This window comes from Anopheles marshallii, chromosome 2 (assembly GCF_943734725.1).
Source record: "Anopheles marshallii chromosome 2, idAnoMarsDA_429_01, whole genome shotgun sequence".
NCBI classification, from domain to species: Eukaryota; Metazoa; Arthropoda; class Insecta; order Diptera; family Culicidae; genus Anopheles; species Anopheles marshallii.
Genome location: NC_071326.1, coordinates 42,916,220 through 42,984,989, shown reverse-complemented (window position 1 = coordinate 42,984,989; position 68,770 = coordinate 42,916,220). Strand labels below are relative to the sequence as shown.

The 68,770-nt window shown below is 45.0% G+C and overlaps 8 protein-coding genes across 8 annotated transcripts in view; 4 read left to right on the top strand and 4 right to left on the bottom strand.

Annotated features, from left to right (window-relative positions):
* Positions 1-11,091: 11,091 nt before the first annotated feature.
* On the bottom strand, positions 11,092-23,544 carry LOC128719509 (mucin-19). The gene is made up of 10 exons (XM_053813135.1): positions 19,262-23,544; positions 16,817-16,950; positions 16,169-16,746; positions 13,530-14,008; positions 12,990-13,457; positions 12,727-12,918; positions 12,166-12,655; positions 11,844-12,090; positions 11,570-11,764; positions 11,092-11,477 (listed from the first exon to the last, which is right to left on the bottom strand). Exons 1-10 carry the CDS (start codon positions 23,542-23,544, stop codon positions 11,092-11,094), a joined length of 7,452 nt encoding a protein of 2,483 aa, XP_053669110.1.
* A 2,620-nt stretch (positions 23,545-26,164) lies between these two features.
* LOC128719317 (N-alpha-acetyltransferase 20) lies at positions 26,165-26,918 on the top strand. Its single transcript, XM_053812942.1, has 4 exons — positions 26,165-26,217; positions 26,304-26,419; positions 26,489-26,618; positions 26,696-26,918. Exons 1-4 carry the CDS (start codon positions 26,165-26,167, stop codon positions 26,916-26,918), a joined length of 522 nt encoding a protein of 173 aa, XP_053668917.1.
* A 139-nt stretch (positions 26,919-27,057) lies between these two features.
* LOC128719447 (protein crooked neck) lies at positions 27,058-29,245 on the bottom strand. Its single transcript, XM_053813072.1, has 2 exons — positions 29,210-29,245; positions 27,058-29,151 (listed from the first exon to the last, which is right to left on the bottom strand). The coding sequence occupies exons 1-2, from the start codon at positions 29,243-29,245 to the stop codon at positions 27,058-27,060; spliced, it is 2,130 nt and encodes a 709-aa protein (XP_053669047.1).
* A 6,199-nt stretch (positions 29,246-35,444) lies between these two features.
* LOC128719804 (protein giant) lies at positions 35,445-37,019 on the bottom strand. The gene is made up of 2 exons (XM_053813441.1): positions 36,986-37,019; positions 35,445-36,886 (listed from the first exon to the last, which is right to left on the bottom strand). Exons 1-2 carry the CDS (start codon positions 37,017-37,019, stop codon positions 35,445-35,447), a joined length of 1,476 nt encoding a protein of 491 aa, XP_053669416.1.
* Positions 37,020-53,547: 16,528 nt separating this feature from the next.
* Positions 53,548-53,895, bottom strand: LOC128707309 (40S ribosomal protein S12, mitochondrial). The gene has a single exon (XM_053802261.1). It carries the CDS (start codon positions 53,878-53,880, stop codon positions 53,548-53,550), a length of 333 nt encoding a protein of 110 aa, XP_053658236.1. The 5' UTR covers positions 53,881-53,895.
* Positions 53,896-60,335: 6,440 nt separating this feature from the next.
* LOC128717994 (aminopeptidase N-like) lies at positions 60,336-63,452 on the top strand. Its single transcript, XM_053811670.1, has 4 exons — positions 60,336-61,378; positions 61,465-61,805; positions 61,882-63,145; positions 63,224-63,452. Exons 1-4 carry the CDS (start codon positions 60,336-60,338, stop codon positions 63,450-63,452), a joined length of 2,877 nt encoding a protein of 958 aa, XP_053667645.1.
* A 408-nt stretch (positions 63,453-63,860) lies between these two features.
* On the top strand, positions 63,861-66,756 carry LOC128715066 (aminopeptidase N-like). Its single transcript, XM_053809952.1, has 2 exons — positions 63,861-65,208; positions 65,285-66,756. Exons 1-2 carry the CDS (start codon positions 63,861-63,863, stop codon positions 66,754-66,756), a joined length of 2,820 nt encoding a protein of 939 aa, XP_053665927.1.
* Positions 66,757-68,382: 1,626 nt separating this feature from the next.
* The window catches only part of LOC128719423 (aminopeptidase N-like), a 3,679-nt gene continuing 3,291 nt past the window's right edge, over positions 68,383-68,770 (top strand). Inside the window, exon 1 of the mRNA XM_053813048.1 lies at positions 68,383-68,770. This exon is cut by the window's right edge and continues 646 nt beyond it. Within this exon, the coding sequence (XP_053669023.1) occupies positions 68,383-68,770 (388 nt within the window).

Genomic DNA, 68,770 nt, shown 5'->3' with positions numbered 1-68,770 from the left:
TAAAACATATTGTTCAACCCGCACATAGAAAACTTTAAAATCACAACTGTAATCACAGCAGATGGTATCATAAAATGAATGAAATACACCATGCGATAATGAAACCGATTGTTTCAGATAGTATTTTTGTTTGTCTTTAGCTGGCATTACGACAGAAAATTATTTTACGCCAGCATAAACAAAGCACACAGCTGAGAAGATAAGAACTGACGGGGAAGAACGGATTTTTCCTTTCGTTATTATTAATACACATGAAAGCAAAGTTACGTTACGTCTCTGACTGGACCAGAGAGATCGACTGAAATTCCCACCAGACGGTTAGCAACAGTAGACGAGCGACTAAAAAACAAACAACAAGGACAAATGTACAAACCCACACAAAAACGATGCGTGTAGAGTAACATTTTTAACTCCCCGAGAATCTTATGTACATTCGACGGAAACCATCATGACGTCCCTTTGTACCGCTATGCATGGAGAAACTCCCTTAAGGGAGTAGTACACTCCGGCGGAGGGAGAGACGGTGATTATTAGGATTTTTTGAGGTTAACTACAAACATGGATCACATGTGTTTATTCTGCCCTTTTGAGTCAACAGAATGTGTTTGTTTGGTTTTTATTGGGGAATTCCATCGCCCGCCAAAAAAGCTCTGACGGCCACCGGTTGATCGACGGACATCAAGAGAGGTGAACGGTGCGGAGCTAGAACAAAATCGATATTATTCTCTGAGTTAATTGAAACACAACAAATTTGAGATTTGAGACCCTACGACACTGCTTTGCTGTTGTGTCTGAAGCTTTAGAACGGAATGTCTCATGAATGTTGGATGAATTTTACGAAAGGGTAGATCCTCCAAAGAAATTTTAAGCAAAATATTCCATTGTTTTGGAATTTACAGAGTACACTACCCCCTTGCAAGACATTCTTCGGCGCAATCATCGCATTTTATACGAGAGAAACACTTAGGGACGATGGAAGATAGCAAAAAAAAAGCAGAGTAAACTTCAACACCTGACCCAAAACGTAAAAGACACAATCGCACACACCTAGTGGAAATAACACATTCGCTAAAATGGGTAAAATGAGCACCACAAACACGAAATAGTAGCGTAATGTGGAGAGAAAAAAATACGCTCATGCACACAAAGCGCAACGCAAAACGTGTGCCAACGTACTATCGTTACAAAACAATGTAGATATAAAAAAATATACTGCTAAATAACTCGACAAAGGAGGACAAATTTGAAGAAAAAAAAACATGTAGAGTGGGGTAAGGCAACGAGTAATTGCAACGAACACCCTTGAAGATTTTCTGCTTCTTACGTTGTGTTGTTTTTGGAGGACGAAAAATTGTTTCCGAAAAACATATAATTCCGATTTAATTATTGTTAAAACTGGCTTGTGTGACAGCTGCTTTCCATTTTTTTATTCGATCCGACAAACGATTGTTCAATTAAATAGCTGCTGATCGTGATCATGATCGATGTTCGCGCGCTTCCCACAGTGTAAAACACTGGCGCCACGAAGAAACACCATTTCGGGCTACCGAAATAACAACGCAATCGAGAAAGTGTGAAGCCAAGCAACACGGGGGAAAAGCCAAAGATGGAGGAACCATCCGCAACCATTCGGGATTCGTCCAATCGGTTATTTAAGCACCTTACCTGTACCAGCCTGAAACGTAACATGCAAATGAGTCACGGCCGCGAACGGCACTGAGCATCAAATCATCGCGCGGCCGAGCACACAGACACACGCATTGATAGCTCCACAATACGATGGCCATGGCGGGGCATCATGCACACACCTTCGCAGGGTGATTAATTAAAAAAAAGAGCACGTCAACAAGTGTCTATGCTGCACGCTGTGAACAGGGTTGGCACGAGGGAAATGGGTTGGCAATGGCCGGGACAGGAAGGAAATTTCACGCTGGTTAGATTTACCATCGCCGGAAGTTCGTTTGCAGAATAATTAATGATTCTTCAAGAAGCAGGTGATTCCCCATTTACCTGTTTAGGGCGGTGTGATCGATGAAAAGTCGGATGTAATGACCACATTATACGTTTCCATGAAGGAAGGCGCAAATGGACAGGGGTCGTAAAATACACGTGAGAAGTTGGGCGTTTTTGGGCGGGCTTTACAAAAAAAAACACCGTGTACGGGGTGTGTCAAACAAGCTAAATTGAAGCTAAGAATTGTGACATGACGTGAAGTTAACGTAACAAGCTAATGACTTATCATTGTTAATTGTTAATTAATAAATATTTCCCGTCGGCCACACATATTTCTCAACGAGAGACAACCAAATTACGTTTATTACTATTCTTATACGTCATCAATCATCATCATCAATATTCCTACTTCTATACGTCCCGGTATTCAGATTATAGTCAAAGAGGCTCGTATTCTCGTTCATCATACTCGCCAAAGTGCGTTCGCGGCTTATCGCGTGGTATTTCATGCTGCATTTTGATTGAGATGACTGATTTTGTCAAGTAGCGATCAACCACAGAACGGGAAAAAAGTTAATGTTTTTACTTAAATACGAACATCAAATCATAAAATGCTACTGGATGCACAGAACCCAGAAGTCAATTAGTGGGACACTCGCTAGCCAAGCGAGCCAAACCATTCCACCAGAATGGCGCTAAATCCAATTCATTCCGACACATTCCTTCCCAGCGGCTACACAGTACACGGCACAGGTGCCACACATCGTGCCAGTATATGTCCACATAAAACACGATAAAATCGTTCTGCCCCCCCCCCCGTTCCGACAGACCCATCTCCTATCCTTCCGCGCCGTCGACAAACCGTCCACAGCACTTGCCACACCGGCGGAAACACGATTGCAACGCTCAGGCTGCTGCAAAAGATTGGCACAATTGTTTTACAGCAACATTGTAACGAACATGCTGTCTCCTGCTCTTTTTAGTATTATGTTCCAGCGGCCAACAAGGAGAAGAACAAGACCACTGCGCTAGAAGATTTTTATGCGCATTCTCGCACCGAAGGATGTGTCGCCGTGGTTCTTTCGGTTTTTGGGTATAGTCCGTCATCTCCGCGTCACAAATCATATATAAAACCATCAACGGTCGGGGCCTGTCGCACACTAGCACCGTGCCGAAACCATAATCGTTTTGTCGTGCCGATGTCGTAAGGTGTCACCGTACCGTTGCGGCTTTTGGGCCGTCGTTGTTAGTCGTTAACTTTGGGCAAGATCCGCAGAAAATGGTTGATATGATGATAAACCAAGACAAAAAACCCCCACTTCGGAGAATGGCTTAAGCGCTGTCAACCGAAAGGGACTGTCCTTTAGCTGTGGTGGGCAACGATTTCATCGTCAACCTGTGTTAACCTAAGTTCTGAGAGTCAAAAGAGATTAACGATGATTTTTTTTTTGTTTCGATTGCCTACAGAAGGGTTTTAACTGCGAGAAGGAAAACTTTCGTGATAGCTTAATGGGCATGTTGTTCAGCAAAGTATTTAGCTATCAAAAAGGGGTTTATACTTCGTTATCTGTAGCATGTTCAAGAATTATTCAAATATTTATGAGTGTCCACAAAATTATATACATTTTCCAGAAGATCCCATATAGTTTCCAACTCTTGGACAAGTGAAGCTATTATGCACTATAAAGTCTAAAGCGATTCATACCCGGAAGAAACTCACTGTTGCTTCCAGTAATCTTCTACTTCGCCTTCGTCTCGGTAATGCCCAACCATTTCCATCATTAGCAGCTAACAAAGGACATCGTAGCGGGAAAGTTTTTGGTTACAGAGAGCCATGCCCTCGAGCCAACCATCGATCACAGATACTGCTCGTTGTTGTTCCTTGCGAGCTTTAACAAGATAAGCACAAGCTTTCCTTTTGAGAAGGAGAGGATGTTCCTGTGCAGCATTCCACTTCTTTCTGTGCAACAGGTCCATCCAAATGGAATTTACTGGAACGAAGGTCAAGGATAAGTTATCCTTCGATAGGGCAACGGACCGATCGTCGGAATATTCCCGAGGTTAAATGTGACCATTTTCCATAATCTACAGCACAGCATTTCCCGCCTTTTCGAGTCGAGTTTCTAACTAACCGAACGATGCAAGGCGGGATTACATCATCAATTTTCACGCAGGATTACACATGTACCAAATACCCTGCACAGTTTTGCCGCTAAGCCACGACAGCCCAAAGCCCGGAGGAATAAATTACTGTTGGATCGACCCGTATAAAATTGACTTCAAAATTAACAACGACAATTAGCGCCGGCTCATGTCAATCCTACGGCACAGCACAATCACACCCCGTCATGATGTGTGTCTCGGCTTTGCTATCCGCACTTAATTCTTGCATCGAGGCAACGGCACGACACGAGTCTTCTCGGTGAAGCTGCCCGCGATGCCATTTCTAAGGGATAATAGCCGGGGGGCATCAATATTCATGAGATGAGTGTCCTGGCGTCATTACGGTAAGGGGTCCCCCGCGCGCACCGGAAGCTTCCAGCATTCATGCGTGCAGGACAAAATATGTATATCAACGCTGTGAATCACTGGACCACGGTCACACCACCGTTGAAATGGAGGCTGTGCTGCTCATGAATAACGTCTGTAGAGGGTCATTTTATTTCTTTACTCGTTTAAATATGCTCCCACGCTTCTATCCGGTAGAACCGAGCGAACCAAGCAACGAGGGTGTGCTATTGGTGGAGAAGCAGGAAGCACATTTTACTGCATTTTTCTATCGCGTTCTGACGAACTATTACAGCGGAGTGACTCGTGTGGCATGTGTGCCGATCACAGATGATTCATGGCATGGAATTGATTCTGCCATTATACCAGTGTGGGTAATGACGCAAAACACACCATGAAATATCGCTTTATCATCACCAATTGGTACTACATTCGCGCCTGATAAGGGAGAAATCGCTACGGCAGTAGTTCTTTCCTCAATCCATCCCACCCAATTCGATGTGGCCACAATGTAGACCAAGCGCTTTTGCAGCAAATGGATAGGGGGTGAAGCCCGAAAAAATGTTCTGTCCATGGCAAATTAGATGTGACCTTCTTCTCATCCGCCTTCAAAAGAGCCCAGTACACCCTTACCGGGTTGAGGTTTTGTTGATATACGACGAGTCGGCATTGTGTGCGGGTAGGAATGAAGCTTAATTCAATTTGTTCTATTCGATTATCGAATTTTGAAGTTTACGGACGTTCACACACCACGATCAGGGTATGTTGATCTTGACATGAACATCATATGCGCTGGGTGACTTTTCTGTGTGCTTTTTTATGTGGTTCTCTTAAATTCTGTTTTAATGATTTTATGCTTTTTTACACGATGATGCTGATGATAAGTGTCGTTAATTGCGTTCCTAATTTCATATCTAGTTTTATGAACCTTCTTTGGTTTAAAGAAGTCTATAAGTTTACGTTTTGTCTTGGTAGGTTTGTTGCAGGTTTTTTTCCTCCTTTCGGTAATTGCAGTTAAAAGTGAGTAATGTTGGTATACATAGCGTACAAAAAATCACGTTATAAAAATTTAATGCATTCGAAGGATAAATACATTTGAGGATGGTGATGAGGAGTCCCACCACTAACCCTGACAATGACTTACAAGAAACTATTTTACACAGTACCGTATATTCTGGGATTTTTTAACTTGGCAGCTCAGTTACTTTATAGCATAAAATTCATGGAAACTAAGCAATTTTGAGCAATAATTTCCTTCAATAAGTCGTTCTGACGTTTGTCTGGATGTATTGCGAGCAAGTAAGGAAGGTAATTGCAACATCAGGAAAAAAAAATTACTAAGGGCTAACTATATTATACCAGAATTCAATTTGACTAGTACATCAAGACACGCGGATTTTCATCGTCCATTGCAACAGGGCATCACAGAAACGACCTGTATACCTTTATGAAGAACATCAATACGAACTAACGAGGAGAAATCTCAACATAATTTTAAACTAAATATTCCCAATAGTGATCCAAGTATGGACAGAGTAACAAAAAAAAGGAATAAACAGAAGCGGTTTGCCTTTTTGTATATGAGAAGTGTAAGTGTAAGTGTTGCCTTGCAACTACGATGAGTCATCCTCAAGGTTTTTTTACATTCTTGAACTTCAAATGTACAACCACACGAATCATACAGATTTATTTGTCCTGAAGTTGCTTTCTGGAGGTAATATCTAGCTACACTTCATACAGCTCTTACTAACTAAAAGTCTTAATCTAGCATAACCTAGCATAGCATCGATAATCCTAACCAGATGTATCGAAATTTGGCCACAAATAATAAAGAAGCATACACAAACAGCACCACCCAACATAGCTCATCACTCTACGTTTTTCATACGCGCTCACATATGTCTGTTTGCGGTGTAGCACAAATGTGGCGGTCTTTAGCTTCGCTTTACCACTCTATCTTATTTTATTTTCTTATCCTCCACTCCCATCCATGTTGCATGTTTTTTTTTATTCTCGCACTTGAAATGCACCTTCGAGAAACGAGCCGCAATGCACGAAATGGGTTGCGAAAGCAAATGAAGCTAACCACCAGCAGGCAGCAGGCAACTCGAAGCAACGGGCAAACAAGAAAACATCAAAGTGTTTGTGTGTTGTGTGAGGCAAATAGAGAGACCAGCAATAAAACAAGAAGGTAAGAATATCGCCCATTTGCTTAGGAGCGCCTCATTTCGGATTCTCTGGCGACAAACTTTTTTGCTTAATGCTGTGCTTTCTCCCCCTTATATCCGTTGCCAAGTGCGTATCCCTTGGTGCTATACGCTCCACAGCCACCATCAGAGTATCGGCGCATGGTTGACTTTTGACTGTGACTGTATATGTATGCAATCCACCAACGACCGCGTGGGTCCCAAAAAACCGTTCGTTGGCCAGAATCATCTTCATCAACGATGTGTGCGTGTTGGTCGTGCACGGACGCTTCATGCTCATCGACAACCCCTTTCTCATCTCACCGGGAGCCTTCTCACTGACGCTGACTCACGCAGTCAAAAAAGGAGCTAGTTTCACTCGCTTTTTTCTCTCTTTTCTACCCGAGCAAAACTAACACCTCTGCGCGTAATGTGTCAACGCACTTGAATAAATCGTCTTTTTTCACCGATGAAAGTGTCGTACGGTACGGCGATGAAATATACCCATGTATCAGTCCGTTACCATTAGCCAATTATCAAAAATGCACACTCTTATTTCGTCTCCGGACAGTGGATTGAAGGCTCATTTCCCATATATCCCGCGAGTATGTTTCCGCTGGAATAGGGTTAAATGATCTTAGAAGGCTGCTGCTTTCCAGAAAGATATGCCGTACCAGAATTTACACCTACTTTCGCTACTTTTAGGAAAATTTGAACCTCTTCCCCGCGCACACACGCAAACACACACACGCACCAAACCCCTGGAATACCGCACCCAAGAGGAAGAGAACTGACCAGCTTCTTCTGTTCACATGCCACACACACACACACGCACACTCGCTTACAGACGATATCTTCGTTTTCTTCCTTGCTCTCTCTTTCTGTTTGATTCTCTTGTGCTCTTTGTTTGAACTGCTGCTTGCTTACTGTAGATCTACCTTCTCTTTTCTTGCTTTTGCCCTTTTGCTCACCTTCTCGCTCGCACTGCCGTTTACACGCTTCACTTCAAGCTTCCAACACGGTCACAGCACACACACACACACTTGTACACACTGCAAATGCGAACACAACACCTCACTGTGCTTCTTTTAGCTGCTGACTTCTTCCAAATGTTGCTGCCCGAAAGTGTTTCCTCTTTGCACCAATCTTTTACACAGCTTCCAGACAGCTTTTGGCGTTTCCGAAAACCAACTTGCCACTGGATTTGAGCTTAGTGTCGAAATTCCAACTGCGGTTCGGGTACACTTTGCGCACCAAGGTATCTTCGCGACGACGGTAATGCACACCCTGCTCGGACGACGTTTCAAATGAAATGCAAAAAGTTTCCAACACACTCACATCCGGAGCAACGATGACAGTGCGTCAGTTGGTTACAGTAAAGGACGAAAAAGATTGCAGCTGTCAAACTAATAACACTTCTTACAACTCGTTTATTTGCTAATCGTTTCGATATTTTCGCTTCAAAAGTAATTAAAACTATCAACTTATTTATATAGAATACAGTTGTCTTATTCTTTCATGCCATTCTTTCACTAGAAGATCGATTTATTGCTAAAGAAGCATATTGAAATGGTAAAACATATTTTGATGATTGGGTATTATGCGCACAGCTGGAAATCTGTCACATCATTGTATGTATACGCAAGAGTCGATTTCTTGATGGTTTCAGCTGATGTACTTCCGTATTTTTTTCAAATAATAACATGGACAACATTCGTCAAAAGCGTTGCTTTCGTAAAAATTACCCTTTTTGTACAAAATAACTATGTCAAATGCACATAACTCACGAGGTGCTTTGTAATGCAAGATAAAAAGGGAATAGTCAATCATTTTGATTTACATCTTCATTTTAGCCGGTTGGATTGCGATTAATGAAAAGTAAATCGTATATATTTTTTAAATTGCTTTTATTACTACTACACATTTCACATTCAATCAGGCACATTTTCATTCGATCGTCATCATGTCGGGAGCGAGGATACCCTCCAAACAACTATCTAACGACTCCAAAGGGATATTTTTTTAAAAAATGTATTCGTCAATATAATGCGCGAATGCAAATAAGTTACATGCTATCATTGCGTATCTTTCCATCTGTGTGCATTGATGCGTCTGTTTAACCAATGTTACGTAGTGCTAGTACTCTTTCCATATAGTAAACACTATTTACGCTCTCTCCCTTACGTGTACGAGCCGTCGTAGAAGCACTCTTAACAAGTGATAATAGCCGATGACATGAGCCCGTTTTAATTTTACGTTAAGAAACACTAGCTGATAAATTATACTTTGCCCTGCGCGGTATTCTTGTTCCCCTGCACGCGATTCATCCAGTGCAGTGCATCAACGAAATTTGCACCGAAGAACTGTCTCTTTACAATTTTACTGAATATATATGTATCTTATGACTGGTTTTGTTTGATATATTTACATTCAACTGCTGCTTCAAACGCTTGATTGCTTTTTTTCCTATGAACAAATTCCTATTTCTACGATTGGCTTTCAACCACCGCTTCAAGTCATTCCTGCACTAGTTGGTGTACGAGACGATATATTACACATAGCCGGGGGATTAGTCAGTCCTTGCTACAAGCGGCGCCGATCCAATCAAGATTTGATCGCACGCCTGTGGTATGTTTAACAGACCAATTTATGCCAATTTCTACAATAGTTCGTGGCCACAATATTTCTAATGTACAAAATTTGAATAAAGCGCATTGTCACATAATACAATTGAATGTTTTAATCTTTTCATCTGAAAAATATTTACCTACAGCTCATTACAGTATGCATTTGAAACTGGTAGAGAGATTCCCACAACCATAGCTAGACAAATGAATGCCAGCTAGCTTTTTTTTTTTTCTTCAAGAGTCGTGGTTTGTCTTCGATAAGTAGTAGCCAGGAGAAATGCTCGTACAATCCGTGATAGGAATAGGGGACCCCGGTTTCTTAATTGTAACACGATCGCTTATGGGGCTTGATTTCGATCCACTCTGATGAGAGACGCATAGACGATGTTAAATAATTTTAAAAATGAGACAATAAGTTGCAGTTTGTGCATGCACTTGTACTCTTACTCCACACTACAACATCCATCTGGTAATCCTGGCGCAATGATATCAGCGCTTGCCAATGTCTAACATTGCTCATCGACTAATACAACCACCTTCGTACAATTGAACATACCTTACAAGTAACGAGATTAGTGTAGCAGTTTAATAATTGTGGTGTGTCTACTACCGTCTTCCACTCTTTATGTAACGAAATAGTTGGAAAGGGCATCTCTATAATTCGCGTGTAAACCTAAAATAAAATTAATCTAATCTTAACGTTAGTGCCGCATTGCTGCTACACCACATATGAATGCTCGGTGTGTTAGTTCCTGCCGACCGCAACTGCTTCAGTGGATACAATTATACTAGCGATTAAACAATCTAAGCGAAATAAACGGTGACACTTACACATAAATGAAAATCTGATGCAGTTAATAACAGTATTCTAACTTTGCTCAAATGTACACTCAATAATAGTAATAATACTAAACAATAAAACCAAAATTAGTTTAAAGAGCTAACTGGCTGGGTTCATACAACTTTTACTCTGTTTTGTTAACGACACTTTAATGTTGCTGGCGAATTCGCTAAACGAAAGATTAATGTGCAAACTAGCTTCATCGAACAAAATGCTTATACGTGTACGCTAGATAAAAACCATGCAGTAGAAGTTGGCTAGCTTCCTTTTCCTTTCTGTCACCGGTTGAGGTGTTTTAGATTGGTTTGTTTAATTTGTTTAAAAGCAGTCGTTTGTATTGCACGGAGATTCTGAGCTGTTTTGTCGAAGAATGGAAGGAGCGAATGGGAATAAACCGGCACTTGTATTGTATATGTCAATATCTGAGCATGTCGGCCACGCAATGTGGTCATAAAGGTCTTAACTATCCGCTTACAAAGATCTACAAAGATAAAATTACGATACGTTCTTTAATCGTAATTTTGAAATTTTGAGTTTTTTAACAAAATTCAAAATGCTTCAACATCATGAACGTGATCTCTCAGTTAAAATAAACAGAAACAAAAAAGCAACTGTTCCAATGACTGTAAACATTCATTCCCCAATCCGCAGTGCTCCTTCCATTACTAGGAAAACTCCACCTCACTCCGGTTGTCTTGTGTACTGCTGTTCTATTGATATATTCGCCTGTTACTACCTAATGGATGGGAAGCTATTCACAACCAAACACCATTGTGTTGTGTTCTTAAGATTTGGACACCCCACCATCTATGCCTTTAATTCGCATTGCCGCTGTACAGTGTTTGATTATAAATAAAATGTGCTTCCCGCAAGAAGAATTGAATGCCATTTGCCTCCAAAATTATCACGATACTTGTTGTCGTTGCCTCCAAGAATATTACGGTACCTGTCCAGCAATACTCACCCCCATCGACAATTACGATGATTGTGGTTTCATAGAAATCACACCCCCGGGAACACTAAGCGTACCTATGCCGCTTACTCCTTGTGTCGCCGCCAAAAGCTTTCTGGGCTCAGGGTTGTTATTATTGTTAAGAATTGCTGTGCTTTCTCCACCACCGCCAGAAACCGTTGCACCAGGCGGCTGTTGCGACAGCTTTCGTTGACGCACGCAAGGAACACACAGTGTGCGGAGATGTTCCCGTATGTTTGTCAGCTCATTCATCCCGTATTCGTGTGTCCATTCTGCCACCATGGCTAGCTGTTGACGCTGTTGTGCGGAAAGGTGCGGGTTCGGATGACCTTCCGGTGTTTGAGCACCGCACAAACCGCAAATGGTGCAGATGCTACAATGCCAGCGTCCTGTACATGAAAGCATGCAAGCAAGTGATTTAGTATTCATTTCGCACAGCCACGCTATTGGAGTCGAAAAATGGTGGCACGTTTGCGCTTACCTTCGGGTAAATTGCGAAGTCCTTTACATGCTAAATGGTAACCCCGGTCACATTGATCACAGTATACCATTTTGCTATCCATCGCCGACGGTCGTCGATTGCACTTCATGCACAGTTTGCACTCCGAGCACTGCCACTTGTACTGCTGCACACGTTTATACATCACGGACGACATACCAATACAGGACGGGTGAGCTAGAAGAGTGTTCAACAACGGTACAGAATGAAACAAATTCCCGTAAAACAAAACAAAATGCAACATCAACAAACATACCTTTCCTACGGCAACGACTGCATCGCACGAACAGTTCCGGCTTATTGTACTTGTTCTTGTTCTCCGGACCTATGCATACGGCACACATGAACGGGTTTATAGGTGGTCGTTTTACCGGTGTTACAATATCCTGCATCCGCTTGCCACCACCCGCAGAAGGGGGAACGGTGGTCGCGGTCTGTGTGATGGCTAAGGCGAGATTATTTTTCTTCTTCACAGCATGCGCTATTAATGGAACATCGGAATCCTGCACAACACAACATTAAAATTCCATCGGTTTATGCTTACATCAACTAAAAATACATCTCAACCTTTTACTTACATCTGAATCGGTTGGTTCTTTACATTCCACGGTCGTGGGCACCACTGGTACACCAGCACTCATGGTTCGACTGGACCTCCTGACAGGAGTGACACCAACGGCGATAGAAGCAGAAACAGTTGTTTCGGCATTCTTAGCATTTCCATCAATCACACTAGGCCGTCTTCCTCGTAGCAGACGATTTCGTTGTTTTTTCACTCTCATATTTCCTCCACACTCGCTATCACTGCAAGAGGATCCGCTATTGGATGAACCGGACGTCCGTGCACTGCGCCCTACCGCTTCATCGTCGCTACCGCTACTGCTGTCGCTGCTAGTGCCACTGTTGTCGGTGCTGCTATCATCACTATCACTATCACTGGTGCTGTTACTGCTATCATCTTCGAGTAGACGTGCCTCTTCGGCGGCTACCAACCTGCGATAGCGCTCGGACGAAACAATTTCCTGCAGCTCAAATGGATCCAACAATATCGTGTTGATTGGGTAGCAACTAAAAGATGAACGGAAAGCAAAGTTATTGCATTGTGCATCCAGTTATTTCAAACTGATTTTAACACATACGCCAATTCCTCGGGTGTGTAAGTAGTGTAATACTCGCTGAACTGACCGGGCACAAGTGCCACGGGATAGTTGGTAGTTGACACCTTCGATGCCGTTTGCTGATGGCCCTCCGGACGGGATAGCTGTTGCCGTTTCGGCTGCTGCACCACATACGTTTGTAGATCCATACATGCCCGTCTTGAGTCTCGTCGTCTGTCAATTAGTGAAATAATAGTCGATAGTAAAATGTTCTCCTTAACCGTGACAAGTACACCAATACTCACTCTTTGTTAAAGCTACAATTCCAGCTGGCTGCCGATTCGATTGCCTTCTCCTTTTGTAGTTGGGCGCGATCTATCGGCGCGGCCGCAACTACGGCGCTTACTGCTTCCTGCTGCAGTCGCTGCCGGTTACTCAGCTCGCGGAAATGCTTCTCGCGCGTGTAACGCGTGTACTCTTCATACTTTTCCGGATAATCACTGCTCATAATGTCTAGTATTTCTGAAGCGTACACTGCGGTTAGCCCGAGATCGCACATCTTCTCCGAAGCGAGTCCCTGCTCCAGGATAAAGTTACGCTCCTCCATATCGACCGGGCGCCGCATCAGGTCGGGATACTTCCGCTTAAAGCTCTTCACGCCCAAGTATTCCGCAATCTGCTCCTGGATCATAAACGTATCGGCACCCCTAGTGCCCGGGCTGGGTGGAGGCCATTCATATTCTGCTAGCAGATCCACCGTAAATTGCGCCCGGCTGTGAAATAGAAACAAAGAGTAAACGGCAAGTTAAAGAAGAATGCTTAAAACCATTAACTAAATCACTTACTGAGAATCGAGCACTTCCATTTTGCCTTTGTTTATTCTTCGACTGCTACTATTGCTGTTACTGGCAGAGGTTGCACCCGAAATGGAATCTTTCTGGGCTTCCGACACGTTGGCCGCTCCCAAGCCCGTCGTCGTTTTGTCTTCCGGTACTGTTGCATGCGTCGACGCTTGGTTGATAGCATCCTGCGTAACGCTGGTGCTACTCAGGTACGAACTTTGGGATTCTTCGTTCTGCTGCAGACATCCGTCCCCGGTGCTGAGCATACGCACGGGTGTGGTGAAATTAAAATCCCCACTCATGCGAGTGTCCTCTTCAAACACCTGAAGCCCACCGCTACCGCTGTCTACTGTCGGTGTCCTCGACGGCGTTGCACCACTGGTTGATGGTATCGCTTCGGCGCTGGATGGTGGAGTGTTGGATTTAATTTCATTTTTCGGTGTTTTTAATGCACGCACATGCAGCTTTGGTCGATTTAAATCCTGTAAAAAAAATCGATTCGTTGTCATAAGATTTGTTGAATAAAAATGTATAAAATAGCAATATACAGTAGTAGAATACACCCTTCCGTTGATACTACACAACACAACCAAAGTGAAGCATGCAATATTAAAAAAAAAGTTTCAATGTATTGGTATTGACTGCGACCAGTATCTTACTCTTTTCTCCACACTGGTCGCTTATTGTAAAGCTGCGTGCAGAATCATCCCCCCAAACTGCAACTCCCCTTTTCACAAATCATTTTCTCACCACAGCAGCTGCAGTGCAATGCGAGACATCGTTACTTGACATACTAACGCATACGATTACACGCTTTACTCACACTCCCGCGCACATCATTTCTGTCCCACAACTAGGCATGTGTATGAGAAAGCTTTAATGAACTATGTTGCATTCGTTGTGTACTAATGTATTGTACGAGGCAAAAGGCGCCTCTTGTCCAAGTCCAACGTGTATGATGCGAGGCCAGGGCAACGAAAGGTTGCGAATATGAGGGCTTCTCCGACTGGCACACGTTCAATCACATATCAGTACAGCAAAGCATAAAATCAGTTATGCGGTTTTCCTGCCTCTTGCCATTAGCTTAAGTATTCGAAACGGAGTTATGAAGATATCTATTCATCATTTAAATGGAATGTTCTGTAATCTGGGAAGATCAATAATTTTTCAGTGAATCAATATTAAAATATTTAATAGTTTAAAAATATGATAACATTGAATAACAATAAACATAGCTACATCCATTTAGCAAGTGTTCGTATGCCAACGCTTGTCTACCGCTCGACCAGCAATTTGTATGATTTTGTCCGTGATTGTTGCGCGAATGGAAATAGCCCTTTCTCACACACAGTGCCATAATTTGATCGACTTCGAATGCCACACACATCTGCTGTACATGACAGCAGCTTCACCTTGTACGTAGCGTGGACAACATCGCGCAACAATTTACAACAATTCACATTCAGTCTATATGTTCCACTTAAGCGAAACAGATACAGAAATTCCAAAAGAACAACTGATGTAAACCATTTTTTGACGGCATTAATGGGAAGATATATAACCCTTCTCGCTCTCGACATGATATCGATCGACGGAAGGGAATGATATCAATCAATAGCCAGTCATGTCCTCAAATATGAGAGGGAGGAGAGGGGGGAATGTGTAGATATGCGTGGATGTTCGCCAAGTTATATTTTCTTGACGAGGAAATATAATAACTATGTCCCGCAAAGATCAGACAAGCCTCTCTATAGCTATTTCAAGCTGGAAATCACACAGGCGCACTTTCTTTCCCACTCCTTTACACACCTATCTAGGTTATTGCACCCCGTATAACCAACACTAGAGCACGAAGAAAATGTGCCCCTCATACTCCCTAACCATTAGACAGATTTTCCTTCTCCACGATATGCTCCTTCCCTTGCGGTGCTATTTCTGGTTAGCACACTTCAAACGGATTTCTCCCCGCGATCTCGCGTCTTTATGTTTGTGTTTTTCATTTTCTCATTAGAAGAGAGATACGAAGAGTATTAACAGAACTTTATTTTTCCCTACGCCAGGCGAGGCGTAATTCATACGACTTAATTAAACAGATTAAGTTTACTATTTGTGCAGATAATCGCATTTGAAACGGTCAATGGAATCACCGTTCATTTTCCGGATTGGCCGTACACTCAAATACGTCATTAGTGCCGGGGTTTCCCGGTGAAAAGCCGAGCATTTTCCGAGGACATAACGTTCGCGACCGTGGACGTACGTCGGAAAATCGACGGAATTCCCCGATCGAGATGTCGGCGACAGTACGAATATATGCACTGCCGTGATTTTTGTGCTCGTTTTCGGAGGAGATCCCCCGATGGTATAGCACACGATGCGGCTAACGTTCGTTTCGCTTTCGTGTGTCGCTACCAGGCAATCATAAATTCCCGAAGGAAACTAAAAATTGTACCAGCAGTTGTCTTGTGCTCATATTGTAATGATTGTTCATAAAACCCCCTCTGTATTTAGTTAAAAAATTCTACCAAAACCACAATGCCCAAGCTACATCGAAGGTCTCAATAGAATTATTTCTATTAAAACAATGCCCAAAGAAATAACATTTAGATACATTCCGAAACTGATAATACTTTTCTGGCACTTACCAAACCTCCAGCCATCGGTGTCATAAAAATGGCATTTTTTATGTCACCAGAAACGCCTGCACCGGGACTCGATTCAGCGCTGGTCAGCATTTGCGAATCTACATTAAGCCCCTTTCGGCCCCTACCAGCTGCTTTGGTACTGCCGCGTGTCCCTTTCCGTCTGCTTCCGGTCAGCGTCCCGATTCCTCTGGAACCACGTCCACGACCTCGCGGTTTCGGTGTCATGTCCGGTGCGCTTGGCGAAAGTGGTAATTGTTGCAGCAGCAGCTCCTGCTGTTGCTGTTGCAATGCATCCAACAACTGTTTCGTTGCTGCTTCCTGAGCAGCGGTCAGATCGGCAAACGATCCGATAATGTCGGACGATGGTGTCCCTCCCACGGTTAACAGCGCTGCCATTGCATTCTTGGCCGCACCACGACCTCCTCTAGGTGTGCGGGGCCCTCTGGAACCGGGTCCTCTCCGTCCGCCACGGGTACGTGCGCCAGCTCCACCACGTGGTGGTGTTTGAAGGTGATTGAACAACAGATGAAACCCTTGCGAAGTATCCGTAGTAGTTGGGTCGATGTTATTTGGAGTGCCTGGATAAAGGATAAAGGCAAAAAAAAGGTAATCACTGAATGAGCGACGCAGCAGCTGTAAAGACCTTACCAATAAACAACGGATCCACATTTCTGTCTGCGGGTGACGCTCCAGATTCGGTTAAGGTGGCACCACCAAACACACTACCTGCCTCTATCAGATTCACTTTACCTCTGCCTCTGCCGCGGCCACGACCTCTCGATCTATTTGGAAAATAAAAAAAAGGAATATAATACAGAAACACAATAACATGGGATTATCAGCGCCTGGGAAGATTACTATACTCTCAATTTATTTGTCTACTGCAAAACAACCATGAGGTACAGCACAGCATATCGCGAAGTAATGTGCCTTCCTTTCCCAGCATCTCGGTATTTTCCCGTTCTCTTCCGAGCGCGCCACAGGTGGATCGAGATTACATCGGGAAGGGTGAAACCGACAAGCGCGCCGAATGCAACGCAAAACCGGGATTCGAGGCGTCGCTACAACACAGTAACAACAAACATAACACACAGCAGAGGAAAAAAAACCCGAATGAAACCCACACAGCCGTCCGACCGTGCCAAGGACATCCACCGATGGGAGCACGTTCAAGCGTCTCGTCAGCTGATGCGTTGGAAACGACTGGGGCGCGCGCGTGCTTATACTCTCTGTCGTTTCCTCTCATTTCTCTTTTATTCTGCCGCATAGAAAATCATTGACAGAGTTCGGCGACAGAACACAGTAGACTTTACCCGACAGCTGGTCAAAGTCAGCTCGATGACATACCATTCGTACGCTCCTTTATGCTTATGCGAAACCTGATCATAGTACACCATGAAGTTATTATTTTCAAATCTTGAACGAAAGCTTCACAGAACGGGCTGTAGAAAGGACACAGGTAATTGGTGAAGGTGAAAGTAATTTTATCTTTAGTGTACGCATTTTTACTAGTTTTAATGATCGCTTTTGTCACATACATGTCATGTCAATCTGCTTCGAGATTTACTTCCTTAAAAAGATAAATAGAATCGTAGATCAAAAGTGAACAACATCGGCAGCGGATGCATAAAAACATTCAACAACAGGAGCAACAACAAACATACATACAACGAATGAACGAATTAGATAGGGGACGATTGCAGCAGATATCCCCCCAAATGCCGGGAGGAGAGCATGTACCCTCTGCAGAACAAGAACAAGAGAACACAAAAAAAATCCCGTGCAACAGCCCCGGAGAGCACCGAAACCGAGAAGAGCCGACTCTTGTCGGCGAGCGAGACGAGCGAGAGCAAAACTGGCCGATGTACACACAACAGCAAAACGCAATGCATGTGATACACAAGCCGGGACGCATACCGGCTGGCAGGCTGACTAGCCAGCGGCTGACGGTGGCTGCCTAAACTCTGACGCGGCAAGGTGAAAATTTGTTATGAAAGGAAGCAACAAAGCGGAATCGAAAAAAACACCACCCGGAGGAGATTCAAAATAGGCGGGCGCGCGCGCATCGCACCAGCAGCATTTGACTAGACGCACACTGCAGAGACTTTGCGGTGCAGGGGGTGGGGGGAGCCTGCGAGAGAGTGAAAGAGAGAGTGCGGGAGGAAGGAACGTCGAGATCGGTTGCTGCTGAGGAGGTCAAGGAAGCGTACGATGAGGTGTTTGTACGTGTGGTAGGAGTTTGTTTGGTAATCTGGTGCTGATAGAAAGACGCGACATTATGTACCGGTGAGCGTTGTCAGATCAGTTCGAAGAACCGGAAGAGGAATCCGAACTGCCTACAATATATCCTTCTATACAAAAGGCGGAGGCATCGAAATGCTTTAAAATATGTGTTAATCATGCACTAACACATCATATCCGGAAATGAACCAGCAGAAATAATTTACGCACGCCATATGATCATCAAGGTGCATATTACAGCGATGATTTTTGTACTTAAATGCAATATCAATCGACATGATATATTTGCTGAGAGAACTATTTAGGAACAACCGGATGGTACAGAATTTGCCAGAGCTCAATTTTCTAAATATGCGACTTCAACGAAATAATCACATCTTCTTCATCGACACAACAACCTCAAGAGGTCCAGCCATTTCTGGCTTTCTTTGCTTTTATTAACCCGTAGCTGAATAGTCAATCCTGGGCCGAGATGGGATTTTGAACCGGTCCTGTCGCGTGAAGACCGACGCCGCTACCAATACACCACCGTGCCGCCCCATATACTAATCATACACTTATCGAAAAATCAAATGAACAAGAGACGGACATGTCATACACATGGAGTAGAAGTGTGGTACAGTATGGGAGAAGCTTGAGAATATAATGTCTAACCTTTGCAGACACTCGATATTGATAAGCCATTGAAGTGATTGATTGATAGATTTTAATTCGTGAATTTGTCGCATTTAATTTGTTCTTCTTCGTGACACTACAACCTACAACCTACTACAACAGCAGAAAAAAACCCAGACGTAAATCCAAAGTACATCAAACGTTGTACTACGGATTGATATCGACAATTAGACTCACCTTGGTGTGCGTGTTGGTGTCCTCGGCAATGGCACAATTCCTTCCATAAGCGACTGCGCTCCAAGAAATCCCCTGTTGTCAGTTCGAAGCAGTGTCGAACCATCTTCGCTTCCCATCATTGCCATCGCCAGTAGCATATTACTACCACTAGCCGCTTCTAGGCCACCGATGCTTCCGTCCACCGAATTGCTGTTACCTCCACCGTTTGTTTCCGTGACCATATCGACGGATTGTTTCTTTGGACGGCCTCGCGGCCTCTTTGAGGGAGTTGCTCCAAACTCACCATCCGTTCTCGCTTCGTCTACGCCGGAATCCCGGTCCTGATGTTTGTTGGCGAGCACCTCTTTCAGCAGCTGTCCAGCGGCGCGCCGTGTACTCATGCGCACTCCAGCCACCGGCGTTCGACCGGTCGCAGCCGGTGTCGAAGCCGGTCCTACCACTGAACTGCTGACGGAACTGGTTACACTGCCGATCGAACTGTTACTGGCGGTGCCATTTTTCTCCACCTCACTGCCAGTACCACCACCGGTCATAGGGACACTGTAAAAGTTGCTGCCACTGATCGATGCGGACGAGGGTACCGATGGTTTTGATGTGCCACGTAAAAGATTCTCTAGCGTTAAGCTTTCGCGCATGTTAGTCGCGGGCGTTGCTGGTTCATCGACAATCATGCAGTCCGAACTGGAACCTTCTTCACGTTCATCCTGCACCAATATTCCTAGCAGCTGGGATACTGCTGCATTGGTGTGTAGTTGCTGCTGTTTGGCCATCGCCGACGATCCCGCACCACGACCATTTCCTCTCCGCGACTGACGTCCACCACCACCACGCGGTGTGCCTCGTGTACGTCTCGGTTTTGCCTGCGCCAACGCTCCACCGTCAAGTGCCGCAAACGAGCGATCCACCATTCGATCGTTGATGGCCAGAGGATCGACAGAAGTGGGAGGTAACCGCATAACGGATGATGCCATTACATCTTTCTCTCTCGGGGTTTCGTTCTCCGATTTACTATCGTCGTCTATCACAATTATATCGCTGACATTTTTCGAACTCGCTGCTCCGGATGATAACGGGCGCCTTGTCAATTCCGCGTTAGTTCTGGCTTTAAGTTGTAGCTGATACTGGTGCTGGTTCTGCTGCAATAGGTCTTGATGATGGCTCAGCACGCCTTGCATTTCACTGTGCGTAAGCTGTGACTGTGAGTGATCCAGTTTGCTTCTTTTTATCTCGAGCGTTCCCAATTCACCCTGATCACCTCCGCCACCGGAAGAAGGCGACGCAGGATCCGACCCCGCCGACGAGGATGTGGCCGATGCCGACACCGAGGTTGACGAAGCACAGGATACCGACGATGAGCCGGATGAAGGGATAGTTGAGGCACACATTGCATTCGTGGCTGGTCGTTTTAGTTCGTTCGCAAGTATAGAACTGCCGGGCGGCTGGGGAACTGAAATTATCGGGCCACCATCTGGACCAGTACCCTCCAACTGCTCACCGCTCGTGGTCGTTGTTGAAGAGGACCCTTTGTTGATTTTCAATATAATTCGTGGTGAATCCATTGAATCCTGTCCACTTCCCGTCGATGTAGCAGAACCCAGCATGCTGTTCGTTACAGTGGGACCTGCATTATTGGCCATGATCGGGGACAATCCCGTCCCCCCCAACAACAAATGACGTTCTAAAAGATTCCCCGTAACGAGATTTTCATCTTGCGGCTTCGGAATCGGTTTTAGCGTTACCTTGGGTGTGGACAAAATTTCCGTTTCTTGGCTTCGCGGGTTGGCTAAGGTTTTGATAGTTACCTTCGGTATAACGATCGGTTTGTGGGATTCTTCGCACGAAGTAAGAGTCGAGCCGCTGTCGTCAGACATTACCATTGAGTGATCTTTGCCATGCTCTCTAACACCATCTAGTCCCGACGGTTCGTTGCGATCTGCGTTCGATGGAGGTGGCAGTACTGGTTTAATATTAAGCCTTGTGACAACTGTTGCTGCAGCCGTCGTAGAAGATGAACCTGTGGCTGTTCCCATCAATGCTGAACTGGCGCCATCTCCTACAAGGTTACTTTCGTGCTGTTGCTGTGGAGCCGATGAAGGTACTTTGATTGTCATTCTCAATGCCGTTGGTGGCGAAGTGGTTACCACCACGGAGGCCGGAGCAGATGAAATCGAGGACGAAGAAATGGGCGATGATTCGAGGGAATTAATACTGATCTCGCTGGAACTGCTGCTGTCCTCTACCGATTGCTTTGCCGGTGGCAGAATGGGTTTAATGGTCAGTTTTGGTACAGTAGGAGTTACGGAACATTCGCCACGCATGTTCGATGAACTGTTACCATCTGCAGAGCAATCTTGAACGCACGTTGCATCCTTCGGGGGCATCGGCTTGATCGTAAGCTTTGGAATCGAGCTGGAGCTTATGTTCGAATGTTGATCACTTGGAGAAGCCGGTTGTTGTTGCTGATGTTGCTGCAATAGTTGAGAAACACTCGCGATGCCACAAACCACATGCTGCTGCAACTGTTCACCGGAACTGCTACACGTGACCGATGAAGGCAACAATTTTGGTGAGAAACTATTGCTTGTCGAGGACACCATCGACACGTCACTCGATTCCGCGATCGTTCCGAGGCCTGTTGTTTTGATCGTTAGCTTCGGCAGCTTCGGTTCCGGAAGCGGCTTTATAGTAAGCTTTACTCCTTCCGAGCTTGTCAACACGGGAGGCAACCCGGGGCTGGATGTGCTACAATTGCCGCTCGACGACGACGAATTATTATTTATTCCCGTGGATGGGCCAACCCCATCCTGTTGGACCGTTTTTATATGCAGCTTCGGGATAGGACCACCCACCATACTACCTCCTCCATCAATAACATCTGGACCATCTTTCACCCGCAAACTGGTGTGATGTTGATGAAGGTGATGATGATGGTGGTTGTCCATTTTGATCGTTAACTTAGGAACCAGCGGCGTTGGCGAACCCGTCCCACTGCTTTCACCCCGACCACCAACCGAACCATCCATTTGTAGCATGGCAGACGCTATACCATCGTTAGAGTAAACTTGTGAATCCAACTGGTTTTGTGCAAAGTGATGTTGCTGCTGCTGCTGTTGATGGTGATGATGGTTGTGGTTATTTACACCACGTATGGTTAGTTTAGGCACAATGTGTCGTTCCATCGCTCCATCCCGTCCGTGACTTGCATCCAACGAGGAAACGGAACCCTTGATGAGTAACTTAGGAATAATATGCATTTGCTCCACCGATGCTGCCGTGCCCACCGTTGACGCTGTTTCACAAGCTAGCGTATCATCGGCCGGATTGATGATCGGCTTAATGGTAAGCTTTGGAATGCTGCTATACGATGGTAAGGCCGACCCGGAACCGGCACAATTATTGGTGTGATGATGTTGTTCCGCACCCGTCAACGAAGAGGATGATGTCGAGGACGTTGATGATCCTCCAGCCAACCCCACCAACGTATTTTCTACTGTTGGAGGTGGTTTCGGGGGCTTAATAGTAATCTTCGGCGACCCGGGTACGTCACGGATGGTCGGTGAAAGCTGCTGAAAGCTGTCTGGGGTAGAGCTTGCGCCGGGCGTACGTTTTATGACCGTACGGAGCGGTTCCCGATCACGTGCTAGGTTAATTTTCAATGGTTCCACCTTGCGTTCGGTGGCCGGCACGACTACACAATCATTGTCGTCCTCACCGGATTCGACCTCACCGAGTGGTGCTGTCGGTGCTGACCGGTGTTGAGATTCCTGAGGATCGCGCATGACGCTACCAGTTCGGCCGTGATCGCGTACCTGTTTCTCGATACTGGTACACCCTTGTGTTGTGTGCAGCAGCGGCTCGTCTTGTTCGAGTACGCCGTTACCATCCGTTAAAGCGATCGCATTAGAGTTTTCCACATACTTCTCCGCCGTCACGTTCAATCCCACACGAAGCCAGTCGGATGGTTTCTGGTCTACGGTAATTCGGTTCTTACTGATATTTGTGTGCTGATGCTGTTGAAAAGAACCATCCATTACAATTGTGTTAGCATCATACTCAAGAGTTGTCTCATCGTATGATCCTACCAGTGTTTTCCATTCACCGTTGTGATTTGTTCCCTGATGGTTGCTATGGAAATGCACAGGCTGGTCCTTCTCGGTGTATGCCGCTTGTAGTGATTCTTCACCAACGATCGTTGATACTTGTTGCTTCTGCCTATTCGGTACTGTATCACGCTGAATCCTTCGTCCATCAAATTCTACCAGATCGCTTTCGCCACTGTTCATTTTATGCGCTAGCGACTTACATTAAATGCTTTCGCATGTGGCATGCCTCCGCGCCGTCGTACAGCTACTACCTCCAACAAGAGATTTTTGCGTACCAAATAGTAGCTGCACTCGATTAACGTACAAAGTTGAAAATAGCTTCAAAATATGATGCTCTTCCATTGCTTTCACGGTATTCCCGATAGTAGATTAATTGGGCTTCATCGACATATAGCTAAATTGTTTTTTTTACGATGAATTGCATGTCAACGCACTTCAACCCAAAACCTATCCAATGCGCACACACTTACACAAAACAAAACTAGTTAAGAGCAATACTGCGACTATGCTGCTACCACTAGACGAGGCACTTTCAACGATTTGCCAGTAAATAAACAAGGATCGTATCCTTCTAAATCCACAAAGTAACGTCACCCGTTCGTATGCAACGAACCTTTTCGCGCTTTCTTTTTCTTGGGGTTATGTTTCACTTTTCACACAACGTGCACCAACACTGCGAACCAAACACGAACAATCCTTCACCGGGGACGGGAGGAGAATCCAACGTTCCCGTCGTGTATTATTTTTTCGGTAAAATTGCACATAGAAGGTTTCCACTACTGCTGGTAAGAAACAACCTCGCAACTGTTCAGCATCATCCGGCACCGCTTTACACCACCTGCGTATGTGTATGTGCATTTGGGGAGGTCATCACTGTGAATGGAAAAAGGGAAATTAGTAGACTTTCTTGTGAACCACACACGATTATATTTCCGCCCGAATACCCTTTTCCGTCAACAATGCGCTTTGTCTTGTTTCAACACACACCGCTTGCTTCGTTTTCTAAGCAAAAATGAAGTAACAGCAATAGAAGCAAGACAAAAAACACAATTCCACCTGAAGCAGTACAACGCGCTCTAGCGACACGTACATACACATCGACACCGCCACGCACACATACACACTGCACAATTGATCAGCAAATAACGCACTCTAATATTATATTGATTAATGTTCCGCTGTCACTTTTTCGCGTTTTCTTTACTGGCCGTGTATGCTTCCACGACCTCTACGAGCCTACGAGCGCCACCACAGTGCAGCCTGGCTGGAGTCGTTGAACATGAACGAGGCGAGGACCGTAACCCCACAGCTGCTGTGCTTGTTGGCTGGGGTAAGCTGCTGGTGCTTGCTTGCGTATGTCGACGACCATTTTCTTTCTGCAGTTCAACTCTCAACACACCGACAAAAACTCAACCAACACTGTGTCAGCGCGTAGCGACATGAGGTTTGCTGTTGCGTGGTTGAATACTTCACTTCTCCACACGGCTCAGCGCAACACAATTCCCATTGCAATAGCGTTTGTGAGAGAAAATTGATCCGTTTTCTCAGGTTTTAGACTGCACAGTACAAATTTATAGTAAAAGAGCTGTTACGTATGCTTAAACGATGCACTATTTCTACACAAACGTACTCCCGGACGTTGGAAAACACGCGTGATAGCGCACGACAGACTCGGTCGACTGAACTTCTTTGTATTTTCCTTAACACGAAAACTAGCAAACTCCTGTACTGTAAAACTTCTAATAAGAACCTTACTGAAAGGGAAAACGTGTGTCACCTATGGAAAATTGCAATGGCACAAAGAATACAGCTAAAAGACGACAGACAACGCACGAAAGGAAGGTCGTGGGGATGAATGAATTTTAAAGATGCCCTCGATAACTCCCTACGGTACACACGCACACACACAAACGCACACTGACGTTAGGGCGCGCTTCTTCACACGGACACAACTAAACGCAACGACGGCCAGTTCTTCTGCCTGTTTCGAAACGAAACTACACATTGGAAATGCATACGTACTGGAATGGCATATAAACCGGCAGATCGAAAGAAAATGCGTCTTCTTGCTTGCGAACGAAAAAAAAACACCATTACCCTGCACAACACAGCACTTTGGCTATTTTGTACCATTTGCCACTACCATCGTTTGCGCGCTTCGTTCCAGACTAACTGCTTCTTCTTATTCTACCTATCTGTGCGACTTGCTGTGGTAAAGCAAAAAAAATAGACTTGAGACTTTACCGTAGTGTCAGCAAACATTAACCGAAGTTTTTTGGACCTCGATATGTGCGGATAAGATGGTTTGATAAACGATAAACTACGCGAAAACTATTTCTGCACTGTAAATGTGTTTATTTTCTCGATGACCCCACCGTGCTGAGAAAATAATAATTGTGACGTTTACGCTAGCTGTATCCCATAGATTTATAAGCCTCAGTTTGGTACTAGACTTCATTGGAATTTCTGTTTACCATTTGCTTTATTTCGCATTTATCGGAAAACTTTTATTCCAAAAACTAAAGCAAAACTAGGTTTCCTTTTGAAAATGTATATCGTTCTATTTTTTTTAATGTAAATTCGCAACTGTAGTACAGATACTTTTGAATATGGTATACATAAAATACCTAGTGAAAAATCGATTAATAAAGCTCTTAGATCTATTTCGTTGACAGCTGACGGGAATAATTAAAAAAATGCAACCAAAACCAAAAGAACAACATTGCCTGCCGGCTGTAGAATCCTATTTTATTAGCTAATTTCTATCAAAATTTTCAATTAAAACTCCCAAATATTGAACATGACTACCTTGAGGCCCTTCACCTGCAACGATATGTTCCGGTTCAACAAAGTGTAAGTGGAGGAAAACGCGTACATAAAGAATGATTCTGTTCTTTCTTCCTCAATGATCGACACGAGTGTTCTTTTCATCGCAACAGGAACTTGGACCCGTTGACCGAAACCTATTGCCTTTCGTTCTACATGCAGTACCTCGCACATTGGCCCGAATATTTCCAGGTGGCCGAATCCCCGACCGGAGAAATAATGGGCTACAGTAAAGTATAGCTCCAATCGCTTCCGGAACATAATTGCGTTAACCCTTATCACCGTTTTACATCCACAGTCATGGGAAAAGCGGAAGGTCAGGGCGAAAATTGGCACGGCCATGTAACGGCGCTAACGGTGTCCCCCGACTATCGACGGCTCGGTATGGCGGCCACCCTGATGAGCTTCCTTGAGGATGTGAGTGAAAAGTAAGTTACAATCAAACAGTATCTTCTTCAAGCAAAGGAAAATTGTTCATCGCAATTTGACTTTTTTCGCTTTACAGGAAACGGTGCTATTTTGTAGATTTGTTTGTTCGCGTCAGTAATAAGGTGGCGATCGATATGTACACTAAGCTAGGATATATTGTGTACCGGACAGTGCTCGAGTATTACGTCGGTGATCCGGATGAGGATGCTTTCGACATGCGAAAGGCATGTTCGAGAGACGTCCAAAGAAAATCGGTCATACCGTTAGAGCATCCAGTGCGACCGGAAGAGGTGGATTGATAAAGTTTCTCACAAGAAAACCGAAAAAGGCAAGTAAAAAAAACAACTGCAAATAAAAAAGTAAAAAGTGTACTAATTTTTTGTTTTCCCATGGGTGGAAACCTTCATTGTGTAAAACTAATGTTATTTACTTGTGCCATTATGCGTCAGCTTGATCCGTTTGGTCCGATTCTTCTTCGCCATCGTTCATTCGTTCTTCCTGTTGCTCGCTGGACTCTTCCTGGGGTGTGTTCACATTGCTCTCCATAGGTCCCGATGGAACGTCCGTGTCCTGTTTGCGTTTCCAGTTCTTAGCCGCCGCAAGCAGCTTCAGATTCGGACGAGCCATTTCGTCCTCGGGAAAGATGAAATCGAACACCTCCTCCCAGCCTTCTTCGACACCCGACTCTGATACGATCTTCTGCCGCTTCTTCACCTTCCGTGGCATCTTTTCCAGCACCTTCTTTCGGCTCGCTTCGTCGCCATGATCCCGCTCGAAATCACGCCATGCCTCCAGTACCAACACGCGCGATTCTTTCTCGGCCAGACCCTTCAAACAGTCGTTGGCCCGCTCGTAGATTCGTCTTGCTAGTGGTACGTTGAGGCCTTCGTCATCGTTTTCAGCGCTAATTTCAAACTTTGCATACGAAATCCACACCTTCACGTGCACCGTGCGTTCGAGCAAGCGTTCGTAGAGTTGACGCGCCAACTGGAACTCACCCTGCTGAACCTCAAAATCTATGTAGCTCTTCCACAGTAGTTCGGGCATATCAAGGCGTGGCTGCTGTATCGCTAGTTCGTAGATTGCTCGGGCTCGATCCGTGTCACCGAGCAGTGACTCAAGCTCGGCAAACTTCATCCACGTGGTACAGTTTTCCGGCCCGAACTCGAGGAACTTTTCGTACAGAATCCGACACCGGTCAAATTCACGCAGCTGTATCTCCAGGTCGATATAACCGCGAAAGAGCTTATCCCTCGGGCAGCGCCCTATCGCCATGCCAAGCGTTTTACGTGCAGTTTGAAGATTTTTGCAGCGAATTTCGAACTGAGCATAGAGCAGCCAAATCTTGCTGAAGGTGAACAGCTTGTGTGGAATTAGCTCGAGACATGTACGATAGATTTGTCTGGTACGCTCGAGATCCTCCGTTTCCAGCTCCTCGTAAAGGGCGTAGTTGATCCACAGATAAATGTATCTACGCCAAAGGTTCTTATCCTTTGCTGGCGGAACGTTCGCGATCGCCCGTTCGTATGTTTCGCGTATCAACTCCGGATCGTTTTCATTCTCCACCAACCGCAGATAGTCGAACCAAGCATCGTAGTTGGTTGGATTTTCATTCACCTCCTGCTCGTACTGGAATTTGCGCTTGGACACAATGACATCCTCTATTCCCGATCGGTCGCCGTACTTTTTTTCGTGAATCGTGTACGCTTTGTACAGGTCGGTGGTGCGATCCTTTGGCAGATGATCCAGAGCGTACTTGTAAATGACCCGGACGCGATCATGCTCCTTCTGACCTTCCTCGAAACGAGCGAACGCAATAAACAGCCGTTCGTCGGCATGATCATCTCCGAAAAACTCAATCGCTCGCTCGTAAACTGTACGCGCGCCGTTAATGAACCCGTGGGCTTCCTCGAACCGAGCATACTTGATCCAGTTCTTTACCTCCGGATGAACCATCACAAACCGCTCGTAGATCGACCGTGCCCGGTCGATCTCTTTGTAGCGCAGCTCAAAGTTAATGTACGTTTGCCACGCTTGCTCTTCCGGTTGCCACTCCATCCAGCGCTCAAACACCTGCCGGGCACCGGCCACATTCTCTAGCATCTCCTCCATGTACGTGTATTTGTACCAGAACTGGTTCGTGCGCGGCATTATCGTGACCGCACGGTCCCACAGATTGCGGGCGTGGTTCACCTGTCGGTGTTTCATCTCCATTTCGGCGTACTTCAACCATATCGTAATGTTCCGATGTTCGTTATCAATCGCACGCTCCCAGATCGAACGGGCCCGTTGGATTTCCTTCTGGGATTCTTCCCACTGCGCGTACTTGATCCAGTTACTAACGACCATCCGGTTTTTGCGCAGATTGTCTTCGAAAGTTTTGCGCTTTCGCTGCTGATAGTCGGCCAGTTCGGCCGCATCGGAAATCTTTTGCTTCGGTGGCGGCGGTAAAATCTCAAGATCGCGCTCCTTTGCCTCACGAAGCAACTGTTCCGCTGTGATTTGCACCTCGGCCGGTGCTTTGTTTTTTACCTGCAACAAAAAGAGATGTTATAGGATATTTATACTCTACATCGAAAGGAACACATACCTTTGCCACTTTGGGCATTTTCTGTGGTTTCTCCATGGCTGTTGGAGGGATTTTTCACAAAATTTAGAAGAAAAGATTTGGCGGCGTTCCGTACTAGAGTGCTTGGCAAGCATCAAAACAAACAGAACTGTCAAACTGGATACAGTGCTGAACAACCTGAAGGTTCTGCAAGACTTCAAATCCAAACTACGCTATGCTTAGGCAGTGCTCTAGCAATGCATTGTAATGACAACTAAATTTGTCAACTACCAGAGATGAACAAACTTTTTTTTGTCGCATCCTATATGATAACATTTCTAGTATGTTACACTTGCTGCATTTTAAATGTTGAATCAAATTGTTAGATTTTCGATACAGCCATGTCGGTCTAGTGAAGAATATATTATTATTATTATTTTTAGTTTATTGCTCGCCTCAATGGCGTTAACAAAAAAAAAAATACTTAGACTAAGGAAACGATTGCGAAGAGGACAAAAGAGGCTTTTAGAAACGGGTCATTCTGCCCGTGGTCTATATCGCAAGCGTCGGTAGGGAACATATGGAGGGATCGAGGATAGCAGGACCAGAGCATCGAGATCAAGGGAGAGGAGACAAATTAATATAATTTGTTACCTTATCATTTTTTATTTAGTTAAGACCATTTGTACTGAAAAAACTTTCACAAATTTACGAAAGAAAACGTGGGTGTTATTGTTGTATTGTATTGCAATTTCCTTATTCCTTTGCTTATGTATTTATCCACCTTCGTACCCATACTATGGAATAATAAAGTGTATGCAACATTTTAGCTGCCTTCAATCCGAACCCATCAATGTCCTCTAATATTGTGTAGCCGTCCCCTATCTAATATTGGCTATCATCGGTGAACCCTTTGGCATGCGTGAGCAATGCGTTCAGCTGGAATTGGAATCACTTTTGCTTAACTCTTCCTCAATTTCAACCTCATTACGAAGGGCAGCATCATATATTAGTCAGGGTCGGGTAATAGTGCGGTTTCGACCAAAAGGTACCGAGTCCATCCGACAAACTACCCGAACAGACAGACACTTTGTGTGAGGACAGCTTAAATCTGTCGAACCCACACATACACAAATACCCTCCAGAGCAGATCGATCGATCAATGGAAGGGGTTATACCCGATATAATGCGTCAGGAATACGGAACCTTTCATCATTGTGTCGTGCCCGAATCGCAATTGGTGCACGCACTCGCTGCCCCTTTGTACGGGGTCCACAGTCCGGGGAAATGCCAGCATGTGAAACAATGAGGGAAATTCTTAGCCATGCACAGACAGCTTCCGCATCGGTCTTCCTCATTGCACGCATCGTCTAGATAAACAAACGGGTTTAATGCGGACCAGTAGGGGGCGCAAATTGCTATCTCTCCTTTCCGCATTCCTCGTATGCCAAACATAAAACAAGGCATCGTACAAAATACGGCAGGGGTTGAGCTTCGTTCGGACAGCAGAAATTGCATCGTAACGCGAACATTTCGTTTTTGCAGACCTAAAGGGTACATCCCTCTAGTTGCTTTCGGAACCCCGGAAAAGCCACTGGGGGCGGTTAATAAAGTGATAATGAAATAAAGTTTTCCTTCTAGAGGTGAAACAGGGGAAAACTCTTCTTCCATACCGTAAAATAGAAGAATCTAAGCTATGTACGGGATACGAACTTATTTGAAATAATATGGAGGTGTTGCACATATATTCCACAATATACAACAAACAATTTAGTAAAATATATTTCAAATTAAAAGATATGATAAAGGGACTGATAAAGAACTGAGTGATATGATAATGATAATTTTAGAGGGCCGCACGTGTACATGAGCACGGATAATCGGCGCTCCATCGTTTAAGAAGTACCAAAAAGTGTATAGCTTTTTATCAAATTTTGTCGCGATTTTATGAAAAACTGGTTATATTGTCATGGTACAAAATGTTTCACCAAGTTCTTTCCAATAACGCTATACAATATATCAGCAAATTTTCGGATGCAGTCACGAAAACACACTGCACCACTTTAGAAGCTTACCATCTTATATATCGATCTAATTTTTTTTAATCGTAATTTGAGAAAAGGTGGAGTCAGATCATGCTCCACTGATCAGACTAGATTGTGCAATCCGATCTTCCCATTGCAATGTTTCTAATTCGTACATTGCCATCTGTAAAATAACTTAATCGTGCCTCGCCTCTTACTGTGGACGTATTTCCCGCGACGTGCGGTTCAAACACGCCAATTGTCGATAGTACACCTCCCCCGCCATGTTTTTCTTTGACTGAAGTAGCTCATAATAGACGCGACCTGGTTGGTCCCACCAGTCAACCTCTGTCGGTTTTTCATTTCATATGGGATCCATTGTCTTACCTAGCAAAGATACCAGCGAAAACGGAGTTTCTTCCATACCAAATACGCGAATAGAATAAAGTTCTTCTTTTAATGCTTCTCTACTACTCTGCTATTTTGCTTCTGTAAAATGCTACTAACACCACTTTATACGTAAGAATACGTAAAGTGAATACAGTCACTTCCCGAGTTACGCGCCATTTTGTTACGCGAATTCAAGGTATACAAATCTAAAAATTTAGACAGTTCGTGTAATGTAATGTGCGATTTTTTTTTATTTGTCAACATTTAAATTTTCTCAAAAATACGATACATGTTAATATAAAAAACATGTATTTTGATAAAAACTTTATTAAAACTTTCAAAATAATCTTAAAAATATCAATTAATGCCAAAGCTTTGTAACGTGACAAGAAGAAAACGATCACTAAATACTAAATATAAACGATAAAAGGATTTCGGGTTATGCGAGTTTCTCTGACACTCATTTCTCGCGTAACTCGGTAAAAGACTGTGATGCAAAATAAAAATAAAAGCTAAAAAACGGCTGTTCGTAGTCACCATTCTCATAGTGACAATAGTGTTACACAATAGTGTTACAAGATTAAACAAGCATATTATAAACAAGTTGCGACATCTGACGTCAAACGCTACGAACTTATTTGGACACCTAATATTGTAGTACAATATTGGATCAACAGAATTAAATTAAAACAATTACAATTTCAAAGAAGTGATAAAGTGAAGTTGGTAAATCTACAATTCAACTTTCTACCCATTACCAGTAGGGCACCAGTGCGAGCGGTGCGAAAAAGGGATAAACCTTTCCAAACATTAACTTTACAAGATTGGCACAATAAATCACCTCCCTAAACTTGTGCGCTTACCTTCAAATGATGGGACGGCCTGTTGTTGACTTAGCATGCGGGAGCACGTGGAAAATAATAAAGTTAAACAAATGCTCATAAAAACCCAATTGTCCAATCGTGCAAAAGGAAGGAAAGTCCCCCCCATTTTTGCCTAAAGAAGGAAAAGAGAACGAATGGTGTGGAATTGTAGGACAATTAACAAAACTATTGCACCGCTATCTATAAAGTTTCTAACAACCGCTCTCAATGTGAAATGAAATGGTAACCTAGGTAACGGAAGGAATAATTACATCACCCCGGTCGTATGTGCGGCGGATTGTCCGATCATGTCCGAAAGCAGATCGAGCGTACCGATTTCGCTTGGCGTTTTATTGCTTTACCTAAACTCCTGAAAGGCGCAGGTATTTTCTGCACTACGCACACACCCACCAGTACTGACCCGTGCACACACTGGGGTATTTGAAGAACGGATGGCAACAATATTTGCATAGCGTAGCGAAAAGGATTACGCCCGTACGATCTGTGTCGTTTAACAATCCTTTCCAGCCTTTCCTTTAATGGAATGAAGTGTCCTTTGCCCTTTGCGCAGTATTTGACCCTTTACCCCGTAAGGATACCACGGCCCGAGACACGTTGCATCTTTTCTGCGCTTCGAAAATGGACCATGGGGTTAAGGTTTTTGGCAGTTGTCCATTCGTTTTTAGCCAATAAATGGCAAGATTAGGTAAAGGCGACCGAAAAGTAAGGCTGTCGTCAAAATGCAAGATTTAAACGCTGTGTCCTTCGACCCGAACGATTTGCCGTGGAGGGAAGGCCGGGTTTTAAAGGGCTCGTTGTTAACCCTTCTTGGGCAGTGTCCTTTTACGGGGATGTTTATTTGCATACTGACCATTTGCAAAGTAACTCACGCTGGGAGTGGAAATGTTGGGAAGCAAACTGACCCTTACAAAGGATTATCAAACTAGCTGCGTTTGCGCCAACACAGTTGGCTAGTTGAGTTTTTTTTTGTTAATAATTTGCTGTACTGCATCATGTCAATACGTCGCACTGTACGATACCAGCGATTCATCCCGTTTAACCAATTCCGTTCCGTGTCTTGAACTGAGATGTTCTTCGCACAGAGTCCCCCGTAAAACTAGACACATCCTTTTGTCCACCATTTTCCAATTTGCCCTTCGCTTCCTTTTACATTCCAAGCTGAAAAGAAAATATTTACTCAAAACCCTTCCTGCCGAAAACCCATTTCCGAAATGGCAAGCCGGAAACACTGGCTATCGACCGCTTTCCACGGGCAAACACTAACACGAATGGCGTCGTAACGCGGACGCAGTTGTTGCACGGCATGGGAGTTTACACTAGTGCGTCGCTTGTCGGTCAGGGCTTCACCTTTGCAGCATGGTTGCGCCAGCAAGTGGACGCTGGTGGCTTGTTAAAATGACCGTCGTGGCCAGTCGCCACAAGCAAACAGTTATGTCAACATGGTGCAAATCTTTCCCAAAAGCGATTTGGTTTCATACGTTTGTCCTTTACAAGATGTGCCGCCTGAAGTAGCAGCACCGCAAAGGTTTAAGGAATGAAGCAATGTTTTTGTTTTTGTCTTAAGCAGCAGAAGTAAAGGAATGGTCGGAAGTCGATTGTTTGGGTCGAGGCGCTTATGGCTACATAAAGGCGCATTGTTTGTTCGGTTCAGTTTGGCTGCAATGTTCGCTTGGCAAAGGCAGCTAGGAAAGTAAGTGAAGTAAAATCAAACATTCATTAATATAACGCCAATGTTTCGTAAGCATTTTCATTTTTTTAGCCTCAACATGGACATATTGATATGAAAGACTCTTGGCTTTATAACTGCGCTAGTCTATTGCTACGCAATGTCGGATAGTGTGGCAGCTCAATGTTATATTTAGTAGCTGTGCCAGCCTTCACACGACAGGGTCATTCTAAAATCCCATCCCGACCAATCCCCCGATTACGGGTAAATAAAATCAAAGGTTTAGATCTCTTGATGTTGTGCTGGTAGAGAAGAGATGGTCGGATAATAAAAGTGTGTTAGTGATACGGAGCCCGTTACAGAAAAGATTCAATACTCGAGCATCGGTGTACTATACGGAACATCAAGGAATTACGCCACGAGGCTATTATATTATCTAAAAAGCTCTTTACGTTACATAAGGCTGGTTTTGATATTAACAACTAATGATTTATTAAGTAAATAAGGTGGAAACTATTTAACGTTAAGACACAGAGCTGATCGTAATGTAATTCATCCTTGTTTTGTCAGCTTTTTTGAGGAGTAGCAAAACGCTGACAACATATAAACAAAGTAATTATGAACACAAAAAGGGGCTTAAACGCTGACAATGAACAATAATTTTTAAGGTGCAGAAAACATTCGACCTAAGAAATACATTACGGCTGCACTTTCGATAATAATAATAAAAAAAAAAGTTGGTAGAAAAAACTGTGGTTGGAATATCAAATTTTGCCTGTCAGATCATATAAATTGACTTTTTTAAGTTATGATATCTGGGAGACAGTGAAATAAAATAATTTAATAAAATAATCCCCTAGACCCTCCTGCCTGTAAGTCTGTAGCTTTAGAACGGAGTTTTTCCTGAAATCTGGAGGCCAAAATTTTAATTAAAAATTCTAATTTCCTTTACCAGTTAAAAATTGTTCTTTGAGATTATCAAAGTACACTACTCCCTTAAGAAAAAAAAGGAAATAAAATAAAATAATTTGACACAAAATAGTTTGTTTTCTTCAAAATTTTCTCTCTATTTACAGAAATTTCTTCCCTTCTGTGCCTTAACTAATCAATACTGCTTACAGGTATCAGTCATCGGAATCGGCAACGATCCGTTATCTCTCCACGCCGCTCGGCTTAACCTAACGCACCGAAAGCCCAACCAGACGCATCGCATCAAGCGAGTCCGGCCTGATCGCTTCCGGCACTTCACTGTACAGTAGTTATACTTCAGCACCCGACCCGTGCCCTATTTACAACGGCAAACCGAAACCAGTCTACGAAGCGGCCACCGAGCTCGTGACGCCGTACAATGCGAGCTGCTTCCGGGCGGCCGCCAGCTCAAACTTCAGCTCGATGTTTTCCCGCTCGAGAAATGCGGCCCGAATCGCAATTTCGTCCTCCTTGATGCGGCGTCGATCGCGTGACTTTTTGGCTGCGGCATTATTCTTCTTGCGTCGCTCGTAGTAGGCCGAATCTTTGACGGACGAGCCGCTGTTGCTGTGATTTAGTGCTGGCGTTGCTGCTGTACCGCTTGACTCCGCCCTCGATGACGGCGATACGTCCGACGAACCAATGACGTCACACGCCGCTTCGAGTGTTTCGTTTCGCGATGGCGTCACTAGCGGGCGCTGATTGGTTGCGGTGTATTGCGCCATCTCGCCGCACGTTGTAAGGCTCTGGTGCGCTTTCGCTGCCGCCATACTGAGCACGTGCTCCTTCGATGGTGGTTTTTCGTCGCAAGACTCGGACGACGATGCATCGCTCATGGCGGCGGACGGGGCGTTCGAGGAGGAGGTACCGGATTTGGTCGAGTTTGCTAGGCGGCGCATCTTCGGGTTGGACACGGTCGGTTGGCCGCCGTTGGCGGCGTGGATCTGTTCCAGCATCCGCTTCCGGAACAGGTTGTACTTTTCGGCCGAGTTCGTATCGAGGATAGTGTCGCTGGCGACGAAACCCGCCGCCAGGCTGAGCGGATCCCGAGGGTAAGCCTTGAAGGGCCGAGACAGTTTACCGTCTCGACCGACCACCATCGGGTACTGCTGGTTTCCGGAAGGTGCACCATCCTTGGGCGGGTTTCCTCCCTCCTCCTTGCACTTGCGCTGACTCGAGCTGACCAGGGACGTGCCTTCCGAACCGGACTCGGACAATGTGTCCAGCTCGCGGAGACGAATTGGACTCGGTGAGAAGGCCGCCGGTGACGTCTGCTGCTGCTGATGGTGAGGATGATGCTGCAGTGCCGCCGTCGGAAGCAGATAGGACGGAATTGGACCTGCCCGATGCGCTTGCTGCAGTAGATGCTGCTGAAGGATGTCGGTTTCCGGCTTTGGCAGCCCCATTCCGTGCCGGTGAAAGGCTTGCACGGCCGGTGCGAGTTGGGTTTGTGTGTGGTGAGCAAGTTCTTCGAAGTGTAGCAGTGACTTGGTCGGCGATAAGCGACGAGCCCGGACAAGTTCACCGTAGTTGAGCAGAATGGTGTTTTCCGGGTTGGTGGACACGTTCATGTCACACTGCTGGGGGGAACTGTGGTTGCTTGGGGGCGGTGTGCCACCCACCTCGCTGTAGCAGTGGTATGAAGGTGATGGTGTTTTCCGGGCGTCCAGAGAGTCACGCCGCTTGGACAGATCCAGCACACCGGAGTCGGTCGACTGTGGGCGACCGTTGGAGTCGATCATTTTAGGCGAAGCGGGTGAGTAGAGCGAGGGACTAAGACGGGGTTCTGTCGGGGTGGAAAAAAAAAACAAACCAATCATATTCAACATATTCTAACGATATTCTCTCGATCGACAACGATTCGAAAGGACACTAGTATTTTTACCTGTTTTTAAATCCATCATAAATTGAGCCATCATTTTCGCAACCAGTTTCGACCAAGAACTTCACCACGTATTCACCACGGTAACATACAAACACTGTATTCCCTGGTTTCACCAACACTTTACACCGAAAGTTTCGCCAACTTCCTAGTGAATCGATCTTCACTGCTTCTATTCTACCGAGAATGTCCCGGCACAGGCAAAGGAACCTCTTTCACTGCCCGAAATCGGAATAGAACTGACCTCGGGGCTTGACCACCGGTTTACTTTTATACCTAAGGCCCACCACCTACGCCCGGTCCACTCTCTTCCCGTTCCTCATTACCCTTCCTTCTCTTTCCCTTTTCGCGCAGTTAAATCTACTGCCTGCCTTTATTGTTTGTTTGCCAAATTTCCGCCATGTGAAACCCTTTCTAGAAAGAGACAGTCCATTGCACCGAAGTGTTACCCTCCTGTAGGACCCGTTCCAACAACAAGCTTGGAAGCATTTTCCTCCCTCGAGTTGCACCCTTTACTTTCTCGACCAATCCCGGTAAGGGCGAATGCGGGGTTAGGCACTGGATGAGAACGGTTCGCAATTCCTTCTTCCACAGCTTCCACATCGTTTCCCTTTTTGGCTTTCTTCTTTCAGAACCGTACGCAAAAAGAGGGTTGCATCCCTGTGCTGCTAACCCTGCCATTCAAACACCGCCGTAAGCACGCGCTTTGTTTACAATAGCAGGCCGTTGGAAAATGGATGCATTCGTTTCACACCAATACACTTTCTTCTACGCGCACCCACACATGCACGTACGCACAGGTAGAGAAGATGGGGAGAATGAAGAAATGAAGGAACATTTGGCCACAGTTGTAGAAAGGGTTCGGAATGAAGATGCACTTGAGCCCAAAAGGATAGGAAACTAAACAAAATCGCGCCGGCTTCCCTTTCGAGAACCGGAATCGGAACAGTTAGGTTTTTGGGCCGGTGAACAAATGTGAAAGAGTGAGACGGCACCAATGGTAGCCATGGCGACTACACCGTCTCACCGTCACTGCGGAAATCGTTTTGTCTGCCAAAGTTGCTTCCGCATTGCCACGAAAGGGATGGCCCAGGAACGGATGGGTGAATGGATTAATCAATATGATGGCGCAGCACCACGATTATTGATGGTTGCATTATTGGATGGGTTTTTCGGTACGGTCATAATGATGGCAGAGGTATGTAATAGAATTGAGAATTTAATTAACGATATGTAGCGTAAATATGTTGTGCCTGTTGTGTTTCTGTGCAGGCAAAGGAAGGAATAATCGTGGGGTTTGTACACGTTAATTAATATAGGAAGAAGTATGTGATATTGATGTATATAACGCAGTGAACTAGTTCCACGAGTTTGAACTATTGGAGTTCTGCGTGTCTATCAACATTGTTCCAAGAATTGTCTGACATATTTTAACAGAGTTTTCCCACATTTTTTGCAGGTTTTCCTTGGATTGTTCTACACTTTTCATGGGTCTTTGCATAGTTTACCTGCGAATTTCCTTTAGCCATTCGCAAGATTTTTAATAAGTATAAGCAGGAATTCTCAGAGATATTATGTGCGTTTCAGCAAGATTTTGGTACACTTTTCATTAAAGTTTGTGTTGGTGTTACAATTATCTTTTATTGGATTTCCCTAAAAGTTCTTCAAGAATTTCTGCAGTTTACCAGCAATTTTCCCTGTATTTTCCGAACTTTTCTTCGGGGCCTTTGGGGACCCAGTTTAAGGACAGATTTTAACGCAATTATCATTAGGAACTACCGACAGTGTGCCAAGGGGCTCACCACATTTGCTTTGGCCGTTCTCATTAAATATTGAAGCATGGAGAGAGCTGTAAAAGGATGGTTGTTTTCAAGTATCTTGAATATTGAGTTTTAAAATTTTTTTCCTTATAATATCTCGCACATAACCTCTGCCATGCATTTATCAGATCCTTTGTATAAAATATCGTTTATTTTAACTTAGGGCAGTAGTTTTTACTGCTCCTTTTGCTTCCATTTTTAAAATAGTATTGAATGAATGATCCCTAAAGATATCTGTACACATTACTGCAAAGATACCCACAATATGGACATTAATATAATGAACATCCTCTGTCCTTTGTGGCGTAATAAATAGCATAAAATGCACTAATAAAACCGAATACCTAAATGATAGGCTATGTTTGCGTTATTTAAGGAAATAAACTCTTCGAAAGCCAAACAAATGCACTTTCAGCTCAAGCTGTACCGTATGATCAAGTATTTCCAAGAGATCGTGTATATTCAAGATATCTTTTTATTCAGAACGACGAGACTATTTGATAAATTGATCTCCAGATCGTTCAATAATTAACTTTCAATATTGGTAATTATATTGGTAATTCATCATTTATGTGAGAGATTTCAATGGACATTAACGCGACTTTCAGGGGTTGCAGATAAGTAAAATGCAAACATAATTTTTGTAATAGCAAATTTTAAAACTGGACATATGTTTAATACTTTTCCATTTCAATCATATTAATGCAATAGAATTACTGAAATAGAAAATGCCGGCCAATTATTGCTTTCTAAAAGTAATGAAAGGAAGCCTTTATTTCCATTTCTCAGCAATCATACGATGGAACTAATGCGGAAATATGCACAAAAACAGTTCAGCTCATCCAAAGGAGGTGTGTCCTTGCTGAATTCTATCCCGTGTTGAGAGTCGCACGCAGCGAACTCAGGCGCAAGAGCAGTTAAGCCAGCGCGGGCCACGCGTACATTCGCCCTGACCTCGACCCGGCTTGTGAAAGGGTGCGAAAAGAGAGCTGGGAAACAACCCAACATCCCCGTGTCACCGACCATTCGACCTCGAACTGTGGGAGCATGGTTTAATGTTTTAAGGCAATGGCAGCACCTTTGAAAACGCCTCAACTAAACGCTGCCCATAAGCTGAGGCAAACGAATCCCTGCACCACATTTGGCGTGCCCATCAATTATGCGAAATACCGATACACCGGAGGGGAAAGGTCAGTTCGCGACCCGCTTTCAATTTTTGCTAAACGAACTGTAGGTTTGGTTTAGCGAAATAATATTTTTCCACTCGTCTCTTCCTTTGTCCCCGGGGAAAGGGATGACCGGACAGTAATTGTGCGCAGGTAAGATGTCTTACACGACTTCGCATTGATCGGCCATGGAAAAGGATTTGCAGATCCAGTTCGATCGAGCCAAAGGGGTTTTATGTGGGAAAGTGTCCAGTCGGCAACACCCACGGATCGGCCAATTTGCTTAGACGCGCTGGGCCGTGTGATTTTCCATTGCCAAAAATGGGACAAAAGCGAGGAACTTGTACCTAATTAACGGCATCATTGTTGGGAGGCATTTCGGGTTAAAAAAATGGTGTAAGTGAAGGAATCCACACGCCCGTGTGAAGTGGTTCTTGCTCTTTGCTACTTTTGGGTGGGAAAGACAACTGGTCTAACTGGGGAAAATATTAATTTTTCACATACCGTGAGAAGACCGTGACAGTGACGGAGAAGTTTCTTGTAGCACAAACCATTCTAGTTTAAAGTAAATTGTAGCATAATTTCCTGGTTTAAATTAGAACCACTAGGAATTTCTTGTGTTTTTATTTGCGGTTTCTCAAAAAACAATGTCGAGAAGCTGGATTATCTTCTAATTTGTTGGACCTCGTACCATATGATAGAAACAGTCGTACATTAACTACGGTATTGTTTAGTTCCAAAAATATAAAAGATTGAAAAGGGACCGGACTAGTTAAATTGACCGATCTGGTTGTTAATAGTTAATGTTTTCTATTACAGTCGACCCTCACTAGTTGGGTTTATTTTCTCTGGATTTACTCGACGGTAGGCACCTCAATAGTGGGGTTGCACCAAAGTGTATGAAGACCAGGTGATCTCATAGCCTGTTTTTTAAACCAAAGTTGAGTGTCACATTTGACAGAACGGGTGAAAACATTGACACACACACGCATCCTTATGCGACATGACGGTAAAATATACAACCAAAGCATACAGTTAACGTACAGTAAGGTAGTGAATCCTTGTTATAAGATGTTCAAATATCCGTTTTCTTGTTTGTAACGCAATATACACACACATAGATACCACGCACACAGATACACCTTAAAACCTTGATGAAGCAATCAACGGCTACTACGGCTCCTAAGTAATTTGTACCAGTTTTCTTACCGTTTTTGTACCAGTGCTGTCAAAATCTGATTTTTTTTTCTGGGGATAGTTGTCAATTTACATGGGAAGAGACCACCAGGTCTTCATACACTTTGGAGTGCGATCGCACAGAGACCCAACCAGTGAGGTTCGGCTGTATTATTCCCTTTTCTCATTAATTAAGAACGAACGAAGGATTGAATTTCCTGTTGCTGGTGCAACATATAACGGTAGGAAGCATAAATATGTGCATAATGAACAGAACCCATGCTTCAAAAATGTTTCAAAATCACTTTTACAAACAAAACCTTAACATTTTTTAACTTTACCAACCGTTCATCAACCGTTGACTCGTGACTTCAGGTTCAAGGTAAATAGAAAAAAAAAGATTCGTTTGATTATTTGCCACCAAGAAGATCGAAGTAGGCCGTGCGGTGCGTCGTTTTGCAATACAAGCAAAGGAAACCGGACCGGCCGGTCTATTTGTGTTGCACTTCTTCCAGTTTTTCCTTGCTTTTTACATCTGTGGCGAGAACGTTCGACTTTCTACGCCGGCCTGTTTTGGTGGATTGGTGTTTAAGAGTTTACTTCCGGAGTCCTTCGGGCTGTTGCAACCCCGCGAACAGCAGTTGAACAGAAGCACCGGTTACAGGTTGGTCCTCCGGGGGTGGTTTTTTTTCGGTAGATTTAAGCTTGTTGAAAAAGCAACCAGACACATTGTTCCACATGGCAACGTGGCATGAAGGAGAGGATTTTGCCTTACTGCTTGAAGGGAAAGAAAAGCCACAAGACCACATCTTGAACAACCTGTGCCAAAGCGTTTCCATCCGTGTGGACCCGTGGCATACCGTAAAACCGTACGCTGATCTCTTCCTCAAACAATTAGCGGTACAAGGATGTGCCACAAAACAAAACAAAAGAGAAAGGGAGCGAGAGATGAGGAAAGCGATAGAACAAAACGCCCTGTCCAGCTTATTTTGTAAGCACAAAGCGTATGAAGATGGAAAATGGTGAGCACCTTTCGCATTCAAATTACAACTGGTCCGCTAACCGGAAGCGGACAGTTTGGTCGCGTGAGCAACTTCCCGTCAACAGGAACCCAGGCCGTTTGCGCAGGGGTTTTCCATTTTGCTGTTGCTGTTGTTATCCTTTCCACTAAGAAAGCTTTGTTGTACACCGCAACTCCCGTACTACTAATTGCCGTAAATCCTATTAGACCTTCCGTTGCCTGGTTTCGCTTCCTGCGGACTGATAACAAAACCATCCTTTCCAGTCAGCTCCGTACGTACCGAAATCGGATTTACTGTGTTCCGTTTTTTTTTTCATTTTTTGTTTCGGCAGTATTCAAAACTCGGTTACCAAGCAGGGCGAGGCTTTTTTTTCGTGGTAAGAATAGTTTTTATGAATGAATTTTCCCCCATTCGCTATCGTGCTGTGGCCATCTTTCCGTTCCGTTTGATCACGCTTCGGACGTGATGAAGTACGGGAAGATACGGGTACTGGTGGTTATTATCGTTATTAGTGACACACGCACTGCGGGCAAAAGAGACAAGAAGGTTTGAAGGTGCAAGAGTCCCCGATTCAGTTCATGCACAGAAAAAGGATTCGTCGGTAGGATTAACGAATGCATCCGTGCAATATGAATGATTGTGTGCGATTCAAGAGAAGGTACCGAATATTCGGTTATTTTGGCTTCATAATGCTAAAATTGCACTCAGAAGCAGCCCCGTACTGGCCGATCGATGAACCATCGCGATCAGTTACTTTTCCAGCAGAAGGATTAGGCAGCATTTCTGGCACGGAACGTTTCACCTTCACCTGACCGTTTGATGCACGGTACCATCTGGTTAGTTTGGACTCGGTTTGGTGGAATACTGGAATGGTACAGGGTGGAAAGACATTTGAAACCTAATGATGGACTGTACTTACTTTTTAGTGACATGTGGTCTACGGGCATCATTTTCCGGCAGATAATCCTACAGGTAAACGATAGAAGAGAATATTTTGATGGTGGAAAGACGTTACAGCCAAAACATTCCTACGATAAACTCTAGTGTTGTGGTTAATCAATCCTTTGAGAAGCATCATTCAGATAAATCGTTAGTGAGGTGTCTTCCAAATAAGGAATCGACTCTAAAAATATTAATGAATCGTCAGAGCAGTGGCAGAACAAGCTCCTTGGAGGTCGTTTGCAAAATGGTTCGGAACCCTTGACAGCTGTGACAATTTCTTTGGGCCATACCTTAGTAATATCTGCCATTAATCTTTGAGAATCCATGAATTTTTGGCATATTCATATTCATTTGATATATTTTCATTCAGTTCAACAATTTAATCAGATTCTAGAATCTAAATCCGATACACCAAACTCCCAATAGATTCATTTTCATTAGCCCGGAAGAGTATTGCCGATGGAGGATTGAGGGTTATAAACTTTATTAAAACATTGAACGATTTGATCATAGCCGATGGGCTCTGGAAATCCCTATATCTCCATATCATATACATTTGTGTGCAGTAATATGGCTGATTTCAAGAGCCATGTAATCATCATAGCTCGGAGTTTTACTTTTAATACTTTAAATCAAGAAAAACGATTGCTGGAGTTCATCTACAATAGGTTAATATGTATAGAGATGCTGCTCTCATTGGACATCATCTCAAAACATCCAAAAACAAATTGATTCGTGGATTGTTTCAAAAGTTAAGTTAATTTTTGGACTAGTAATTCGGTATTTGATAGAAACATGGCCAATATACATTATTTGCGATAATTTATAACATGGGTGAGTCATTACTGACCTTTACCTAGATCCAAAGCCAAAGATTAATTAAGAAAAGTATAATTCAATACGCGTTCAAACTCACAGTAGACTATCCCGTATGTCTATCCCACCAAATATACTGACACCATTTTGTATAGGAAGCAATCCTAAACATACATAAAAATGTTCGTTTCGTCACACATTGAACATTGGAGTTTTAATAAATACACTCTAACTTCTTCGTACAGCCGCAACAGCACTCTTCGCCCCAAAAACGGCACACGATAAACAACAACACTCGAAGGTGCACAACGGAACAGCGGTTCAAGCGGTTCCACCGACAGGCCAAGGCCGCAAACGGTTCAGCACCAGCGAATGTGCGAATAAAGACGACTAAGGTAGCCATTTTCCCACCCGCCATTCGGCCAAACGGTGACAGTTCTAACTGTACATTCGCATCACCTTTTCCGTATTCCGGTACGGTTTCCTCAATACCTGCCTACTCGCCGGATGACCTTTCACCACGCACCGCGCATCACTACCTCCATCCATCCATCCACCACCAGGCCAGTCAGTCAACCCTTTTTGTCCCTGAAGCTGGAGCTATGAAGCCCGGGAAGGGTTTTCGTTTGTACACGACCGTGAGGTAGATGCCTTGCGGGGCTTGCATGTGTTTGCATTTGGTTGCCTGCACACGCGCACACCGTTTTGGGAACCGCAATAAAGATCCTTTTTTGCTTTCATTTTTGCTTGCTTCTCGATTGTCGCATATTTATGGCATAGTTACACCGGGACGTGGGCTGCTGCAAGTTGGCACTCGATCGGCCGGTGGGCACTAAGGTACTCGACTCTTGGTTAGGCCCTAATGGTTAATCCTTTGCCCGAGAGGCACGATCAAATATTGGACGCAAAATGTCAACTCGATTTTTGATTTACCGCTTCATCTGCATCCGTGCCGCAGCACCGTCAACCGTGGAACGTCCTTTCCTTTCGGCCCAACGGTTCTTACCGGACGCGCCATGGGAAAGTACGATTAACTGCAGTTAGGACGCAAAGGGATGCAAAAAAAAAAACCACCGTTAGGTGTTCGATCAAAAGGCTGGGAAAACAGGGGCCTGTACGTTGACGAACGATTGAATGCCCTGAAGAGGATTAATATCCATAAAATGTCACCTTGCTCCTTTCACTATCCAGATTGTGTCTATTTGTTCACACTAGAATAGAAGAAAGTTTATACCCGGAAAAAAATACTGGGAAGGTGTTGGCGAAGGTTTGATTAGCTTTTGGCACCTTTTTTTTAGCTAAACAATGGATTGCGGATGGATTTGTGACGATCAGTCTCCGCCAGTACCGTTGATTGATTCATAAGCGTCGTTTTTGATCGAGCTTAATGTTTCTTTTAATCGTTTCGAGGTGCAAAAAGGTGCAAATGTAATCCAAAAAGTTGAACTTGATGTTCAAAGCAAACAAAGACAAACAAAAATAGTAAAATTGTAGTTGAAAGTTTTAAAGTCCTGTAATAAAGAAAGGAATATTGTAACAAGGAATAAAACAGATTACAATCAATAAACGAAAGGAAACAAAAGTATAACAAATGTATAACAGCAAATAGGAAAATAATAACTACACGTTGAAATCGAAGTAAAAATTAAAGTTTATGTAAGAGTGAAAAACAAAACAAAAACTCGCTGATATTACTAAAAAAGAATAAAATTCAAACAGAAACATCAAACGAAATGAAGTAAATTAATTAAGCGACAAAAGTTCTTTCGCTATAGCTTCAATAACATCTCATCAACAAAGCAGAATGAAAAAGAAAGAACTTTAATTAGCCTTAAATCAGCGGGCAACATTTGCAGTTAATTTTCGACCGAAAAGGACACTACAAAGTAACAGAAGTAAGATGAACAGGGCTTTCCCTTGCTTTCTTCGGAAGTGTTTTGCGAGATGACAAATTGCTCGTTCTGTCTGTTCGTCGATCATTCATCATTCGGAAACAGCGTGGCAGCGTCCACCACGGCCGAAGCCAAAACAAGGAAAGGATTCTGTCTTCCCGGAACTGTTGAGTGAAGTTGCATCGGTTTGTTTATTGTCGTTACTATTGCTTTACGTCTTTGGTCTTTGTGTGTGTGTGTGTGTGTTCATATCCTTTTTCCGCTTTCGTTTGCTTCATGGGATGGGCTTAATGATTTTCTTATTTTTGTCAGCGATTATAGTGTCTGTAGAAATTAGAGAAACATCTGCATGCGTGTGCTGCGCGAAGGAAACTCCACACAATGTCCACACTCTCCGGTAGAGACAGCAGCGCAGCATTGCAGAACGAACCATTTTTCATCTTGAAATCCCCTGTCGGATGCGCATTGGCCGCTGTGGGGTGTGGAAGGGTTCGTGCCCGATGGGCGTTTGTTTATTTGATCGCGGGTTTAAAGTTCTGCAAATGGCAAAGGCAAACAGACGGGCCGGTATAAACCCGGTGCAGAACGAGCATGATGATTGGAAGAAAAATAAACCATCAATCCACTTGAGGCAGTGGAACTGGACAGCTTGTGCAAAGGAATGGTTTGGCTCGTGCTGACTGGCTGGTCTGACACACTGTTTATAGGACGGTCGGTAAAAGGATACTTTGTCTTGCGTTGGAATGGCTGATCGTGGTATACGATCACGTGCCCGAATGATTTTTGGGAGAGGAAATAATCACGGAAGTTCTAGTGGCGACATGTACAAATAAACGGTCCGGATCTTAACAGGGAGACGAAGGATTACCAATTTCTTCGAAGGTGAAGTCATACAAACATCATTTGGTATAACGAGTGTGTTAATTGATGAACTCTCGTGCCGTATGTGAGGTTACTCGATGTTGAAGATCAATAGCAAACCTTCATTGAGGATAATATCAGGACGAAGCAAGAGAATAGCTTAGAATTAATTTACACAACCTGCGAGATTACATTACTTGATTTTTTTGTGAACAGAATAAGTATTGTCACAACAAATAGAACAATCTAGCTGTTAATCGGTGAGTATAACCTTCCAACTAATAGCTAAAACACATTGGATGTCAACATGCATTTGTTCGTCCATTTCTTCATTATCAACACTAATCACAAATTGTATCTCCTCAGGAAAAACAATGCGAAAAAAGACACACAGGTAAAGCTTTATATTGGACCATTGGACAATGAGCTCTTCCGTGTGTAGAGCTAATACTTTTGCCCACCACAAAGCCGTGCGGCGTCAGCGAACCACCGTTCCAACCATTGCCTTCCGCAATCTTCCGGACCCGTCCGACTTCGAATAGCACAAGAGATAACATGGGTAAAACTGGATCACAGAAGCTTTTTGCATTGCAAATGATCAATTATCCGTCTTTAGATGCACATCGCACTTCGCGCTAAGACGCACCGAAGGATCGAGGAGCACCCTCCGGTTGAGTTAATCCGGTGTTTGAAGTGTTGTGATGCATACAGTTTGCTACCTTCCCAAAATCTTTGCAAACCTGCAGTTGAGCTGCGCAGGTCTCGTACAATGCTTTTCCGAATGCCGTTGATCTTGGTTGATCCTTGCCCTCTCGTGGTATCGTGGTCGTGGTGTACCATTTGTCAACCAGCTTTGCGAAACAAAAACGACGGAACGGGTCGTGAAACTGCTGCTCCGCGGTAAGGAGATCACACAAAGATCCTTAGCCACGGGCTTACCGACTACCATTTCTTGTCGAAACCGCATCCTTGGAATTGGAAGATTGAGATGTCCATTTTTTTTTTTGTTCGGTGGGGACATCTTCCGGCCAAGCTGCCATTCACCGCAGATCATAGCGTGGGAAGCAACGAAGCGTACAGTTCTTTTGCTTTGCGAGCGGAACAGAATGCTTCCGAATGGGCAGAAAACAGTTCCTCCAGTCCGGAAACAAGTACCTGCCGACCCACCGGTGGACGATCAATGCGCCTTTGCAGATGAAAGACCGGTAGCCGGTGCGACACAAGGCTGGTACAATCGATCAATCATACATCTAGGGTTGAGGTGCTGTTGCAGAATAGCATCCAACCACACGGAGATAATTTGCAAATTCCTTTCCCCATTCCGGACGGAAGTCGCGTAACAAATTGTGGCGACCACCTAGGCGGGCCAGCCCTCAACGGGAAAACCAGTACCGGTGGATCGCTTTCACCGCGCACATGGCCGCGGTGACTTCATAACGGGTTGTGCTAGAACAACTAATGGCTGGTAGAGACCATCGACCTGACGACCTGCTTCTAGTCCATCGTACCTTTCCCGGCTTGTTATGTAACAATGGTGGCGCCCTGCGCTCATTTCCACAAACAGCGAGTTAAATGGTAGAAATGTGCGCGCGGCAAATTGCACGTACGCACCGAAAAGCTGAAATGTGATTTCTCATTAGGAAATGTCCTTCGAGCGCGGTTCACCAGTTATATAACTGGGTTTTGTAATGTGCCCGCTTTGAAAGAGGTTTAATTATTATTGCGCTCATTATGGCATGCGCCGCTCGTGTACACAAAAGGAAACATTATATTTCGCTTTGAAATGCTAATTAGATTGTTTCGTTTAGGCCCAAGGCTCTACTTGGTCACGACTGATGTGGATTATTGATACCATTCAATTGTTTTATTCTCTTTTATATATGATTTTAGACTGTGGATGTCATTTACCATGGGCAGGTTTGTTAAAGATGGCCGGTACATTAATGTTTTAAAATAATTACATAAAATTAGATAAACTTCTTAATTAAATTCTACCAAATGGACCATTCCACAGTATTATAACGTCTAACTTCTGCGAAAAACAATCAAATCGCAAGTATGTTACAAAACAAACACCAAACCACACCCAACAAACAAACAGAAATTTCCACTGGATTGGATTGAATTAGATTTCTCAGCTAAGGTGTAAAATGCCTCAAAGAAAAGTACCGATAATTCACGTAATATTGCTGGTACAGTGTGGAAATGGAGCAAAAGCGAAGGAAAACTGGTAGAAAACCTGTGGAAAACTGGCAGACACTATGCTGAAAGCTGTGTTGGTGGAAATCTGTGGAACTCTCGTTCATAATCAATCATAACTCACGATGAACAGATATTTCGACGGTAAATGAATAATCTTCACGAAAGTGTTGAATGCAGATCTTTTGAGCACGTTCGGTTAAAGAATAAGTCATCTTGGGAAAATGGCGGCTGTTAATGCACTTGAGCTTGAGAGGATTTTCCCTCTACGGTCATGCGATTTCTGCTGAGCGTCCATCATTCGCGTGGTCTGTCGGAGAAGCTCGACGGGTAAGACCGTCACTACGAGAAATTATGCTTCTTTGACTTTTACTTGGTTCAAGATTTTTTTTAAGGAATCGTGCTATTAAAGGCCGATGTTAACTCATCCATTCCCTTGTACTTCCTACAATCACATAGTGACCCAGTCATCTTTGTTTCCTGATGTTCATCTAAATTGGGTCCGTTTAACTTTATCTTCTGTAGCTTTTATCAATCCAAAATATATTCGGTAAACGAGAAGCCTCTGGAATAAGAGAATCTAAACTGACTGTTGGATTTCTAGGGTTTGTGCATATGTCAAGTAATTGCAAATGCACTATGGTGGAATTAATTGCGTGAACCACAAATTAATCGCCAAATGAACTATAAGTACAATGTAATAAGCAGCACGCTAAGCGTGTGACATTGGTGTAAACAACCTGCCAGTGGCGGATTTAACGGTGGGCGGAGTAGGCGGTTGCCTAGGATCTCCCCAACCTAGAATAAGGGGCACAAACTATCATTCCACCCATGGCCACAAAAGGGAGCCACTGCCAACTGCACTATTTCAGAAGGTTCGGTCTCTTTCACTATCATCACCAAATCCCTGCAGTTACAGAGCTTTATCTTTATTGACTAAAGACTAGCTAGATGCAACTCTGGAACGTTATTTTAGTGTAGTTATGACGTTAATGCCATAGCTTTACTATTGTACATTCAGTTCACACAAACACTGTAAAAGTGAATAAAAAAAACCCAATCATTTGCACAGAAGAGATCAATTCTGCCTTTGTTGTTCTTCTGTTGATTGCCTCCTGATGAATTCACAGCAAGTTTGTAAACTTATTATTATAATTTCAATTATACCTCCGTCTTCGCTTCCTGTCATACTCTAAACTATTTCAAATTGTGTGAATTTTCTCGTAAAGACTAAAGCATTAGCATTAGCAGCAGTCGCATCTCAGATTGCCACAATCAGGCCATGAAATGTGACCCACAAAATTAACTAAAAACACCTAAACAACACGTGTAATTCAATCTAACAAACCTTCACTGCTTCTGAAACGTTAAGCCATAAAGCGGTTATCGATGCAGTGAACTCTTTTTGGCTAATACGCCACAAGCACACGAATGACGGTGCACAACTGACGGGTAAGCATGGTTCGAGCTGTTTGGAAAAGGTTAAAATCGATAGCACAACTACGTGCAAGATCGATCGTCCTGATTGCTAGCACAGCATGGTTCAACTCTAACACTTCAATATAAAAAAACTGAAACGCGAAAGCTTAGAAAGAGAAGGTGTGCAAACAAATGCATTCCATGCTGACGCCCACTTAGCGTGAACTTTGCATGCGTTTCCATGCTAAGATGCTTCTTGTTTCGTAGAATAGAATTCATCTCCACCGTAGAATGGCCACAAAAAAGATGCTCACTGCACACGGTGTCAAAACAAACAAATGCGTTTTATTCTTCTCTTTTTCCGAGTACGGTGCATAAGATACGACAAGGTGTCTTGCTCTTCTGGCAAAAAAAGCTCAAATCCTTCCTTTCCGTTTCGTTTGCTTATCCTTTGACACGATGGAAAGGATGGCTAGCAAAGAGTTTAATCACCGAACGGGTGCAAACGGTTGTGGTCGGATGTATGGCGAGTGTGTTAATCTCCTCGTATTGGCCACAATCGGCTAGCCTTTCGGTTGGTGATCGAATGGTGTATGCACGGCAGGACATCGTTTAGACAAAAAGAGCTTCTTGCCACTGTTGGCATCATTTCACAGAAAACCCTGTCACCTTAGCGTGTGGAAAGATTAGAGCTTCAGGCAACTTTTTGGGTTGCTGCAAGCAAATGGCTTTCTCACTGACCAAAAGAGCATTCGAATGACCATTTCTGCCTTAGTTTATCTGGCATGCAAAGGATATCTCTTCGTCCGTGTAACTCGTCCACGAAGATCGTGTAAAATGAAGCCTGTAAGTTGAGACACGACAAAAGGATGCTGTGTACAGACAGACATTATCCATTAGTGGTATCGATTAAAAAGCAGCTTCATATTCCTTATCAATTGAAAGTAGAATTTCAATGTTTGACGTTTAACTCGCCTATAACCATAAGATCGAAACTGTTCTGAAATGGTCGCCTTTTGAAAATTATAATATTTTTTGCAAAAAACCTTTTCTAGAGTGTGCCAGAGAGTTGATGTGGTGTGCACGGGCCTTTAATCTGCCTTTGATTGGGTTGAATACCAATATTCTATTAACCAAACTTAACAGGTTGAGCGTGTCTATCTAAAATACCTCAGCTGATCTGTTCAGATTAATCACCTGTGCTCCATACTATTTTGTGAGCAGGTCTGGAGTACCTCAAGGGACTTTGGACTGTTGTTATTCTCCATCTTCTTTAACTATGTAGCTACTGTAATCGCCAAGTGTAGCTGCCTACTGAGTGCAGACGACTTGCGGATATTTCTGCCCATCAAGATTGAAACTGACCGTGATATCATGCAAAAAAAAAAATCAATGATAACTTCTGCGATTAGTGTAATTAAAAATAACTATGTATCTCTATCGACAAATATTGTTGCGCGCTGAGGTACCACTGGAAAGATAATCCAATAACCTATAACTACACTCTTTTGAGTGAGGAGATGAACTGCGTAACTGAGATGACGTGATTGAGAAGTTGTTTTAGACAATATGCTAACGTTTAATACTCACTATAAACAACCGGCAAACAAAGCAAATAATCCGATCTATTTTAGAGTTTAATAGCGTCCTCCGGTGTCCGGTGTGCAAGCTTCTGGATAAATCGCATAGAATCAGTTCTGTGTCGTCTTTCGAAGTTGCCAAGTCGTAGTGTAACTGTTCCTCTTGACTACCGCACAAGTTGTCTGTTATTAGGTTTGTATGTTTATACGTAAACTTTTAACTGTAGAAATTGACGTCCCTAACTTATTGGCAAAATTAAACATTTATGCTTCAGAAAGAATAACAAAAAAACAGGCAATTTTTAACAGTGCCTCTACCGTATTAATACAAATTTTTGTTGTACACTTGCTAACGATCGCTCCTGTTTTATACAGCTACACGTTTGTTTAGTCTGTTGTTTCGTACACAAAACATCCCCCGAAGCCTAACCAAACATCAATTAAACCGTCTTGCTACACTACAGATTAGATTTTAATCCGCTCGTTATTGCCTCTCAATGCCATGCACCTTCTTGCTGACTGCCTAGAAGAGGGTTTTTTATGTTCTTCTCTGACAACAAACACCGCAAATGGCAAACTGACCATTCAATTGACTGGCATTTGTACAGTTTGCTTTTGTACTAGGATCCGTTTGGTAAATTTTCCGTTACCACCAAGAAGCCACAAAGTTACGTAGTAAAAGGTAGAAGAAAGCAACGCAAAACCTTTCGGGAAAGGGAAAGACTCAAAGACACGAACCCCCTCGTAAAAATGGCATAATCCACACATCCTTACCTTGCGATGCAACAATAGGCGCAACTCGTCGGTCAAGCCCAACACAGCGGATTGCGGATCGCATGGCATACACCTTCAAGAAAACCCTCTTTTGCTCCTTTTTTTCCACAGAATTGCACACCTTTTTCCTGACCATTGGCAAACTGGGACGGGGTTTGTTTGACCATTTTCCCTCGAGTACGGGTCAGCACACAAGCATTCCCTCTGCAATCGCTTTACAAAAATCTGACCCCTTTCATCCATTCGATCGTAACCGGTGGTGTGTGTGTGTGTGCGGCAAGCAGAACGATCATAAAAGTTGCAGCAAATTGTTATCCTTCAATGCTGCGTGCAGCTTTTCGTAATGATTTGCTAATTTTTGCTCAAACAATTACGGTACACACGCACCCAACACCCAACTCTTCTTCCCGGGATGCAGCATCTTTACTTCGCCCTTCACCGGGGAAAGTATTTTCATGCAAATGATGTTCCTTCTTCCATGCCATGGTACTGGCTTCCTTCGTACAGATGTGGTCAACCCGGTGGTAAGCCCAGGGTCCGTGAGTTCGACGGGTGCAAACACAACTTTCGTTCGGCTGCGTGAGTAAGCATCTTTCTTTCATCGAATTCCTTACGGACCGCTTGATGCGGTGTCTTGTTTGAGGTTCGTTTACTGTTTTACCGCAAGAAGCTTTCTTTCATTTCTGCACCATGACAACCCGTTGTGATGAAATTTAGGGGGAATTCCTTACTTCTTCCTAAAACGACAAAAATGCCAAATCTTCAAGTAAATCTTCATTTTAATGTACATACGCCTGTAATAGCATGGTATGTTGGTATGATGTACAAGTTTTATTCAACTCCGGACCCTACTTTACTACTCTCCACTTGTAAAAGTCTCCTCCATCCTCCATTCCAATTACTTCTGCTTAATCACGTGGGGCAGATCGTACTTGCCGCGTACACACTTAATCTTCACACCGGGCAAATCCTGGCAGCGCCCAACGCGCACCAGCACAATGTTGTGCTCCTGCAGGTTGTGTCCGATGCCGGGAATGTACGCCACTAGCTCCTTGCCGGTGGAAAGCCGCACCAGCACACACTTCCGGTTGGCGGAGTTTGGTTTCTTCGGTTTCTTGATCAGCGTCTTCAGCACGACACCCTTCGCGAACGGTTTTCCATCGAGCGGTTGGCGTGGCGGTCGCACCTTAAAGTGGGGCCCCGTTCGATGCATCTGGTTCAGGGTGGCCATCGTACTTCGCTGCAGGAACGATGAGATGGCTGTGAACGAATTAAGAAGCAAAAGAGAGAAAGAGAGAGAGAAAAGTAAAAAATATTAAAGGATCATGATACGATCGTGTTCAGATTGGCACGTGTTCGCTACGAGTGGGTGCGTGCGCACACGCGTTCTTTTATTTGTGCGGAGGACGCAGTCCATCGGTTGGTGTGAAGGTTCTTTATACAGGGAGCAGCTGTCTTTGCGAAGAAGGAAGCTGTGTGATTAATATCCGATAGCAAATTGGTCCTATTGAAGTATCAGAATAACTCTTTTGCTCAAGATGGTTCGGGTGACGTTTGCAGATTGTCGATGGAAGACATCATTTCCTTAACAATAAATTGATATACATCTTGCAATAAGGCAGATGCCTTGGATGTTGTTTGGTTTTCATTCACATAAAAACATTCTGATTAACTAAATTGTTCCTATTCGTGACAACCTGGTAGTAAAAAGTTAATACAAGTTCACTCACCACTGACCCAGTACAGACGGTATAAAATTTAAAACCAATCGTATTTTAAACAACATCAGATAGCAATTTAAAAGTGCCTTTTGTTCAAATTTCACTTCATCTTTCAATGATGATCTTTTTTATTGCATTTTTTGCTAAGTTTGTGTTATATGAAGCAGCAAAATGATGTATCAATTATGGCACCGATTTGCTTGTTAAAGGGAAGCTATAAAGTGGGAATGCTAAAATAAATCTAATAATAAATTCTTTCAATTTTACTGGAAGATTTTAGGAATCTTCTTCTTTATCGGCACACCAACCTCAAGAGGTCTAGAAGACCTGACATTTCTGACTTTCTGTGACCTTATTTACCCGTAGCTGGATAGTCAGTCCTGCGTACGGGGAGTATTGGTCCGAATGGGATTTCGGTACGGTCCGTTCGTGTGAAGACCATCGCCGCCTTCTTTATGCCACCGAGCCGCCCCATGAATAGCCGGGACAATTTTCAAATAAAAGGGGAAATGGTTAAGTTACTGCCTAAGGAGTTCATGTATTGCTACTCCAAATCGCATATGTTGAATGTTCGAATGCGCTTTTCTCTGAACAAAACTTTGTACATCGGTGGTCATAATTTCCGGGAAATTGGCATATTATCACAAATGTCCAAAAATGTCTGCATCGGCTACGACAATAACTCGATTGAAGTTTACAATTCAAAATACGATTGTTTTGTACAAGACGCTAATTGGAACTCGCGACAATGATATAAATAACTTAAAGAAAATATAGTTTAGGACGACATCCGGACATTTAGAAGAAAATTGCGGTAACCATCACCATAGTCCTCTTGAGATTTTAGTGCTATTGAAGAAAAAGATTCCCAATAAATTGCTAAAACAAATAAAATACTAGTGTTGGGCGAATCTGAATCAGAGTAATGAATCCTAATGAATCTTGGAGCTGTATGAATGCCTCTGAATCTCAGATGAATCGTCAAAGATTTGCTTCCTCCAGCTCGCGTGTCCCAACTACCGTTCCTCATAAGACCTGTCAGTGACATGATCTGCTCCATGTTCTATAAGATTCATGAATCTTTTGAGAGGCGATTCCTGATTACAATAACTCCTCACTTTTTAAACAAATGGCTCTTCACAAAATATTATCCAAGCACAACACTACTGCATACATTGGATATCTTAATCTGCGAGGATGACATAATATAAAGAATTTCATGCTTCTGTGAATTGCTTTCTCCCTTTTATTGAGACATTTCTGAAAGGACTTTCATGCCAATCGCATAAGCCTCTTCAAGCTTATGAAATAAAATCCACATGATATCTTCCTTATTGTTATTGTATTATTTATTTTTATCTAATCAATTCCTATAACAAAAACAAATTCCAACAACGATCAAAGCACCGTGATGATGTTAGCGGCTTGTCAACCAATGGGTTGTCTTGTAATCATCATGTCCAACACGTCTGCTTTGCAACGAAGGATCGGTAAAAACCGGACCAATACCAATAATTCCTTACAAGACAATATTTCCCGTCTTAACATGCCCACCATCGCCCTTTTTTTCTTCGCATCCTTTTTTTGTCGGAGACGCTTTCGTTCTTTGTAAAACCCGATTGCAAACAGAAAAAGGAAGAAACAATGCCATCCCTGACAGATCGATCGATTCGGCCGAATTTGTTCCCCGCAAACCGTGACACCGGTTGTCTTTCCTTTCTTTTCCCGAATTCGGTTGACCGGTTAATTTGGTTTCATTATGTGGTCACGCGGGAGAAGAAAAGGGAAACTTGCATAAAATAAAGGCTTGCAGTGACCGATACGATTACAAAAGGCACTGGTGACCAATTTATGACCGCATCCTTTTGTGTGCGCACAATAGAGACATTCGATTTTCACAAAGATGGCTCTTTCGGTGGCTTTTTTGCTCTTTTGTTTGTTAGTGAGGTAAAAAAAAAAACAAAAGAATTCATAAATTTCCAACACTATTTTTGCTTGCATGTCGAGTGTCTTTTCGAACGATCGATCAATCGATCATAAGCGACCATTATTAGGTGAGATGAGGTTGAGCGCCATGGTCAGCATGGTGGCTCGCAGGTATGGGAGTGAGCGTAAGCGACCGCATTATGCCCATTGGCTATCGGTTTGATCATCCAACCGTGCTCTATCCTCACTGGATTGTGGAATGTGCATTTGGAAGGATGTGCTCGCTAATCCGCAAGGACAAACGGGACAACAGCACAGACTGGACTGCGTCAGCTGGTGCGCATATTCGTTAACCAGTCCGATTGCGATCGAAATCTGTGCCCTTTTTTGTCCAACGGGTCGGACGGCAATGTGGCCCTGATTGTCAGAATTTAGTACGGACTCGTCCCGAGATTCATCTGTCACGCGTACGCGTTAGTTGACGTTTTGCATCTCGCTTGCTTCTAAGCGATTCTATGATACCTTCACAGCAACATCAGTTAACCATGACGGGAACTCCAAACGGCCCGTGACCATTCGTGGGCAGATAAAAAAGGAAAGAATAAATCAACGTTCGCAATCTAGAAGGGTTCCAACGGTCCCCGATATTCACTAAGAACAAAACAGACTGATCGTAGAATCGATCGGTCCTCTACCGCTATTTGCTATTGCTCGCCCGCCTTTCGACAAACTTAATTGTGGCATCGATGCGTGCGCAACGGGGTAGAGAAAAACACATTTCGTGCTTGACCACCGATTAGCAGCCGGTCAGCATAACCGGCCACGGAGTGACGCAGCTAAATCCCGTGCCCGAACAGGAAAACATTTCGAGCAATCCCTTCGCATTCACCAGCAAAGCGAAAAAGGATCATCGGGTGTGGACCGGGTGACATTGTGCTGCATACGCGCTGCCTAATCCTTTACTTGGTTGTGGTCGTGTGAGGGAAAGTGCAACATAATGCGTGTCCTTTTGTCAGCCTCAAATCAAGCACGGGGGCCCGGTGGTCATTATCCGTGCGGTGTCCGATACGCCACGTTTGTAGCGCGTTGGCATGGACAGATGGTTGCTCGATTCCGTTGCCGGACATTGACGAGGGATGGACCAATCAATGTGGTCCGGATTACCGTTCGCAAGCAAATTGCAGAATTGATCACAACGTCACTGATTACGTTTGGAATGCATCAAGGAACATGAACGTTTTGTTCGATTGTGACTCAATTAATTTGGACAAATTTTGTTCCTTAGTAACATACATTCATCTGAAGAAAGCCTCTTCCCACTAAATAATTCTTCTCAAGCAAATTCGAACGGGATTGTATATTTTTCTTTTAATAAATTCTAACAAGAATTTGAAACTCCTTGAAAGAATCTTGAAGCTTTTCTGGAAGCTTCGGAAGTTCTTGCAAACTATCTTACCAGACGCTTCCTTTCGCTTTCACCACATTGTGTAAAATCTTATGATGTTCAGCACATTCCGCTAGTTCTTTTTGTTTGCATAGCAGCGACCCGTTTGATTGTGCCTAACTTTTCGCACCACCATGAACGGAAACGGCCAACATCCATCCAATTTTCACACGTGCAAAAGCAAAGGTTGACCCATGTGGTCACCTGCAGCTGAGTGGTGTCAAACCAAACAATGGGCTTACGGCGTGTCCACAAACGGTATTCCCCGACGGTGGTGAACAATGCAATCCAATCTATATGTAAATGAGTTTTCAAAATTGGGTTCTTTAGTTGTGCGAGATTTTTCCCACTTTTTTGTTTTGTTTTGGGCACTGCGCAATCCCATTGGAACTGCGGCAAGGTCCTTTTCGGTGTAGTTTTTTTTGGTGATCATGAAAGCTTTTGCAACGGTTTGCACACAAAGGACAGTTGCTTTGGTCTAATAGGTCTAAAGCTTTTGACACGTTGCGTACAATGCAATGGATGTTGGTCACAACACAGGTGTGCAACCATGAGGGCAGCAAAAGGCATAGGACTTTTCACAACTTAAGCAGATTTTGGACAGGACAAAGATTACAAAAATGTTATGAAACTTCTAGAAGCGTTATCAATCGTTATAATACTGATAAATATTTTAATTTGTATCCTTATTATGGTTGTCAAACGTTTGACACTGTGCTACTAAGGACCTTTCCGTTTGACAGTTGTGAGAGCTTTCGATTTGACGAATGTTTTTTTCCATACGCAACAAAGTGACCCAAACGCACGCTTTTGTGTGTTAAAATACCGAAAACAACGTAGCGAAACTCAATCCACTCAATGATCCGCCACCGAGTGAACTAACGTTTTAAATATTATAGGCACAACACTGACCTAAATACCACTAGGATACAGTTAGTATTGGGTCGTGTGCGCTAGAGCTACCTCAATCGCTCAGCTTAACTAACACAGCAAGCTCAGAGCGCTCAAAACAGAAAAATAGCTAGCTCATAGCTTAAAAGATCGCTCAAACGAACGCTTGAGCGTGTTGAGCACGTCGAGCTCTTTGAGCCCTTCGAGCCCGTTGAACGCGTCGAACTCAAACAAGCGCTTTGAAATTTGTACGAAAGATTGTTTGGTGTTCAACCTGCTCAGTCGTACAAATTTCAAAGCGCTTGTTTGAGTTCGAAGCGCTCAAAACGCACGACTCTTATTGAGCGCGAGCTGTTTTCTAAGCTCATTAAAACGAGCTACTTGACTCAATCTGGGTACAGAAATCTGGGTTACTAACAGTATCCAATATCCGCGCAGTTAGTTCCTAATGTTTGGAAACTTTTGGAATTAAATTGCACAAATTAAATCTTGCTAATTTGATTTTATTTATTGATTGATTGTCTTGTACTCGATATGTTTTCTGTTTGAAATAAAATTCGCTTTTGCAGTTGAAATAAAAATGGAGAATTTTAACCATTCTACATAACATGTAAAATTAATGAAATACGAAACATATGCGAAATGTATACACGGCCAATATCAGTGGAGCTCCGTACTAAGCGGCGCTTAAGGACTTTTATATGTTGCCTCCGGAGATTTTGCAAAACCTCTGCTGCAGTGTATGAAAGATAAAAACATTGAATAACTTACTAAAACATAATAATATTATAAATTGAATGGTGTTCACTGTCGTAACGGTCACATTTTGCCAATGAAGCTTTTGTCCGCTTAATTAAAAAATAAAGATCTTGAAGTGTTATCTCATGTGAACGAAACCAAAAACATGACGACTCAAACCACTTTGCATAATGCGAATTTGTTTACCGTTCGATTTCACAAGGTTTGTTAGGCCTGACTTGTCTGTTCGAGTTTCGCAACGGGATGGGTTCGTCGCGAACACTTTGACAGAACGAACTTTTAACGAAGAAAGCGTGCTTTGACTGAAAAGTTCATACTTCTAGCTTGCTTTACGTTTGAGAGCCATAATACGGTTGATAAGCTATCTCGTTGAAGGCGTTCGATAATCCTTCAAAATCAAAATCTACGTGGCGTTACGTTGAACAGAGCAAATCGCCATCAAAGAATGTGATACCAATCAAACCTATTGCTTCTATTGCGAGGAGTGTTGTATAATAAATGCAGAAGATTAGATTACGGCAGATACTTCATTGGAAGCCAACCAATTAATTAGCCAGCAAAAAAAAAAATACGAGCACGGGATCGTAGACAGTGATAGACGTTATCGAACGGTGGGTAGATAGAGATAATCGTGCTATGCGAAGAACGTAGGCTGCTTCTTTTTTTCGTCGGAGAAAAACTTCCTCACCGACACAGATCAGCACGCATATACACGCAGCACAAGGAAGAGGGCAAGATTGAAGTTGGCCCCAACATTCCGTGTGCTAAGGTATCGGCACTATCAGTCGCTGTCCAATATCTAAATGATACATCCCATTTTATGGCTCGTATATTGCACGGGCCGTACATTGGGCGTTTCGACCTCGGCAGAATCCTCTTATCTGGCTGATGCGCAGGTTTTAAGTGTCTGCACAACCGCACCAGGACCGTTCAGTGTCAGTATCGATGGCCGCCAGAATGGTTACGAGCGATCCTACCGGTCGCCGATGGTGGTTTAGTCCCTTAGTTTTGGTAGTTGCAGCTCTAGCATTTGCCGGCGGTTGCGCCCGTGTTGCTGCCATAAGTCCGCTCCCGTCCGTTGAGAGTGATGATATTGTGCGTGCGGCCAAAGTGTCTGCCATCGCACCCGCCAACGATGTGGACGGTACGTACTTTCTCCCCAACACGTCCATTCCGACACACTACGCAATATCGCTGCGTACCGATATACACAACGATGTGCGTACGTTTAGTGCGACGACGAAGATCTACCTCACGGTTTTGGAGGACACCGAGTGGGTTGTAATGCACGTCCAGGAGCTGAACATCGAGACGGTGTCCCTGTACCGGGTGCCGTCCACCGGTGGAAATCCAATCTGGGTCGATGAACCAACGTTCACCATCGACATCGTTAAGGAGCATATTCTGTTCCGCACGCTCGGTTCGTTCCGAACCGGCGATTACATGCTGGAGGTAACGTACGGTGGGTCGATGCGCAACTACCAGAGCGGTTACCTGGTGTCGCGCTATCGGGACGAAGAGGATCAGTGGCGTTCCGTCGGTACGACCCACTTCCAGGCGACACTCGCACGCCGCGTGTTCCCGTGCTACGACGAACCGGCGCTGAAGGCCACCTTCGATCTGACGATCACCCATCACCGTGACTACAGGGCGATCGCCAACATGCCCCTTCGGAACTCCGGCATCGATCCCAACAACAGAGAGTATCTGGTCAGCACCTTCGAAAGGACACCGAAGATGTCCACCTATCTGTTGGCGTTCGCTGTGACGGATTTCGTCACGGTCGGCGATGCCGCCCACAACGTGGTTGTCCGCAGCAATGCCAGGGAGGATGCAGCGTACGCGTCGACCGTGGGTGCCACCATTCTGGCACGAATGGGCGACTACCTGGAGATCTCGTACTACGACCACATGCCAAAGCTAACCTCGATCGCTGTCCCGGACCGGGGCACAGGTGCCATGGAGAACTGGGGTCTGGTAACGTACGGGTGAGTACGGGTGTGCGGAGCGTCGGGTTTCGGTTATTTATTAGAACGCGTCGGCTTATCGGGCACGATATATCGTTTGATTGCAGGGAACCGTCGCTATTGTACAACCCGACCGTAAATACCTATCGCAATCGTAAACGCGTTACAACCGTCATTGCGCACGAGTACGCCCATCAGTGGTTCGGCGATCTGGTCAGTCCGCACTGGTGGGACTACATCTGGCTGAACGAAGGGTTCGCCACCCTGTACGAGTACTACGCGCCACAACTGTCCGACCCGGGCGATCAGTACTGGGAGCTGTTCAACGTGGAAGTTGTGCAGCGAGCGTTTCTGCAGGACGCGAACGAAAACATTCGCCCCATTAATTGGAATGGAGCCACACCGGATGAAGTTTCCAGCCTGTTCGATATTATCGCCTACCAGAAAGGTTCGCTCGGCGCACGGGCTTTTTTACCGATGTGGGAATAGAGTCTAATGTCGATGTTTTACGTTTCCATTCACAGCGGGAAGTGTGCTGAACATGTTCCGGAACGTGCTTGGGGAGAGTGGATGGCGCGAAGGATTGAAGCAGTACCTCACCGATCGTGGATACAATGCGGCAACGAAAGAAAATCTGGCGCTTCATCTACAGCGTGCCGTCGACGGTAAGGACATCCTGCCACCGGCAGCGAACGTGCGCGATCTGCTTGCCTCCTGGACCGATGCGGCCGGGTTTCCCGTGCTCAACGTTCACCGACTGTATCGTGACGGTTTGATGATCCTCTCGCAGGAACGCTTCCTCGAGCGGAGCGTACTGCCGACGACCCACGTGTGGCACATCCCGTACAACTATGCCTACACATCCTCCGGTACGTTCTACGATCTCGCGACCGTTGGTTGGCTTTCATCGCGTGCGGCCAAAATCGAAACATCCGTCCCCGACGACGAATGGGTCGTGTTCAACAAACAGCAGACGGGCTATTACCGCGTGAACTATGACCGCCGGAACTGGGAACTGCTGGCCGAAGCATTGAACGCCAACCATAACGCCATCCACCGCCAGAACCGTGCCCAGCTGATTGACGATGCGTTCAATCTGGCGCGGGCCGATCTGCTCGATATGGCGGTTGTGTTGCGGCTGATGCGCTATCTGCGCACCGAGCGCGACTACGCACCGTGGTTCGCCGCGGACAAGGTGCTGACCTATCTGTACGACAAGGTGCGCGCCACCGAACACGAACACCCGTTCCTGGTGTACGTGGATGAGCTGATTGCGGAGGTGTATGCCACCATATCGGTGGACACCGTCAACCAGGGCGAGACAACATTGTACAAGTACCTGCGCCAGCTCATTGCCACCTGGGCATGCCGCATCGGGTACGCGGATTGTCTGGCACGGGCACGGGAAGCGCTGCGAAAGGAATACCTGCCGGCCGCACAGGAAACCTCCGCACCGGTACATCCCGACATCCGGGCCGTTGTTTACTGTTACGGCTTGCAGGAGAACGCCCAGGACGAGTTCCAGCTGATCTACCAACGCTTGATGGCGTCGCGCAATCAGGCAGAACGCACCGACCTGATCGACGCGCTGGGATGCTCGAAGAATGCGGACAGCATCAAAACACTCTTGGCCACCATCATCTTTAGCGCTGCACCTGGCACCAACTTTGTGTACCTATCGGAAGAGCGTAACCAGCTGTTCCGCGCGATCTACAACGGTGGCAGGGCACCAACACTAGCGCTGATGGAGGTGCTTGAAGATTCCGTCACCTTGACGCAAATGATGGCGTAAGTGTGTGTGTGTGTGTGTGTGTGGTTAATATACTCTTCTTATTCTTACTCTCTCTTTCTCGCTCCATTGGTTAGGATCGTTGGGGAAGGCACAATCAGAGATGCGGAAATGAACATTGCCCAACGGACCAACGGTGCCGACGAAATGGCACGCCTCGAACGGATGCTGACGGCGCTGACTCCACTGCTGTCGCCGAATGTTCTCAATGATGCCAGAGCAGCGGCAACCGCACGTCCGCTTTGGTTTACCACGGCCGAAGGACTAATCGTTGGCGAATTCTTGGAGCTCTACAGCCTTGCCTGAGACCCACACAAACCATGTTCATATCTGTCATGTTGTAATACGAAACGCCAAACGCGGACTGTACTTGCGTCGCATGTCAATCATGCGAAGTCAGCTGGCCCGGGAGTTGATAAGATTGGATCCTAATAATAAAGCACGCTACAAACACCCAAAACCCAACTACGTTTGCGTGAAGGCAAATGAGTTTGCTGAACGTCGCGCCTTATCACTAACAACTTATCCATCCGAAGCATCGGTAGTTTGGGCAGAATATTGTGTAACGGGGTCCCGCGATTGGGCAAACGCTATTGTGTAATTGAAGTTCGCTCGTCAATCAACCACTGATTAGCATATCTTCGATTGTTACGGATTCGGTTGCAGGTGCGTATAAAACTTGGACCATCCTGCACCGTGCAACAGTCAGACGAGATGGGGTTTCTGTTAGGCAAGAACTTGTCGCTGCTGCTGCTGGTGGTGTCCAGCTCGACGCTAGCCGTCATTGGGCAGCGTCCGGCCGCACACCTCGAGTGGAGTGATCGTGAATTTGCCCCGGTACCGGACGCGGTAAGTCCACGCGAAGATCTCATCGATCAGAGCTACCGTCTGCCGACCGACACCGTGCCGACGCACTACACCATTCGGTTGCACACGGACCTGCATACGGGTAGTCGTGCGTTCAGTGGTATCGTCGATATCGACCTGGACGTGGTAGTGCCGACGGATGCGATCACCGTACACAGTCGCGGTTTGACGATCGCTGCGGCCGCCCTGTACGCGCGAGAGGCCGATGGAGTGTTGGTCGAGCATGGATTCCCGCACTACGAACTGGATGCACGCACGGAGCAGCTTACGTTCCACCCGGGCCAGAAGCTTCCGATCGGGAGTTACGTGCTGACGGTGGAGTACAGTGGCTTGCTCGAAACGTCCTCCAACAGTGGCTTCTTCCTGAAATCGTACGTCAACGGTGAGGGTGAGCGCCGGTACGTCGGCACGACGCAGTTCGAATCGACCAACGCGCGTATGGCGTTCCCGTGCTACGACGAGCCGCTGCTGAAGGCCGGCCATACCCTCTGGATCACCCACACTGGGGAGTACAACGCCGTTTCGAATATGCCCGTGGGTGAGGTCGTACCGTCGGCGGAACACGAAGGATACGTCACCACCAAGTTCGGGCCAACGCCAAAGATGTCCACCTATTTGCTAGCGTTCGGTGTGTCGGACTTTGTGTCGATCGAGGACGGCAGGCAGCAGGTGTACGCTCGACCGAACGCAATCGACGAGGCCGCGTTTGCGCTGGAGGCGGGCGTTAAAATATTGGACGCACTGAACACCTACACGTACGTGTCGTACTACGACTACATGCCCAAACTGTCGCAGATGGCCATCCCCGATCGGGGCAGCGGCGCTATGGAGAACTGGGGCCTGGTGAAGTACGGCGAGCCGGCCCTTCTGTTCAACCCGGCCCGCAACACGTACCGCGCCCGGAAGGGTATTGCCGTGGTCATCGCACACGAGTACGCCCATCAGTGGTTCGGTGATTTGGTCGGACCGCACTGGTGGAGCTACATCTGGCTGAACGAAGGGTTCGCCAACCTGTTCGGATACATCGGTGCGGATCTTGCCTACCCGGCGGAACGCTACTGGGATCTGTACGCGGTAGAGAACGTGCAGAACGCATTCGGACCGGACGCTACCGATTCGATTCGCCCGATGACGCAGGATGCGACGACACCGGCCGCCATTTCGGGATTGTTCGATTCGATCGCTTATGACAAGTGTAAGTTGCGTTCCGGTGGTCTTCCACCGTGGGGTCACAATATGCGGGTTTCAAGATACGATTCGTTCCGTTCCAGCTGGAAGCGTGCTGAACATGTTCCGCACAGTGCTCGGCGATGACAACTTCCGTGCTGGATTGAAGGTTTACTTCCAGAACCGCCAACTGGACGGGGCTGTTGCGGACGACCTTTACGCCGGTCTGCAGGCCGCAATCGATGGAACGGACGTGCTGCCGGAGGGATACACCGTGCAGCAGCTGATGCGCAGCTGGGAGACGGCCCCGGGCTACCCGGTGTTGACCGTGCGCCGCAACTACGATGACGGTTCGGTGATCCTTTCGCAGGAGCGCTTCTACGAGGGCAAGAGCGTGCCGAACGCGAACCTGTGGTACATTCCGTACTCGTATGCCAGCGCGTCCAACCCGAACTTTGACGAGCTGTCACACTTCCGCTGGCTCTCGACGAAGGCCGAACGCGTGGAGACGAACGTCGCCGCCGACGAGTGGATCGTGTTCAACAAGCAGCAGACGGGCTACTATCGCGTGAACTACGATGCCCACAACTGGCTGATGATTGCGGCTGCATTGCGCGACGATCCTGCCGCGATTCATCGTTTCAACCGGGCGCAGCTGATCAACGATGCGTTTAATCTGGCCCGCGCCAACCGCCACGATATGGCGCTCGCCCTCGACCTGCTCCGGTACCTCGCGAACGAGCACGAATACGTCCCGTGGGCAGCGGCCAACAATGTGCTGAGCTACTTCTACGGCAAGCTGCGCGGTACGGCCAACTACCACGACTTCATCGTGTACGTGGACGCACTGGTCGGGCCGGTGTTTGAGAGCCTCGGCGACATCAGCACCGTGCCGGAGGAGGAAACCCTGCTGGCGAAGTACCTGAAGCAGCTCGTCTCGACCTGGGCCTGCCGGATCGGGTACACCGAGTGCCTCCGGCAGACGACCGAAGCGTTGCACACGGCCGTCGAGACGAACACTCCCGTCCATCCGGACGTATCGTACGTTGTGTACTGCTACGGTCTGAAGGGTGCCACCGACGACGAGTACCGCTGGCTGTTCGATCAGCTGATCAGCTCACGCAACGAGGCCGAACGGACGCTGCTGATCGATGCGCTCGGTTGCGCCCAGGACCAGTCGCAGCTCGTCTCGCTGCTCACCGTCGCCATCGGTAGCAACTCCGAGCTGGAGAGCTTGTTGCCAAGCGAACGGTCCCGCATCGTCTCCTCGATCTACTCTGCCAGCCGTGTCGGGGTGGAGGCGTTGATTGAAGCCCTGTCCAATCCGCTGCTAGCCCGGGAGTTTGTGGACCGCTTTGGCCAGGGTACGCTGAACAGCGTCGTGTCGAATGTGGCCTCGCGTACCAACAACGAAGGTGAGCTGCACCAGTTGGAACACTTCCTGGCCGCGCTTGGCGATCTGATCAGCCCGGACACGGCCGATGCGGCCGTGCGCACTGTCAAGACGAACTGGGACTGGTTTACAACGTACGAAGGTGTCCTATCTACGACGTACTTCTCCGAGTTTACCAACTAAATTGCATCTTAATTGAGCTTAAAAATAAAAAATAGAATCATTACTTAACGAATGGGAAGATATTTAAACCCTCTTTTTTTATTTTAAACGATTATGTAAACATATCATGTAAACAAACGTATGTGCCTAGGTCATATTCCTTGTTGGCACCATAACACATGATGCACACCTGATAACAAGGGCTTTGTGCCATCTAACCAAGAGCAGCTTATCATACTGGCGATTCATTCATCGAACAGTAAAAGATTAAATGTCGACAATTGTGATGCGATTCGGTAACAAACCTGCCGCGAGGCCAATCATATCAACAGATTTGCGTTCAAGCGCTTCTGCAGATTGTACAATCAGCTGTTATCTGTTCGACGTAGTTAGGCAGCGCGCTGCGAAGCGCCAAACAAACACAACAAACACGACAATGTTCTAAAGGTACACTGTCAACAGTCGTGCCGAACTGTCACCGTATCAAACAGTCCACAGTGGACAGCGAATGGTATCATTTTTATTTTTATTTTTTTAGATATTGGTACCCCCAGTATTTTTGTATTAATAAAGGATGCATATACTTTAAGAAAGTTAAAAAAATGTGATCTTGAAACTCCGTATTTCCGGAGCATTAAATCATCAAAATGCAGATTGTTTCCATGACTGTGACATTCTACGAATGAAAGGAACAAGTTCGACCCATAAGAAAACATCATATTACAATAAAAAACAACATTTTTAAACCAATACTACTCAAATGTTTCGCCATACATAAATGGTTCTTCGTTTTCAATTTAAAATAATGAATAAAAACATTGTTAAATTACCAAATATGTCCTAAATTGTGTGTTATATCAACTTTAAACGGATATTAAACGGTTTTGTGAACGAAATACTGGAAATTCCATGACATCCTATATTTATTTATTTTACTCTTATTTGTATGGGCTTCGTCCACTGTGCATGGTCTATACGGATTCCCAAGGTATACATATTTTCGAAATGGGAATCAGACATCCCAGGACAAAACCAAACTGGTTTGTTTCGTGTCTTGTTTGTGTGGGATGTTCGATACAAGTTGACAGGGCACCTGCATACGATTAAACGGGTTTGTTCTTGTCGTGTTTGTCTTGTTCGAGAACTGACAGCGCGCTGCCTTACTGAAATCTGCTCCAGTGGATAACCGACATTACAAGCCGACTAAAATTGCACCGATCATTGCTGGCACACAATCTCCTGGAGCTACAGGAACTAGCTAGTGCAGCGATAAATATAGCCGTAGTGATATATAGCTGCACGTGGATGGAAATCCTACCACACTGTACAATGATTTGACAAATGCCTGGACTCTCTCTCTATTTGGGTCCCGGTTTTTTTTTTATTTTTACTCTATCTATATCCGGCGATCGTTCATCGGTCCTCTATCTGCCGCACTATCTTATCTTTACGATTCGACCATTGAACGGCGGAAAAAACACAATTGTTCAACCATATATTACCAGGCTGACCAGGCCGCCCAGCTCACTAATGGCATATATACTAGACATGGATCGCCACCAGCCTGTCCAGTTGGTGTTAATCCCGCGTAAGGGATCGAGCGCACCGTCAATATCGCGTAGTTTAGCAACAATATAGTGTATCGAGATGGTGGCACGTGGATTACTGAGCACCGCCACGGTGTGCCTGCTGTTGGTTACCTCCACACTCGGAGGACGTCCCGCATGGAAGTGGCTGGCGGAACCTTCCGACATTTCGCTTATGTTCGAGCCGGAACGGCAGGAGGAAGGCACCAGCGCCGTGCCGAACCGCCGACAGCCCGTTGACGAGTCGTACCGGCTGCCGAACAACACCTCTCCGGTGCATTACCATCTGGCACTCCGGACGGCCATTCACGAAAACAATCGTCAATTCAGTGGCACGGTGCTGGTGCAGTTTGTAGTGCTCGAACCGACCACAACCGTCACGTTGCACAACCGCCAACTTTCGGTGCAGCGTGCCTTCCTGCACGAAGTGGCCACCGGTGGTTCGCCGG

Excerpts from the sequence above, each read along its gene's own strand:
- LOC128719509 (XM_053813135.1), bottom strand. The coding sequence starts at position 23,544 with ATGAACAGTGGCGAAAGCGATCTGGTAGAATTTGATGGACGAAGGATT. Across the intron at positions 16,951-19,261 it reads ACACCAACACGCACACCAAG|ATCGAGAGGTCGTGGCCGCG; the intron begins GTGAGTCTAATT and ends TTTTCCAAATAG. Across the intron at positions 12,091-12,165 it reads AAGAACCAACCGATTCAGAT|GATTCCGATGTTCCATTAAT; the intron begins GTAAGTAAAAGG and ends TGTGTTGTGCAG.
- LOC128719317 (XM_053812942.1), top strand. The coding sequence starts at position 26,165 with ATGACTACCTTGAGGCCCTTCACCTGCAACGATATGTTCCGGTTCAAC. Across the intron at positions 26,420-26,488 it reads CGGAGAAATAATGGGCTACA|TCATGGGAAAAGCGGAAGGT; the intron begins GTAAAGTATAGC and ends TTACATCCACAG. Across the intron at positions 26,619-26,695 it reads CTTGAGGATGTGAGTGAAAA|GAAACGGTGCTATTTTGTAG; the intron begins GTAAGTTACAAT and ends TTCGCTTTACAG.
- LOC128719447 (XM_053813072.1), bottom strand. The coding sequence starts at position 29,245 with ATGGAGAAACCACAGAAAATGCCCAAAGTGGCAAAG. Across the intron at positions 29,152-29,209 it reads AAATGCCCAAAGTGGCAAAG|GTAAAAAACAAAGCACCGGC; the intron begins GTATGTGTTCCT and ends TTTTTGTTGCAG.
- LOC128719804 (XM_053813441.1), bottom strand. The coding sequence starts at position 37,019 with ATGATGGCTCAATTTATGATGGATTTAAAAACAG. Across the intron at positions 36,887-36,985 it reads TATGATGGATTTAAAAACAG|AACCCCGTCTTAGTCCCTCG; the intron begins GTAAAAATACTA and ends CCACCCCGACAG.
- LOC128707309 (XM_053802261.1), bottom strand. The coding sequence starts at position 53,880 with ATGGCCACCCTGAACCAGATGCATCGAACGGGGCCCCACTTTAAGGTG.
- LOC128717994 (XM_053811670.1), top strand. The coding sequence starts at position 60,336 with ATGGCCGCCAGAATGGTTACGAGCGATCCTACCGGTCGCCGATGGTGG. Across the intron at positions 61,379-61,464 it reads TGGGGTCTGGTAACGTACGG|GGAACCGTCGCTATTGTACA; the intron begins GTGAGTACGGGT and ends GTTTGATTGCAG. Across the intron at positions 61,806-61,881 it reads TATTATCGCCTACCAGAAAG|CGGGAAGTGTGCTGAACATG; the intron begins GTTCGCTCGGCG and ends TTCCATTCACAG.
- LOC128715066 (XM_053809952.1), top strand. The coding sequence starts at position 63,861 with ATGGGGTTTCTGTTAGGCAAGAACTTGTCGCTGCTGCTGCTGGTGGTG. Across the intron at positions 65,209-65,284 it reads TTCGATCGCTTATGACAAGT|CTGGAAGCGTGCTGAACATG; the intron begins GTAAGTTGCGTT and ends GTTCCGTTCCAG.